Genomic DNA, 72,089 nt, shown 5'->3' with positions numbered 1-72,089 from the left:
GTTTGAAAAAAAGAAAGAAAAGAAGTTTGTGTGTAATCATGTGTAGCTGCAGTGATTTCTTAAAGAACGGTGCGTGGAGTCCGTCAGACTTGAAGCTGTCACTGCAGGCCGTATTATTAGCATACAGCAGGCATCTTGCTGCATGTTATTTTCCTGGTGGGTGGTCCGTGCTCTGCTCGATGTGGAAACTGAATTAGCGCCCAGCCAATTTTGTCTGCGATCTGGAAACATTCTTTACCTTCGAGAAATGAGCTTAATATAGAGCTGTAATAAAACACCTCCAGCCTCTGGCGTGTTGTTTTACCAAATAACATCTAACTGCCCATTACTCCCCATTAAGGCTAATGGTCACACTAATTAGGATAATTCCATAAAAGGCCCTGTGTTTAGACCAAACTGTGGATGAGTATTAACTTAATGACAACAGTGACCACTCTCAAACACTGCCAGTGTGCCCCTTTTGTTTTTTGTTTTTTCAAACCCTGCTTTTGGCCGAGTCAGTGTTGAGAAGCGCTCGCTCAGCTCTGTGAGGTTGTTGCTGCTCATGAGGTCATGTTACACTTCATTTCTCTTCATAATGTAACAGTCAATTAAACTGGTTTTAAATGCTAATGATGTTTGTGTAAACAGCAGGATTGTCATGACAGGCTCTTATTGAAGTGATAATAATGGGAACCGGTACTCGAGATGTTTTGGCTGCTTGTTTGCTTTTTTTGCACATTTATGATGCTTGTAGTGACAAAGTCACAGCTAGGTTTGTAAATCGCCTCATTTTGCCTGACTGTCTCACACCCTTCATCTGACATCTTGCAACGTGAATTTTTATTTCACTAGATGAAGATTTATTTATTTATGTTTGCTAGTTTTGGTACAGTTCTCGAAGTACACTACCTTGTAAGTTTCCGTCCCCTTCCATGATCAAACTAGGGCTTTTTCACATGTTACCCAGTAGGCCACTGTGGTAGGATGCAAATTTGGCGAGTGACCAAAATGATTCCAAATGAAAAGTAATATCGATGTGTAAGTACACAGTTTTTACTGATGTTCAGAAAAATGTTGCGATGAACTGTTGGGGTTGAAAATCTTGGTCGTGTAACGCGCTCTGTCTGATGAGCCAACAACTCTTTTTTCTGAGGTCCTTGCTATGACTCAATTTCTGTGACTCTTAAATAAAAATAGGGTAGCCACTCACTTCCTGTTTTGCATCCACTGATTAAAGACAACTACAACTGACCTCTTGGTCCATGAGGTTCACATACAAATACCTGTGCAGATGCAGTCGTGCCCATAAGTGTCAGTAAAATGACACAGTAGTGGTGAACACAGGCAAATGCAAAAGCTCGATATTTGTTGATTCAGGTTCTCTTTATCTATTCTTAAGATTGCACTTTAGGACCAGTGTTGGTCAAGTTACTGCAAAATAGTAATTAGTTACGAATTACTGATTACTTCTCCAAGAAAGTAATCCTGTTACTTTGCCGATTACTTATTTTCAAATGTAATTAGTTACTTTATTACTTTTTTTAATTTTTAAAAACATGATACACAACCTGAATACATAATAAAGCAACAGACCTTTCAACCCTGTTCTATTTTTTCTGCAGCAGTCATGTCAGTGGGGGGATCCGGGGGTTTCTCTGTGAATGTCACATTCCCGTGGCAGCGTGCTCGCTGCTCGCTCAGATTTGAAGTTTAATTTTTCGCTGTAGAAAGACGTTTTCTTCCCACACAGAGTGTACAGCGGACACTAATGTTTTTGTCACTTTTTACTGAATCAAACTCAAAGTAATGTCAGTACGTCCAAGCTTTAAACGCTGCATGGTCGTACTCTCGCTGCACTCCATATTATCCATTGTTGATCTGCACACGTCTGTTGCTGCCACGGTCGTCACACGCTTGTACGTCATTGTCATGAGACACTCTCCCAAACAAAATCACGGTTTAGTAACACAGTGTGCTTACAGGAAAGTAACAGTATTCTAATTACTTTTTTGCAATAGTAATCCCTTACTTTACTTACTGAAAAAAGTAATCGGATTACAGTAACACATTACTGCCCATCTCTGTTTAGGACTGATGATGTTTTTTGGTTATAAGTTGACTGAAAGAGTATCGTCACGGTAACACAGATGCTGAGGTCGGCCGTTGACAGTGATGCCAAAATGATGGAAATAATTTGCTGCTAACATTCTTAGACACTAAAAACAAAATGACTTTTCTGCTCCCCACACTGTCTATGTCACTCAGTTTGATCAGTCTGCCCGAAAACCTCCTGCAGCGACGGTGTGACGGAGCGACACTGAGCAAATTCCAGAGGATGTGTTTTTGTCGAACTGAAACACAAGAAAGTAATTGACTACAGCGGAGCAAAGAATGCTTTTAACACTGTTTGGATTTTTCCCCCCTCTTTCATCCAGTTTCCATGCAAACTCTTTGAAATCCTTTTAGCAATCAAGGCGATTTTCTCTGGATGTGCAGCACAGTTTCTCCCAAATGTTTAGAGCAGTTTAACGCTGTAATTTTTTGTTTTCATAAGCGAAGCAGCATGAGCGCACAGAGAGCCAGCATACCGTATTAATTGTATTTTTGCGGGTAGTGCTGATTGCCAGTCTGCATTGCCACTCATTAACACTGGCTCTGGAATGGCCGCTGTTGTCCCAGGTGCTCTGTGTTTGGAGAGAGAAGGCTTCCAGCATTAAATACTTCTCAGAGGAAGTCTCTCCCAGGGCCAAGGCTGTGCAGCCAGACCACATTGAAACACTTTCTGTGTGCTTTTACTTCCTCCGCTTTGTGTTGTTAAATGTTAGGATTTATGTAACGCTGATCACAGCAAGCACCGGGCTGAAGTCACAAAATAAATTTGAAGGCTGAGTCAAGAGCTGGAATCAGGAGGCAAGTCAGAACAATTAGCATTGTTTTTTTTACCAGAGCATCCAAGGGTAGATCGAGCGAAGCACGCTCCAGACATTTGTTTGGATCGCTGCTACGTAGCTTTCAACATACAAGATTAACCTGAATTGTTGTCAACTGATTGGATGGAAATTGTCGGATTAGTGCCTTGCTGTTTAGGCTACAATTGTCATATACAATAGACACAACAGCTGCTGCAGACTAACAGGCCCAGCAGAATAATGCGGTACTTCCCTCTCCTACAGCATTATCGCATTTTGCTTGTTTTTGCTCCACGTGGAGCCAGAAACGAGCAGATGATTTGCAAGAATCTCCAACAGTCTCACCATTTCCATGCCTGTGCTCATTTCGACTTGTGTGAGGCTGTTAAATGTTGCTGGCAGCACTCCAGCAGGCCTAATAAAATAAGTGTTATTATTTCTGACTGGACTTTTGAACGGCGGCCTGAGCCAATCGTGCTCAAGTGTATGTGTGTGCGTGTGCTCGCTAGGCTCAGCGTGGCTCAGGTCTTCGCCAGCTGAGGAGCCGCTAAATGGAGTTGATTAGTGCAATTGGAGTATTCAAGAACAGAGCAGCTGCTTTGATTCGGCCTGATTGCTGTTTGAAGGAAATGGCCAAGAGAGGCACTGTTCTGTCAGGAACTGTTTGGAAGACTCCAGGTGCCCCTCCCCTGCTCACACACTCACAAGGACACACACACACTGCTCGCAGACCTCCCACTCACATATTTTCACTTCATACTCCTCGGTCTGCTCAATTCAACTCGTGCCATCGGAATATTAGCCGTGTGTCAAACTAACCATGAAATAATGAGAGCAGTGCTCCCGACATTAGTCCGTCGACTCATGACTCATGTTGGCTCCGAGCGCTCCGCAACCAAATTGGCACAAAGAAACACACACACACACTGTAGACTCAAACTTGCTTTAAATGAGTGCCTTTAAGTTCATTTATACTACTTTTGAAAGTTTACCTACTGAGTTATCTGTACTTCTGCTGAACTTTTCTACCAATTTATTAAAACCAGTGTTCCCAAAAATTGGGATCACTGTCTGTTAAACTGTAAGTTTTGTAAGTTTTGCCTGGCAGCAGGCTTACTGTATGTGTGCAAAGTGACTTCAGGAACTTTTGCACAGACAAAAAACCAAAAGAGCGATGTTTGGCCATAATGCACCGGGTGTCAGTTGCCAAACATCGCTGTCCAGCTTGGTGGAAGATTTGGTTTTGCTTTGCAGCCACAGAACCTGGAACATTGCAGTTGAGTCAAATGTGAGGCCATAAGCTAAAACGTGGTCATGCAACTGGACAATAATCCCAAATATACCAGCAAATCTACAACAGAATGGCTGAAAAAGAAAAGACTCAAGGTATTGCAATGATCCAGTCAAAGCACAAACCTCAACCTGATTAGAATACTGTGGCAGGATTTTACAAAAGCTGTGCATAAACAAAAGCCCTGCGAACCGCAGTGTTGTAAAGAGCGGGCCAAAATCCCTCCTCAACAATGTGAGACACTGATAACGTCATGCAGAAAATGATTACTTCAAGTTATTGCTACTAAATGGGTTTAACTTTTCATGGCACTGCAGAGTTTTTGTTTTTAATGTGTGTACCTTAAAACAGTTCTTCTAATTCATTTAACGTATCCTTCTTAAGCACAGCGTGTAAAATCATATTGTTAGATGCAGATTGCAGATTTCAATCAGCTGCATTCGATTTTCTTACCCTTCCCAGTTCAAGTGCATAATCCCAGCTACGGTAGCCAGTGTAGGACAAACAAATCTGTAGTGAATTTAGGCTTACCTCAACTGCCAATATTCCAGGTATTCACATGTATTTACTTTGTATAAATCTTGTATAAATTTACTTTGTAAATCTTTGTGAAAGGAGTCTTATTGAAGCTTACTTGTGTCCAACGACAGCGATAATGAGTTATTGAGAATATCTTATTTAGGCTTACAGACCAATCAGTGTGTATTTAAATACCACATTCTTTTTTTTTTCTATTAATAAACCTCAAAAAAACCTTTAAGTAGTCTGCACTCAAAATGGAAAAGTTCACCAACTTAAGTTGATGTTACTTAAATTTTTTGAAGCAGCAAAATAGCAGCAGAATTTACTGTATACACTGTAAATCAATCCAAATAATAACCTTACTTGATCTAAAGTGCCTCTAATTTAATTTGTATGATTTTTTAAAGTTTAATCAAAGTTGTGTATTTTTTGCTTGCACAGAAGTGCTTAGTTGTACTTGTTTCATTTAATAATTTGTAGTTGATTTTTCTTAATACAGACACTTTTGGCTAGACTCACAGGACTGTTAGTTTAACTTTACATCCTCGGGTTAGTAGGGCTGTCATCCATACTTAGGGTATGTTGTGTTTAGAGTTGAAGTTTTGTAGATATGTGCCAAAGAACAGTCTGACAGTTAGCTAGCACTATGCCACCATGACTGAGACTCTGACTTCCAGTCACTTTTCTTTGTAAAGATTGCTGTTCAGATGTAAACCGTCACTCTGAGGTGGATACAGCAAAGGACTACCTCGTGGTTTTTAGCTTTCTGTCTCACTACATACAGTAAATATTACAAATAAGTACTCAGCTTTTTAAAAAATGCAGTCATAGTGATGTTTTCTGATATTACTGTTTATAAAATTCTTAAACTGAGGTCATATGAAGTGCATATCTTTTTCTTTGTTCGTGTAACTTTTTGTTTTAAAAATAAACTTTAGAAGTCGTTTGTCTTAACCTGAGGTTCCTTTTTTTTCTTAAATAAAGACAACTTTTTTTATACATTGCAACTCTGAGCAGTCTAAATTTGATTAAGCAGCATTAAGCTACAGAAATACATTAATGCATTTTAAATCATTAACACAACACTAATTAAAAAGAAATTAAGGTAAACTTTAAGACCCATGAGTCATTATGGTTTCTATTGAAGAAGTGTTATTACACAAATCAAGTAATGCGCAGTTATGCACCTCTTTGGGTCTAAAGAAAGCAATTTAAAAAACTAGAATTAATTAAGTTCAACAACTTAAATCGACTAAACTGTATAAGTGTATATTGTTTGCATGTACAGGGTGGCACAGTATTCTGCTTCCTAGAGCAGACACCTACATCAGCCACTATAGCAGTGACCCTCTCAGTCCTGTGATTTTCACCCAAGCAGATCTGTGCCAGCGTGGCTGGACGATATCAGTCAGGCATAGTGATAAGGATCACCTTCCAGGTCTGCTGGGTAGCTGCTCATTTTTCCCCTTCCTCACTGGCCCTAATTCTTAAGTGATGAATGCTGTGCTCCCGATAAGCCATTTCAAAAGACGAGAAAAATGAAGCGAATGTGAAAAGAATCAGGTTGTGCTGTACTCAGGTGTGGCTGCTTCACTTTTCTCTGCTAACTGTTTTCCTAATCTTCAAAAAGTATCCCATAAAAGACATGGGAATTCATACACTGCGATGATTTTGTCACACAAAACTCTTGCTCAGACGTTTCCACCGAAAGCCACGGGCTCACCAGAGGCAACCGTACAGCAGTGGAGCTCCAGTACTGTGTGTACTTTGTTCTGGCAGTCACTCACCGAGCTCAAACACATTATTTCTCCAGCCATGCCAAGTCTGCAGGAATGAATGTACATACATGCTGCTGTTTCCTCTGCCTCCCCTGCTGCTGTTGAAACATGAATGACTCAAAAGCAGTTCGGCGCATATTTCACTAAACTCGCTCCTTCTCTCAGAACCAATCAATCAAATGCCATTTATGTAGAAGGGTAACATACGGTGAGGTAAATGCAGCATTATTGTGTAATCCGGCTCACTTTTATCTGGAAATTACCCTCCAGTAAAGGGAATGTCAGGGGAGGAAATGGATTTTATATTGCAAAACTGACATTAATTTGCACTTAATAACAAAGTATCCGTTATATTTCTATTTATGTCTTCTAAAAGGTCAATAAGAAAAGATTTTATGTTCACATAAATTCTTTGTGAACTCACCAGGAGAAGTTTAAAGGACCATTAATGGAACTCTACTTGTTCACTTCCTCTAAATACACGGCTATTTGCAGGCCATTGCTGGTGACAGGCAGTACTGCTAGGTTAAATATGCCTTCCTTTATGCTCATTACATACATGTCAAGTGCACAGGACCTGCCTCTAATTTACATCATTAGGCCTAAAATTATTGCTTCCTTCAGTTATGGCAGGAAGCAGATCTAGCAGGGAAAATGCAATTATCATGCTCAGAGTGATTCCAAGTGGAGAAAAAACATGGATTTCTGACAGCAGTCTTTTAACCTCACAGAATTCGAAGCTTTTCTGGATATTTTTCCGTGCTTTGGCTAAAATATAAAATCTGACTCAAAAGGTGTGGACTGTGGAGCGGCAAAGGAAAGCCAGACCTACTTCAGGAGATCACAGAGTTAAATGGAGGCAAGACTGAAAAAAGTCTGGAGTAGGTTGTTAGGTGTGCAGGAAACAGGGGGTTGGGCACATCTGAGAGCAATCCCAGCATGTGACAAAACGCAGACATAACAGTCTGCTCAGACACTTGTTACCCCCACATAAACACTTGCCTGAGTGAGATAGCGGTGGAGGGTACAGCAGTGGAGGGCTTGTGTCAATCTGTCATTTATCAGCCGCTAATTAACTGTTAATTTGCCAACCTTTGGGTTCAAGCATGCGGTCGATTTATTACTCCCAACAAACAGTCACTCCTGAGGGGTCCCGCCGCCTGCTCACACAGACCATCTCACGGCCTTGGTGAGCCCTGCTCCCTTTGTTCACCTCTGCTATGTCTTTTCGATGATGGAGGTGATGGAGTTGTAAGGCTTGTTGTTATGTGTGTTTGTTTATTGCTACATTTAAAGCAATGGCATTTCATTTCCAAAGATTCAGCAAATACATAACACACAATGTATACATAAGGTTAGATTCTATTTTTTTAAAGGGAGTTGAAAAAGTTGAAAGGAGCTCTCATACAGCTGTTCCAGATGTTATCACGAAGATATAAGAGAGGTGGTTCTCTCAGAATAATAAAATACAGAATAATAATCAATTAGCAAAGATATAAGGGCAATAAAAAAGGCTGAAGTAGTTCCACATCTGCCCAGAAAAGAAAGATAAAAATGAGCTATACATGTTTTCAAACTCACCTGTGCTCACACCAGTTTTAGCTGTGTGGTGGTCCCATTATCCACGTAGAGATGGTAATATATGCATCTTTGTTTTTTTGTCTTACAGGATCCATAATGTACATCATCAGATTATTGTTTAAGTGCTCAGATAGAATAAGCCAAAGATGTTAGCTTAGTCCTTTTCAAAATGAAAGCTTTTAAACTGTAAAATAACTACCCAAAGGCATTACAATATTGGCTGTCACCGGATGATTTTGCTTTTCAGACTTGGCAAGCTAGCAAGGAAATATGTACTGTATGCTAACATGTTAGCACTTAGCATGTTAGCATGTAAACATGTATATGTTTATATGCTAACATGTTAACACTTAGCATGTTAGCATGTACATGTTTATATGCTTGTATTTTTAGGACTTTGTGCTCTGTTACAGTAGGTATTAAATACTTAACAACTAAAAGTATGCTAGCATCGGCCCTAATGGTAAATGCAGAAACATGCATGTATGTGTTACTTTTGCACAATTTTAAACATAGTTTATATTTATTTTTGGGTCCAAAGAAGGTTTACATTGCGTAACATAACAAATAATGAAATTAACTCTGAAGCTAGCATGATGCTTTTTTAATATTATTACTGCTATTTACTTATAAATTCGGTAATGTTACATATTAGAGTTAATGTGCCATGCATACATCATTTCCTTAGGGAGTATTCTGATTCATACTTTTGCTAAAGATTAACCCACGGGTTAAATAAGTCCCGTTTTGATCACTTGTCAAACACAAGCATGAGCACATTTTGGGTAATCTTTTTCGTTCTGATACCTAGACTGACCAAAATTGATAAAACTGACTAAACTGCTTATTCAGTCTGACCCAAAATTAGTGATTGAGACTACAAATTCAGCAGGAAAATGTTTACATAGGTCGAGTGAGATCATTGTTTGTGGTTGCAAGTCTTTTTGCAACCACAGGTATCACCTCCCCCGGTAGCCTTTAAAGAGAATCCACTTGAAGAAGGCACTTGTGTTTTACTTGTCAGAGCCATCTTTTGTACTGTAAATACCTGCCAGCTGACACTAACTCCAGGATTGTCATGTGGCTGATGGTATTATGTCTCTCCCATCAGGTTACTTCTTTAATATTTAACATGCAAATGTTCATCAACAATATGAAGACACTGACAAGCTTTTCTGACCAGCTGACACACTAACTGTAACATAAATATAAAATACTGTCATACTGATGGCTAAATACACTGTGCATGGCAGCAAAGAAAACACACTCTTGCCATTTAATAGTGATATGTGATGAAAAATGTCTTTGACTTTAGAGCCAAGTCTGTAAATTATTCTGGTGAAAAGCTGTCAGCGAGTGAAATATTCAGAATCCGGTCCATCCTGATCGTTTTCTTGGCAGACAGCAAGGGTGTGTGTTGGTGATATCTGAGAGTGGGTGTTCTCCCGAGTGTGTGTGTGTGTGCCAGTGCAAGAGAGTAAAACAAACATGGGTCTGCCTGTGTCCGTGTGTGTGTGTGCTGACAGCAAAGGCTATTAAGCCAGCAGATGGAAGCGCCTACCACACTGAGGTGACAGCACATGTCAGAACGACAGAGGAAATGCCCCCATAAAGCATCACTGTTGACAGCTACAGCTTGGGCTGCCTGACACCCGACATGAAGCTCTGCGCCTGGCCAGGTCACGTCTGCTAACACACACACACACACACACACACACACACACACCTCACAGATCAAACCATTCTAGCGGGAGGACAGTTCAACAGGTCTCCTCAGAACCACCACAAAAGCCTCCAGCATGCACAGGGTGGTTGGTGTTAGCTTCAGCACATACATCATACATGACAGCCGGCCAGCATTAGAATCCTCATTCTCTCTGCTGACAGCGAGAGGAGGGAGATCACGCTCTTGCTTGTTGTTCAAATGGAAAATAATTCCAATAATAAAACCACCACACTAATCTGTTCCTGTGCATGCTCCACTTAAACACAATTACACTGAAACAGAATGCGTGGGGCTAATCCCTTTAAAATGAATCAGAAACTCAATGATAAATCTGCAGCTCATGTAAACAGAGGAGTCCAATGAGGGCTATTTGAAATCCTAATTTCTCAGGCTAATCACCTCTCGGAGCAAAGACAGACTGGGATTTCAGCGGTTATTACGGAAAGGTATGCCCAGAGATAGCAAACTCAAGATTGGATTCGGGTGCCTCTCCACACACACACACACACACACTTTCACCCACTTCAGCAATTACGCTCACTCAAGCGTGCAAGTTTAAAGCCTGGTGCCAAATGAGACCATTTTGCAGGGATTTCACTTCCTTCTGCAAATCTCGGAGGCACTTTTGAGAAACGACAGACTATTTACTAACAGTCTGATTGCATGTGTTGTGGGGCAGAGGAGCAGCACACCTGTTGGACACAGGCACACACACGCATATACACGACGTGAATGACAACCTATGTGGAATCAAAATAAAGTAGCTGCAGTGAAAGCTCATAAATTTGATCCGGCCGTCCTCCCCGGCATGAAGGCTTTGAACCTTTCCGCACCGTATTTACCTCACCCTTACATTGCAATGTGATGATTAACATCTGCATAAGTAATTAATCCTCGTTCCATATAATACTTGTGAACCAGGTAAATGAAGCCTCTTTTTCCAATTTGCCTAACATATTTGTCTTGGGATTAAAGTGGCTGCATTTAGCGGCTGCTCAAACATACTGCCTCAGTGTGCTCACCATTAGACTGAGCATGCCTGATTGAAGGACAGGGCATGCTCAGTCTAATGCGCTCTCTCACAGTCCAACCAGAGGATTTCCTTACACCAACACCCTGGCCGCCGCTCGCTTGATCAGACCCAGGACTCAGTGCATTCATCCCCCTGAGCGTACGGAGGGGGGGCGTCAGCGTGTGAGAGCTCACCTCGGTGGTAATGACAGCCCACTGAAAGCAGACCTGCGGTGCGCTTGAGCTAGCCAGATCTTTTCAAGATGCCTGCAATCAGGTGCTCAGGACCATGTCATTGCACTCGCACACAGCACCACTGACGGGCGACACTTCCTCAAACTGTTCCTCGGTGAAAACGCGTGAGTGGGTGGCTTGGCTGATGGGGATTCAGAGTGAAAATGTTCTTATTCTACTCCTGGATTTTTTTGGCCTCTTTGCAGAACTCCCACTTTGCCAACCGTACTTTTCACATCTAGCTTAATTATAACTGAGAGCTGCTGGATATTGCTTTTTCTTTTTGAGTGTTCAAAGCTTTGAATACTAACTGTTGTAAACATCAGAACCATTAAATGTGCTTTACATAATCTTACTCAGGGCAACGGTGAGGCGTATCTCTCTGAAGTTTATTTCCTGTAACACATCATTTAGGGCCAAGCGTTCCCAACAGGTCATTAAAATCCCTATATAAGGACAAAACTGCAAATGTTTGTGCCACAGGCTGGAAAAACAGCGTTCAATCAAAGCACTTTAATTTTAATCATTCATGTTTCCCTTGCAGTTTGGTACCCACACTTTGAAATTGAAGAAACAAAAAATAAACACAGCGTTTCTGGTAAAGAAAACACGGACAAATTTACCCCGCTTTGTCTTTCTGTCTGTGATTGTTCCATGTGCTGCCCACTCCAACACACCCACTTGTGCCAGCAGAAACATACCACTCACCCACGCACGCACATACAGGTCAGATACGGAGGGAAATAGTGCTATCATTTACATATTTTCCCACATTTGTAAAAACAAAGTTAGATTTTGAAAAAACCTTGACACACAGTTTTTCTCTGCCCTTCGAGATGACCCACAGGAATAATCTCTCTTTGATAAATTTAGGGAAAGGTCACGGTCTCAGTTCAGGTTAAAGCACCTTTGTCATAATGTTATAGACCAGGGGTCTGCAACCTTTAACACCCAAAGAGCCACTTGGACCCGGTTTCCACGCAAAAGAAAACACGGAGCCGCAAATACTTTTTGAAATCTAAAATGAAGATAACACTGTATATATTGTTTTTAACCTTTGTGCTTTGTGTGAACAACTAAAGTAAGTAAGTAAAGTTTATTTATTAAGCGCTTTTCACAGACAGGCAGTCACAAAGCGCTGTACACAAATATTAAAATAAACAATACAATCAATAGACATTATACACAATGTAAAAGATCAAATGTAAATAATGTAAAGAATATAAAATACGTAGATCAACAAAAGGCTTGTTTGAACAGAAAAGTTTTTAACTGCTTTTTAAAAGAATCCACAGAGAAACTAAGGTGTGCTGCTTATGAAATCCATGAAGTGCTACAGAGAAAATTACATTTTATTTATGTAATTAACACATTTTGAACTCTTAACGAAATATAACAAAAGGAAAGACACCCAGCTGAACTAAAATGATCCATGTAGCAAACAAAAGCTGTTGTGAGCCGCCACCCTTTTAAAAAGTAATTGGAAAAAAAGCACTATGCCGCTAAAAAAAAAAATAGATATTTGCAAAATTCTGCCTAAATATCTATTTTACCACGTTAATGTGTGTGGCGGGGCGTGGTCTGCAGTGCCGCTGAATGGGAGTTGGACGCACCTGAGCGGCACCCGCAGTCACGCCTCGCCGCCTTAAAGTCTGTGCTCTCTCTGCTGTTGTGTTGTCGGGCTGTGAGCTGAAAAGCTACAGCCGGCTGTATGCGTACAGCAACCGTGTGTGAAAAGTGCTCAATAAAGAGATGCTGAAAAGCGTGTTCATGCAAACATCGTCGGGTCTGCCGTGATGTGTTTACAATGAGACTTCTGGTCCCGAACCTCTGCGCACAGCGTCTGCAAATCGAGGCTTTCCTCTTTACGCAGGACTGTAAGGAGGCGTGAGCGGTGTTTGTTTTTAACATAGTTCACGGTGGAGAACAGCTGCCGACATAATGTGGATCCGAAGATCCATAATTGGCCTATCTGGGGTCGAAAGTCTCGATAAATGCACGGCGTTTCTGCGGGTACACCGGCTTCCCCGAGTGTAACCTTTATTTTGAGCGATGAAAAAAATAATAAAATATTATTTTATTTTTATATTTCAAAATCACAACAATCTTCCAATATAGAACTACAAGTGTTTAAAAAAGAACTAAACACAAATAAAATGCACTTCAGCTAAATACTTCTAATTTATTTTCCCAAACCAGGCGGAGCCGCAGTATAAGGACTAAAGAGCCGCATGCGGCTCTTTAGTCCTTATACTGCGGAGCTGCGGGTTGCCGACCCCTGGTATAAGGTGTCCAGCATTTGATTGACCCATCCATCCACCCTGATCACCCTGAGGGGGTCGCAAGAGGGAGTCATTTGACATTTTGTTTAGTTTTCTTTTTCTTTTGCTGAAATGACTCAAGAAGCCACATTTCCTCACCTACAGTATGTTGTAACCAACATACTGTAGGTTATAACATGTTAGTGATGTGACGTTGTTTTCTGGGTTAAATCGAGACAGCCAGCCAAAGCAAACCTTTAAAAAGGCGTCCCATTTATGTCTCAAAGGAAAGGAAGGAAACTTGTCTTCTTAAACTACAAAGACTAGTATGAAAAACAACCAGAACTTTTGAAAGTTTGGTTGACCATATCAAACCAACAGTTCTTCCAAAACACGTTTTTGATGTATTTGACAGATTATAAATAATGTTGAGCTCACCTGTATACTGTTCCTGGGGAGTTTACAAAAGTATATTTTGGACAAGACTTAGACATAAAAGGTCTTTCCAACATAAGAAAACGTTTTATGCTTTAAGCCAATCTCAATTTTGTTTAGATGTTTGACAAAGTTGTGTTCAGTAAAGATGGCTGTGGCTCAGGAGGAAGAGCAGGTTTGCTATCAATTGGAAAATCAGTGGTTCAAGCCCTGACCTTCATGTTCCAGTCTACATGTCCAATTACCCTTAGGCAAGATGTGCAACCCCAAGTTGTCCAAATGCATGAGTGTGTCTATGAGTACAGAATATTAGTGAATGAGGCTAAAAAGTGCTTTGAGTGCCAGTTTGTGAAGACACATCTTTTTAGCAAATTAACCAACTAATATTTCAAATTGTACTAACCACTGATTATCCTTCTGAACTTCGACTTTTTTGTATTATAATTTTTTATTGAATAGAAGAAAAAGAAGATGAAATATTCTCACCTGACTAACAAAGAAGAGTCCATCATGACTCAAAGAGAAGATTGAACATGCTGACATCCATTTCTCCTCCTACTGAGCTAACGGTTCATGGTCTTCATCGACCTTACCCCATTAGGCAAAATCTCGTATGGAGATCCACACCGAGGGCGACTGATGGTCATTTTATTTTTCTACTATTTCCAACTTATCACACTAACAATTGTCACCTTCTCACCAAGCTTCTTGCTGATTGTCTGGTAGCTCATTCCAGCCTTGCACAGGTCTTGTTCATGAGGCAGACACTGATTTTGTGGACATATGCGCTTTATACCTTGATTGATTGTCTGTGTGCCACTTGGGCCCACATCCAGTCTGTGGGGGGCAGAATTCTGGTTCGGGGGAATACTTATTTCGCTCAATGACATGCAAATCAATTTGTAACTTATATATTGTATCTCTCTCCATTGAAATGAAATTACCATAAAAAATCACTGTTAATTTCATTCTAAGTGAGCAAACTTAGAAATTCGGCAGAGGATCAGATACATTTGCCTTCTTTAGTGGAATAATATGACCAACATAACTTTCAATTCATTTTAATTCAATTTTATTTGTACAGCACCAAATCACAACAACAGTCGCCTCAAGGTGCTTTATATTGTAAGGTAGACCCTACAATAATACATACAGAGAAAACCCAACAATCATATGACCCCCTATGAGCAAGCACTTTGGCGACAGTGGGAAGGAAAAACTCCCTTTTAACAGGAAGAAACCTCCGGCAGAACCAGGCTCAGGGAGGGGCAGTACCCACACTCTGTCTCTCTTCCACTTTGCTGTGGAAGAGAGACAGAGATTAATAACAGATATGATTCGATGCAGAGAGGTCTATTAACACATAGTGAGTGAGAAAGGTGACTGGAAAGGAAAAACTCAATGCATCATGGGAATCCCCGGCAGCCTACGTCTATTGCAGCATAACTAAGGGAGGATTCAGGGTCACCTGGTCCAGCCCTAACTATATGCTTTAGCAAAAAGGAAAGTTTTAAGCCTAATCTTGAAAGTAGAGATAGTGTCTGTCTCCTGAATCCAAACTGGAAGCTGGTTCCACAGAAGAGGGGCCTGAAAACTGAAGGCTCTGCCTCCCATTCTACTTTTAAATACTCTAGGAACAACAAGTAAGCCTGCAGTGTGAGAGCGAAGTGCTCTAATAGGGTGATATGGTACTACAAGGTCATTAAGATAAGATGGGGCCTGATTATTTAAGACCTTGTATGTGAGGAGCAGGATTTTGAATTCAATTCTGGATTTAACAGGAAGCCAATGAAGGGAAGCCAAAACAGGAGAAATCTGCTCTCTCTTTCTAGTCCCTGTCAGTACTCTTGCTGCAGCATTTTGGATTAACTGAAGACTTTTCAGGGAGTTTTTAGGACATCCTGATAATAATGAATTACAGTAGTCCAGCCTGGAAGTAATAAATGCATGAACTAGTTTTTCAGCATCACTCTGAGACAGGATATTTCTAATTTTAGAGATGTTGCACAAATGGAGGAAAGCAGTCTTACATATTTGTTTAATATGTGCATTGAAGGACATGTCCTGGTCAAAAATGACTCCAAGGTTCCTCACAGCATTACTGGAGGCCAAGGTAATGCCATCCAGAGTAAGAATCTGCTTAGATACCATATTTCTATATTGCCGAGATTTGCAACTGGCATTGAGATGGTTGGATTAGACATCTATTGTACGTGTACACCAATTTAACGTCTTTGTGATTGAAGAAGAGTTACACACATGACCAGTTTTGACTGAGAAGATGACCTCAGTCATTCAGTTATGTTTTTTTGGTGTCCAGAACTGTATGCATTTTATGGCGTTTAGGACAATATACGCACTATTTTTCCTCCATAGTCTTAGGTCTGCCATATGAGGTGTTGCCATGAGGCTCGGGCCATGTGCGGACACTGTGCAGGCTGCTCTGTGGTCCAGCCTGCTCTGCAGCCCTCTCTGTATTATTACAGCTGTAAGTGTGCCAGCCGGGGGAAATTTGTCTGCAATTCACCTGAATTAGAAGCGCTAACCCAGCTCTCCCGTGGCATGCTGTAATGGTTTGTTTATTTTTGAGGTTTTGCTTTTAGCAAATCATTCCTTATCTGTCATTTGCTTATTGTCCCATTGAGAAGCTCCAAAGGGGCTCGGCGTGGGGGCGGGAGGTCGTTAGCGCAAGGTCCACGGAAAGCCCCACCTTTACACTCTTTGGCTAAACAGAGCGACTCTGTAAGGGTAACACATCCATCTAAGTGCCTGCATGATGTTTTCTCTGCTCCACTCACCCTGGCTTTTTGTTTATCTGGCTTGTTTAAGATTTCCAACAAAGACAGACTTTGAATAAATGCCACTGTTATTCTAAATGAAAGATTCAACCTGCCTAAAAATAGATCTTGATTATAAAGAGTTTCTCTCTGCTCACGCTGACTGCAGCACACATTGTTTTAGCAGCGCAGCTTAGTCTGTAATCAGTGAGGCGGGCTCTGCAAATCCCCCTCAGTAAGCCACATGAATGAGGCCATCAAGATGTAAATTATCACATGATTGTCTATAAATCATGTCATATGGTGCACAAATATGGTAATGTGGTGAACATCTCAAATCACTGAAACGCTATATTTTCTTCAGACAGCTCAAATGAGCATGGGATAATGTTATGCTTATCAATTTTCCATTACGTGTTTCATTTTCTGGGGTCACCCAGAATTTGCTTGTTTCCATAAACAACGTTAAAGCGATTGGCCGAGAAAGAAAAAGGCTGAGGACGATGTGAAATCGCGCAAAGGGGAAGAGATAATTAAGATACAAACATACAACCGTTCTAAGGGGGTTTAACAGGAGTGACACAGCGGCCGAGTGCTCCTTGATGTGTGGCTAAGTGTGTGTGTAATGGTCCTGCAGATGTCTTTAGCTTTCCTGCCTATTGAGATGTGGTTGGTGTGGGATGTGAATTGTGTTGTTTTGGGTTTTTTTGTAGCCGGGGTTGAGCCGGGCAGCTTTGCTGTTCTAAATCAGCCCGTCACACACCACTGCCTCCCTGTCAGAGGCCTATCTGCTACCACTTACTCAGAAATGCAACAAATTTTCTTATAATTGCTTAAAATTTTGTCGTGCTTGTAAATACTTGTGCTTTGACAGTTCATTTATTTTGTTTGATTGCTGTCGACTATATATAGCGCATGGCCGCCTGCATGCAGATTCCATGTGTCATCCAAATTCTGCAATAAGACAAAAGCGGCTGTGATGATTATCCGCTGGTTTCAGGGTGTTTATTTACTCACTGAGGTCGAGGAGAATTCGGCTATAATTGACATGCGTTCAAGCTCGGGATGGCATCCCTTTTGGCTTTCTATGGGAGTGTCTGACAGAAGCATAGAAAGCTCATTATCTTAGAAATCTGTTTCTGCTTCTCGTCATTTTCGAACCCCATTTACTGTCAGATGCGATCAGGTTTGGGAGCTGGTGCACAAACGCAAACTAGTGGAACCTTTCAGACAGAGTAGGTGTTAAGTACTGGATCTTAATCGAATCTCTGAGTTTAATCAGGACAGTCAGTTTCCAATATTTATTGCAACACTTTAATTTAAAACCCACGTGTGCAGCTCATGTGACTCTCTGAGCTATGAAAACTCCTGAGCTGCATTAGTCGGTTTTTTTTTACACTGATTTTTGATTTTACACACTGATACTGAGTTTTAAACTTCTTTTGGGCATTTTTTATTTTCTGTGTGACAAGAATAAAATGTTCAGTTTTCTATTTTATTAAATTAAAGATGCCACAAACAATATTTTGTATATAATTTAGGTGCTAAAATGGGAAATGTGAAATATGTTAAAATTTGAAATCTAATTTAATTTGCTTCAACATAAAAATGTTTCATGGGCATCTTTAAAATCAGTAGTGGATTTAGAACATTTTCCGTGGGGGAGGGTAAAGGAGGGACGAAAGGTCTAGGCAGACAGCTCTTCAGTGACGCATGTAAAAATCTGTTATATGTAAATGGAATACTTTAAAAATATTTATTCTATCATTATCTCTTCTAAGAAAACAAAGCCTTTGGACAAAAAAGCAATTAATTTTTACAAGTATTTTAAGGACATAAAATTTTTGGGGGGCAGCTGGGGGAGGGCAAGCCCCTCCTTGCTCCCCTGTAGATCCACCCCTGTTTAAAATGACAATAAAACATTATCCTGTGGACATGAACACTGTATAAAGTGAAAATAAATTAAAATGAATCCACATTCAAATATTGCCCAATTCTGCAGTTCCCCTTTGCTCAGTCAAGTGTTTTAATGTCATGTACTTTCTTGATTTGCTTTTGTTGCTTTTATTGCCCATGTCATCAATCTTGTTTCCACCCACATAAAACTGTTTTTTGGTGGGAAACCTCATCATGACCTGTGCTTAGCAGACAGAGTGAGGTTGGTAACCAGCTATTGAACACGGTCGAGCTCAAGCATTAAACATGGTAGAGATGCAAAAGTGAGCCAAAAGAATAACTTCTATTTAAAGTTAATTTTGACTTGTTCGTTGAATCTGTGGCTACATAAGTAGCCGACGCCATTGCCAGTATTTACACCCCTGTGGCAGTGTAGTTACACTTCTATGGAGGTGCACGTTAGGGATGGACACACACACACACACACACACAAAGCAGCCAACAAAGAAAAAAACTTTGTGTTGTTCTTGTGTAAAATAAACACAATGTTTATTCTGACCCAATTCAATTATTTGTCCACCATTTCCTAAAAGATCATTTTAAAGAAAATGTGGGAACAAACATGTTTTTTAGGATTTATTTTATTTAAAAATGAGTGAAACAAGATTAGATTGTGACTAAATGACCTTTTAGAGGCTTTTTCTTCGAAGGCTCTTTACTCTCCGTCTATTCTCTGACACTTCTCTCCAAGAATTTGTCCACCAGTGACAACAGCTCCATCTAAGCCTCATCTCTGCTTCTCCACCACACGGACAATTAACCACAAAGGAGTGACAATGTGGCTGCTGTCCATCCCGAGAGAGCCTCCAGCGGCTGCCACGCTCCATTTCAGCTCCACAAACACGCAGTAATGTTGTTCTGATTAAAGGCCTGATAGTGTGGCTGTGGATGAACAGCAACTGCTCTGCAGTCAAACAGGGTCACTGATTCTGTGGGAGTCAAGATGGGAAGATGAAGCCAAGACTCTTTCAGATACAATCAAATATGTTTAAGGGATGCCTCACTGATTGCACTTTAGACGGATTACAAAGATGCCACTCGCTTTGACAGATTTCCACAACAACGAGCTCTAAGTTGTTACAAGTGATCCTAATGCAACACAGAGTTCACCGGTTGGATCGTTTCTCCTCAGGGCTCACACTCAACTATGGAAACGCCTAACTAAAGAAAAATAAAAACCAAAATCTCTAAATACGGGATCATTGGACTGATGTAGGAGATATAAAATGAAAAAAACGGTGGCAAAAGTGGAAAAATAGAAATGTTTTGACACCAAAACTCAAAGTTATGAAATTAAAAAACAGTCTTTAAAAATTGTCACATGATAAAGTAGAAAACTTTGATGATTCATATTATGTAAACTTTAAAGTAAAATTGTTTTTTTTAATTTAAGGGAAAAAAATTTAAATTATAAGAGAGAAAGTGTAAAAACAATTTTTTATTATGTAGTAAAATATGAAATCATGTTGACAAATAAATAAAATATTTTTTAAAACTTTGATTTTTTTTAAATCAAATAAAAAAGATAAAAACGTATTATTATTATTGACCACTGAAAAACATGTGGTCAAATTCTCAGCTTAAATGTCACATTAACGCTCAATTTAAATATCGTTGTTGTTATTATAAAAACAGGTCTCATTAAATACAATCGACTGGAAAAAGAAAAAAAAGACTCTTTCAGTCGTTTCCATGTCGAAGTCAGCAGGTTCATACAAACAGCCTTTAAAAATCATTTGAATATATTTTCTCTCGTTGGCCTAGCATCACGTGGCGAGGTTGCACGCTGAATGCCTTTTAAACCATGGTGGCCTTCTAACTCCTCTCTTCTCTTAGCCCAGTGCCTGCAAGATAACTGCACAGCATTCATCTTCATAATAGAGCCTGGCTGGATTTGTCCCCCATTTAGCCGGGCTAAAGGAAAGCATTACAGCCAGCAGGCATGTGACCACATAATTTCAGCCAGAGAGGCCTATGCTTCCTCTGTTTGCTGTCATTATGCCCTCTGTAAGCCACATAAAGGCCCAGCCATCCTGAGGAGATCGCTGCACTCCTCACTGCTCGGCCTGATTGGCTATTATCTAAATGAACCAATGTTCTATATCAGGACTTCTGACTACATAACTACCCTGTTAATATTCAGAGGAAGTGCTGGAGGTCAGGGAGCTCTCAGTCGCTTGACCTCGGGGTCGCAGGAACCTGAGCTGCAGAGTGGCACATGGCAATGAATGAGCCCTAATGGTTTAGATGGTATCTGTTACACAGCCGGGAGAAAGCCAATCTCTCCGGGCAATCTGACTGTGGAGAAAAAGCAGAGGCTCGAAAATAAACCCCACTTGTTTCAAAGTAGGATAAAACTGCTTCACCAGCGCCCCATTGAAATTCCCATCTAGAATGACGAATAATTACACACAGATGACCGAACGGCGGCTTCAGATGCGGCGCGGCTGTACGCGCCGTGTGCAGCCGCAGTTGCTTCGAGAAACTCGTCCAGGAAATGCAGTGACTGATTTGGATTGTTTGTTTGTTTGTTTGCTTAAGTGACTTCAGCACCTTGTTAAGGAGGCCACATGCTATCTGGGGGCCACTCTCAGGAGCCTGTCTGGAAGGATTAGGTGAGCATTTGCTTCATTTGGGCTAAAAACCGGGCCTTTGTGCAGACGTTTAAGATACTTGTTGATGCGTGGCGGAGCTTTGAGTTCCCTTAAAATACTTTGGTAAACATTGGGCTTATCCACAGCAGCAAAACCATAACCTTAAAGAGCACTTTCAAAAGCAATTTCCCTCCCATACTATTGCATGTAAACAGAGTAATTGTACTTAGGAGACTCCCACTGTCAGCTGAGTGTAATTTAAATCCACATCATCCACAATGAAATCAGAGCCACTTAAATAGAAATAGCAGTGTCACTCAAAAATATGCCACTGCCACTGCTTATGTTAGAATTTATAGTAATGGTATTATTTAAGGTTTTTCTTAGTTTTCTACTAAAATTGCAAAATAAGCTACAATTTTCTTATTACAGATCCATGTGATACTTGAATAGTAGAACTTTTGAAGAAGAAAAATAAACAAAAAGAGCACTGAGAAATGCTCAGATGCCTCAAGACAGTTCATATTTTAAGGTAAAGATCCTGCAATACCAAAACCCAAACCCTTGGCGACAGCAGGGAGGAAGAACTCCTTTTTAACACCAGGGCCAAATATCTCCAGCCAAGACATGTATAGAGACACCACAAATGACAAATATAATGTCAACAAAGCTTCGTTAAATATTTCTGTACTGTATTTTTTACGGTGGCCCTGAGAGGCCAAATGGACTGCAACTTAAGAAAACACCAGCAATAAGAAATACGCTGCAAAAGCACACAAAACACAACGGAAACAGGAAAAAACAGATTTCCAAAAGCACAAGGGAAGTGTTCCTGGGGAGACAATAACCCGACGGACCAGTTGCAGGAACCAAAATATGCTAAGAATTGCGCTGGGAGACACTTAAAAGAAGTGGGGGACATGAGTGTGTTTGTTGTTGTTGTTTTTGTTTTTGTTTTTTTATTTTTGGATGATTGTTAATATTATAAAACTTTCAATAAAAATAAAGTAAAAAAAAAAAAGAAAGAAGTGGGGGATCTATCGGTTTTGTGAGGAAAGAAAAGATGAGCGGTAAGTGTGTTAGCCTAACTAGTAGCCTTAAAACCCGTCATCAGTATTATGTGAATCATGATAAAACACGCCTACCATGTTTTGGGTTCCTGCAACTGGTCCGTCGGGTTATTGTCTCCCCAGAAACACTTCCCTTGTGCTTTTTCCTATTTCTGTTTTCTTTTTTCCTATTTCCGTTGTGTTTTGTGTGCTTTTGCAGCGTTTTTCTTATTGCTGGTGTTTTCTTATGTTGCAGTCCGTTTGGCCTCTCAGGGCCACCGTAATGTTTTCTGTATAATGACACATCTGTTATATTAAAGCTACTAAAACTACAACAAAATTACCATTGTGTCTTGGTAATAATAACAACTACACTAACTATCTGTTTGCACTACAAGTCATTACCTCTAAGGATAATAATGAAGTACTGCTCGACCAAGCTGTTCCCAGCAAAGAAAAAACCTCTAAAAACAACTGGTCAGCTTTGCTAACACATGTTTGCATTCATACATTTCAGAGCTAAACATGTCGCATGTGTTGTTTGGCTCTGCTGTTTACAGGCCGCAGTGACAGCGTAACCTCGCCCACCCCCGTACACATCCCACACACACACATAAAGTGTGTTAACCTCTGAAGCAATTTGCATTTATTTACCATGTGCTGCTACATGTGTCCCGAGGTTGGAGTTGGATACAAATAATGTGGAATGAAAAAGACGCAGGAGGTCTTTTCATTTGAGAAGGAAAGGAAATGAAAGCGGCGTGTAACCAAGGTCCTGTGGAAAGATGTAAATGTGCTGCAGCTACGGAAATATGGATTTACAAAACATGTGGCAATAACAAGAAAAATGGTCATTAGAAAATGTAGCAAGAAATTTCAACTCCCATTTGTAATTCAGAAGGAGATAACTGATTTTTATGCATTTTAAAAATATTTATTAAATTGAACTGGAGTTAATGGTTAAGCTTGTGCGGTCCCACCTGAGGACCCCAGTTCCATGTTTGCTTCACGGTACCCAGACAGAGTCATGATTGTGGTTATAGCAGAATTACATAACCAGCTTAGTAAGAGTAGACAATCTAATTTCATCTTTAGTTATGGTTAGCTGTAGCTGTTTCACAAAGCAGCTACTCAGATATGCAGTTGTAATGTATTTTTGTTTACCGTTAGCATCACCACGGTTCCCTCAGCGGCAAAAAACAAGATCAGGATTTTTCCTTTGGCATTCTGGATTACTGGAGATCATAAAGTGTAGGATACTTTAATAATACATAAATACAGACATGCTAAGATTTGGCATCATTTACTGTTTTGCACTGGAGCTGACCAGAATTTGCCTGTGACAAAGGCCGGAGCTTCTACCCAACTGAAATTATTTTAATATCTATGAAAATCACAGCCAGTATGTCAGCTGTGTTTGAACAAGCCCTACAAGCAGACGCACATTCTATTTATTTATTTATTTATTTAATCAGTGGCCATTACTATTGCACACACGAGGTGGTATTGCACCTGGAGCTTAAGTCAGTTGTTACAGCTGAGGGGAAACCATCTTTGAATAATTTATAAAGACAAGAAAATATTTTCCCTTTCTGTCAACATCACACAAATTCAGTATCAAAAAAATGGCACCTGCAGTTCACCTTGGTTGTTTTTCATAGAAATAATCCACTTCTGCATTATATAATGACATCTCACTCATATCTCAAGCACTGAGTGTGTGGTGATATTTTAATGAGTACGATTCTTTAATGTGGCACCGACTGAGACAAAAAAACCAAATGAACCAAACTGTCATGTCTTACTGAGACGGCTGCTGATAGACGCTGTGACCACTTAGTGCATAAAACAGTCTTTCTGCGGAGGCCTTGATCACGCTCACATTAATGATACTTTCATTTGGGTGGGCTCTTGCTTCACTTGTGACAGTCATTTCCTTGATGGGCAACAAAAATTAGTGATGACGTGTTGTTTTCCAGTTCCAAGATTTTAGGCCTGCCAAAGGTTAAGGAAACACGCCGCCATAAAAGTGAGCCTCTGTGTTTGTCTTGAAACTGGGCAGCATTTGCTTGCACTTCTCGAGCTGTCGGACATTCGTCTGCTGCCGAGGCAATGCTGTGTTTTGTTTGACAACGGTTTTTAAGTTTCAGCTTCCTCTCAGTGCTCGACTGCAGGAGAAGACTTTTACAATGTGAGCCTTGTATACACTTGTTAGAGCAGAAGGATGCCAGCGAGCCTCACCTGCTGAATCAAACATGTACCGTGATAATCACTGATGGTAAGTAATGAAGTATATCTGCTCAGGCTGCTCTGACATACTTGTACTTTGTTTGACAACTTTAGTTTTTTTCAGTTCTTCTGGGATCAATTGTATGAATCCATGACATGTTAGAGGCACCGTTTTATTTATTTTCCAGTTTCAGGATCCTTTTCAATTAAAGCTTGTAACAATATTTGACATAAGAAAAAGATAATCTGAAGGATTGATTAAATCTGTGGTTTCGAAACAATACAAAAAATCTTTAGGTCTTTTTGGGTTGGTTCATATAAAGAAGCGCTTACCCATCCATTCTCTTCCACTTATCTGATTTAAGGTCTAGATAGATAGATAGTATTATATGAAAAGTTTTGTAAAAAAAATACATCAATACATATAATAAAAATAATAACAGTAGTGCCCGTTTATTGTTTGTTGGTGACACATGCATGGACATGGGGAGGGTCTAACTGTGAAAAAGGATACAAAATGAGCACTAAAAATTAATTTCACTCATATGTACAATTGTACATATGAGTGAAATATATACAATTCATAAAAAACTGTCATAAAAAACAAGAAAACATAAATATTTTAAAAATCCTTTAAAACCTTTTTTAAACTAAATATTTATGTGGCGAATAACAAAATGCATTCATGTTTTTACACCCAGATCTAAGCTGGCACACTGGAAATGAATCCAGCGTTCAACCCCTATACATAACTGTAATTTGCAGTCTTAACATATGAAAAACTATTAATATGTGTTACTGTTTTTCAGCTACAAACTGTAAACTTGGAAATGCATGGATGCTATGCTACAATAGACACTGGCTGCTGGGGAACTTCCCATGATGCATTGAGCACCTCTACTCACGTCTTTGTTCATCACTGCTGCATCCCGTTAACTTTTGTGTGTGTTGTGTCCTCGCCTCCCTGTGCTACAGGCAGATTGCTGCCTGCTTCTGTTGGGGTCTCTTCCTGTTAAAAGGGAGTTCTTCTTCCACACCGTCACCATCAAGTGCTTGCTGATTTCGTTGGGGTTGTCTCCCTAACATGAGCCTTGAAGTGATTCTTGCTATGAAGTGATGCTTTATGAATACAAGTGAATTAAATTACAATAACATTAAAAATAAAAATCAATGTCTTAACATAGAACAGGCGCTTAATTTTGATACTTTGCTATTTGCTGATATTAGTCTTGGACTTATTTCGAGTTAATAGCCACGGGGGTTGTAGTTCTTTCACCGTCAAGGTTAACTTGACTGAAAGATTGTTTTTTAGGAAGCAACCTAGAAAACACAGGAAAACGGTGTATCTTTGTGTGTTTGGGTGTCAGCAGAAGCCAGACATCTCTCTACACCTCTAAGCTTCCCGCCAGCAGAGGAGTTCCTGCTGGCTGACAGAGCGGTTAATCCACGCAGAAGGGCGCAGCTCCAAACAACTGCTGAAAATTGCAAGCGTTGAGTATGCCACTTCTCATCACAAAAACAGACTCTGTAAGCTTTCCCAATGTGTTGGTAGAAGAATGACTGCACATTATTGCTAATGACAGGCCTGAACTGGGAAGAAAGGGATGAATAAAAGGCAAGAGGAAAAGTGTGGTCGCGGTGGTGTTTGAGGGGTGATCCTGCACCATTGCACGCCCAAACAAAAACAAAACTTAACCTGACATTCCTGCGTAATTTACACATCTCTTACATCTGGCACATTTGTCTTGACCAACTGGGACTTCCGTACAGGACCGAGGAGGTGTTCAAAGCAGTGGAGGGCAGCACATTCACATCTGTGATCGCTAAGGCGCCGTGGCACGGCCATGAGAGCAGTTACACTGTAACACTCTGCAGGCATTGTTTTTAATACCCTGACATTTAAATTGTGATCCCACTTGCCCTCTGGAGGGGACAGATTTTGGCAAAGAAACAAGGGAGGAGAGGTGTTCAGGGAGCCGAAATTAAACAAGGGAACAAAGATTTTTGAGCATGAACAAAGATGGTCTGGGTGCATTTGAAAAATCTGTTTTTCCTAATTCTACATTTCCTACAAGTGAATTGTTTCCTTTTGTATCAGCTACCCATAACAATTACTAAATAATAATTCAATACTGACTTGGTCCACTCAGTTTTGTGCAAATAATCACTGCAGGTCATTTGAAAAACCTAATGGTAAAGTCAACTTGTTGCCCTGTCGTGTGTGTAGCTGTGGCCTGTAATCAGTGGGCTGATGATACAGCAGCAGCTTCTTCTCCTCCCGTGTGCGGAAAAGATCCTGAGAGTACAAACTGTGCATGAGATGCTTTCATTTGTCAGAGCACTTTGGCATTTTTGTGTTAACAATTAGCTAACAATAACAACTCACTTTGATGCTAACCAGGGTGGAAACGGGGTCACGACCTTTAACAGCCGCCTTGCTTCGCTGTACCCACAGATCTCCTTCTGTCTCTCTCTCACACACACACACACTCACACACACACACACACTCACACACACACAAATCTAATGGACAAATTCAATAAAACACCAGTGTGGGGAAAAGCAGATTCCCATGAAGATCACTGCAGGTTTAATTTTGATTAAATCAATTGTGTCCAGATGTGCTATTAGTCCAAGCTTAAAACGGCAGGAAAGAAGCGACACAACGTACGAAGGCCCAACTTTCCTATTACTGCAATCAGTGTGTAATTACACGAATGAAGAGTCCATTGACTTATTTTTGTTGGAGATGCTTGTTTTAAATGTGCTGATTAATTTTCTTATGATGTCTTCATTCATGTTTAAGTCACTCCGTCTCTTTGAGATCAGCTTTCTTTCCTTCTCGGTGAGAAAAATTTGGTTAATATGAAGTTTGGTGCAGAATTTTTATGGTAAGAATCCAAAGATCAGATCTGGTGCTGTCAGCAAATATTTTCAACACATTGTTAAAAAATAAGAAAATGTAAAAACTGTGTACAGCATGCAAAAACTAAACTCCACTGTCAGCAAAATGTGAAATGAAAAATGACAAATGTTTACCTTGAATGGTGAAGCCTTCAGATGACACAGAGGCACATCCTGTATTTGTCGTCTGCCAATTGTCACTGCTGTGTTTTTATTTGAATCCTCCATTTTTCCTTGGTAATCTATTCAGTAATTTTACTCCACTACATGTACTTGACTGTTTTAGTCACTTTTCTGTTTAACATTGCAAATTTATTCTTAAAACAAAACCAGGCCAAAGTTCACAGCGATCACATCAACTAACAGCCAATATTTTTACAGTATTTTTACTGACCTTTACTCAGTTTAAGAATTCTACTTACTTTTAAGTTGTAGTTTAACAATAAACTTTTTAAGATTTTACATTAAAATAAAGTAACAGAATAACTGATAGCATTTCCAGTCATTTTATCATTTTACTGCCCTACACATGAATAATCATTGTTGTTTCAGGGCTTCACTACAACTTAACTAGTAGTGTTTTTTCACATCTGTGGGGGAAATATCATATGTAGGAGATGGTTGCCTTCAGGTTCTCTTCCAGAAGGCAAAGCCACAGTTTTATTTTCTTTAGTTACAACACAAACTATAACTAAGTATTTTTTTAATCAAGCAGAAAACTGAAAATAAAACAAACAAATAAACAAAAAAAATTAGATTTAAATCTCAAAACAATGAATCATAAAAGTCTATAGTTACTTTTACTTTCAGATGGGGCACAGACATCAGTAAGTTCACCTTTAAATCCCCACATCCTCAAGAAACAAACATCATAGTGCTGTACATGTGCTCTCCAGATGTATATATATATATATACATATATATATACATATACATATATATATATATATATATATATATATATATATATATATATATATATATATATATATATATATATATGAAGATTTTAAGATTTCTTTAATTCTATAATAGTATTATTGCATCAATAATCCTATCATTCTGAATTATCTAGACCTTTTGCTAACTGTGTATATATATTCTATAATTGGAAAATACAAAGATATATTTTTTAAAAATTACATAATTACACTCATTATCACATCTGCCTTACTGGCACAATATGAATAGTGGATGTTTGTTTGTTTTTTAATTACTCTGAAGAGTAATTAACGTAACCATTTTTACTAACATCCTCTCTGCTGGTAAAAATCTGCACCTATTTCTTGTATTTCTGCATGTGCTGGACTTGAACGCTTCCTCTCCATAGACACATTTTTTGACTCCATCTAGTGGCACAGACTCGCCGTTGCTCCACTCTTGACATCGGCCGTCTGACTGCAGATTTAAGAACAACGTCAAACCTCGCGAGGCAGTAAAAGTTGGAGCACGTTCTGCGTCTTCACTTCTTGCGCACAGTAAATTTCAGCCACACCTGCTGTGAAAAAAGTCGGACTGCTTGGGAGCGCTTTTTAAGTTAATACAGTTTTAATGGTGTTGACTTTGGCCTGGTTTTAATTAATGACTTGGCTAGAGCTGTGGGAGGAGTCCAGGAGCCGTTAAAAAAAGTCATCGGTGGTGTGCGTAGTGCTGGATTTGACTTTTAAGCAGAACAAAAGCAAAAAGAAACCATGTTTAGTGTTCACCGCACAAACTGTCACAACGCAGGTGGGACAGGAACACATTACAAAGTTGGTTTTCCACAGTAACTGTATTGCAAAAGTAAACAAGGCGGACAATCATATCATTCAACAACAATATGTTTGTTCCTCGGAGTTGAATTTGCCATTTCTCCATCTTAGAAAAGTGAGCTATGTTCTCCAACAGAATCGTCTAAATACAGAAAAATATATTTCAGGTCAAAAAGGATTGTAAATACTTGGTAGTACTGTGAAGAACAGTAAGGGAAGACAGCTACAACAGGTATCATTCACTGTCCTGGCACAGTGGATGCATTTAATAGGTCGGACATACAAAAATAAACCACAACAAAGCAACACACGTATTGTACAAAATAAAAACCTGAAAGACTGTTTGATCAGAGCGTTTCGGAGACGAAAGCAGAGCGCACTGACACCATGTCTAAAATGTCCTGACCAAAATAACGTGAAAAAAACCAAACACAACCCAAGGTGTGATGGAGGCGTGGACGCAGCTGCTTCGAACTATAATATTAACAATAGTAATGATAATCATGTCACATTGGAAATGGCTGGAGACAGGATGTAGATAAAAAAGTTTGCCAACGTAGGTTCTAGTGTGTCAAATGTTCGTGGTGCCCCCCCAAATACACAAACGCCTAAAAAGAAAGCAACAAAAAGTAAAGGGTAAATTCACAACTTGATGAAATATTCAAAAAACAAAAGAAAACAAAAACTCTTTAGAATTGTACAAGTATAAAAAAGCTACAAACATTAATAAATTACATCACTGACACATAAACACTTCACAAGGTGCTAGTAAAATAACTCCAAAACCCTTCAGGATACTAGAACTCGAACAAGAGGCTGGTCATAGAAACTTTAAGTGTTGCTTTTTTTTATCCTTTTATGTAATTTTCCCTCAAAGCTTCGTCTCTCGTTCAGACAGAGTCACAATACAATTAGCTTTGTGTATGTAAGGCCATATGACAATAAAATGTATCGTGTCTTCGATTGTTTTCCAGGCAACACCTTTACGTCTAATGACAACATAATACTACTAATAATAAAAGTGAATCTCTGTTATTAAAAAAAATACAAATAAAAATTAGGACTATAGTGTATATCCATATATATACTTTTATTCATTTATTCTTATTAGCAAAACCGGTAAAAATGCTGAATGAAGCCTTAAGGGGAAAGGATACAAAAAGTAGTAATTTAAAAGGCTATGTACAAGCTACATTCTATATACTGTGATGTGTGAAGCTATAAAAATGCAGAGATGCGCCTATGTTGTCGGTGCTGCCTGGGAAAGCAAAAGAAGAGAGAAAGTATCCCCATGTAACTGCAGACGTGACGTGGATGAGGCTTATCATCAGCGGCAGGTCCCGTGTAGTGTCAGTAATCCTATGGCCGATCCTCCTCCGTCTGACTGTGTTCGCTTTGACAAACATCTGGACGGCCCGTGACTGGCTTTTTGTGCTTTATAGTCGCTCCACATTTGCGATCCACAGCTCGGCACAAACGAACAAAGGTCCCCGCCGACAGAGACGCACGCGCGCTAATCGATTCTGATCAAAAACGAGGACGCTGGGAAAGGAGGAGGTGAATTTTCCCAGTTCGATCAAGCGTGGCAATGATAAGCCACATCCATTTAGTAGGAAATAACCCCCACCCTCAAAAACAAACAAACCAACAAACAAACCAAAAAAACCACCCTGCCCAAGCGCACATGCAACTGAATACATGCAAGGGATACTTTCACAAATCTTGGAATGACTGCAATGTAATTCTACTTCATGTTTTAGCAACCCCTGATAAACTCACAGCTGTAGTAAAATGAGACATGTTCTCTTAAAAAATATTTATAGTAGGTTCTGTACACTTTTAATATCTGAAAGTTATAAAGTATAAGTAGAGGCAAAAACCTATTTGACTGATGTTCTTCTTAGAAATTCAAAAATGCATGATTTTCTTCTTCTCCCATCTTGTTTCAGTCTTTTATCTCTTTTCCACGTCGTTGGCTTTAATCGGTGAACGGGGGGGTGAGGTTGGGATGGGACCCAGCTCGTGAATTCCCAGTCCTACGACAGTCCGCTGCATGCTACAGAAGGAGCTTTCCATTTCGATGGATTTTTAAAATCTTTCCAAGTCTCTGTTTGGCTGTTGCCATGCCTTTCTTTAGCCGCTTAGCTGCAGGAAAGACAAGAAAAGACAAGAGGTAAGATGGCGAGCCAGCTTACAACTTTTTGGTTTTTTTCCAAAAATGTAACAAAAGCAACACATCCTGACATGTTCGCACCAATATTTGCTAGCTTAGTGGCCTTTATGCTGGAACATTAACATGTTCATTGGCCTAATAGCAAAAACATGTTTAACATACCCAACGCTGGTCAAGAGCCCCACAGGGCAACTTTTTTTTTTCCAATTCAATTCTGTTTTATTCATACAGCGCCAAATCACAACAACAGTCACCTCAAGGCGCTTTATATTGTAAGGTAGACCCTACAATAATACATACAGAGAAAACCCAACAATCATATGACCCCCTATGAGCAAGCACTTTGGCGACAGTGGGAAGGAAAAACTCCCTTTCAGCGGGAAGATTGTGATTTTTCATCAACAGTGTCTGAACATGTTGTAGCAGACTTTTGCTTGTGTCTAACAGACAGTGGAAAGACTCACCGCATACTTTGTTAGGAATGTCTGGTCCAGCTATGAAAGACAAATATCTAAATTACACAGTCACATGTCACCACATGACCTTTTGAAGTTCAGTCCAAATAGAAAGGGGAAAGAAAGGTGATTTAAGTGCCTCTGAATGGACTGGTCTGAGAAACTGCTGACCTACTGGGATTTTCCCTCACAAGCATCTAACCATCACTAGGGTTCACACAGAATGGCTCAAAACAGAGAAACTATCCAGTTAGTGGCAGTTCTCCGGGTGAAAATGCAATTCAGTTCAATCTTATTTAAATAGCGCCAGATCACAACCACAATCGCTTCCAGGCACTTTATATTTGACGGTAAAGACCCTACAATTATACTGATAATAATGCCTTGTTAAGGGCAGAGGTCAAAATGGCCAGACTGCTCTGAGCTGACAGGACAGCAGCAGCAACTCAAATAACCACTCACTACAGGCAAGGTAAGCAGAAGAGCATCTCTGAACACACGCCATGTCAAACCTTGAAACAGATGCTTACAGCAGCAAAAGACCACATGTAGGTTAGTAATGGAGTCAATCACTAATGTCAAGTTTGTATTATATGAAACATTATAACCATTAAACATACAGGAGTGGCTGTAGCTCAGGGGGTAAAGCAGGTCGTCATTGACTTTACCTCTGACTGCTGCAGTCTACATACCAACTATCCTTGACAAGATACTGACCCCAAGCTGTTCTCTGATGCTTGTTAGACACAAAGCGTAGCACAAAGTGCCTGCATGAATGAGACGAGTTTTACTGAGTGCTCAGGTAGAGGAGAAAAGTGCTATATAAGCATTTGCATTTGTAATATTACTACTTTGCTAGTAACATTAGGCAGCATGCAAACTAAGATCATGCAGCTAGCTGCTGTGTTAAGTGTCTGTCTAATGAAGCCAAACTTGGCTGAATGGGATTTTGGCCACGAGGGGATAACTACAATAAACAACAAGCGGGATTTGCAGCAGAGGGACTGTTTGTGTTTTGGCATCTTTCTTCTGGCTAATTTTAGTTCATGCCAGTGCGCCTGCTATTTCTGACAAAATGGGCACTTTTAAAAGTTAATGCCAAATATAGCATGTTGTGTTGTGGCCAGCAGAGGGGAACAAGACAGATCATTTAAAATTCTGTTAAATAACATATCTAAATGTCATTTCTATTCTGGCGGGAAGAACCACATGCAAATGTAAATTAAAAAGCAATGCATTAACTAGAAGCAACCTAAAACGATCCCTAGAAAACATTTAAGTGAGACGCATTTCCTGGAGGAGGGAGTCACTCCCATTAAGTATCCATCATTTGCAGTTCACAACAGTTCACACAACTGTCTCTCATTACAATAGCGTTGCACTTTGCATGCTCAAAGAGCAGCGGCCGCCAAACCAAACTGTTATTTGCTAATTATTATTGATTACTAGTCCGGATGAAGCTTTAGAAATTCTAAAAGAAAAAATCCTGGAAAGAACTTTCATTTGGCAAGATGGAAAACATTCATTTCCTTGAAAAACTGCTCAATTTAAAAGCCATTAGATATTCATTCATTACTGCTCCATTACTGAAAAGCTGCTACAAGAATCTCTGTGTAAAGAAGGCGAGTGATTCAAATTTATTCACGGGAAGTGAAATCTTAATCCCACAGATTACTAAAGCTTTAAAGACTTTACACGCAGCATTTGAAATTTTCTAATGAACAAATAGCCGTGCCTGTGCTTAAAGGGGACCTATTATGCTTTTCCTTTTTTCCTCTCTCGGAAACACACTGTTGCATTGGCGTTAAATCGCTCATAATATACACTGCAATGGTTTAAAGGGAAATATATTTACAAGTCATCTCTGTGAGGCACAAAGTTCTGTCTTGTTTCTGCATGACCAGCAACCAGTGACAGTTGCTCTGAGGATGATGGGACCATCCGTTGTGTATTTTCTTCTGCACACTCCACACTCTGTACACATGCTCACCTTTGGCGTCTGCTGAGCCCACACGGTCACCCTTCGCCATGCCGCTGCTGTTGGTGCTTGTGGAGTTGGTGCTGTTGGGAGAGGACATGGACGGCCGTCTCTGGCTGAGGAAGACCCCCGGTGCCATGGGCTGCGGCCCTCCCGGTGACTTGACCGTTCCAGTGTTGAACTCGTGGTCTGTCAGGCTGCCGTCCTGGGAGTCCAGATTGTGCTCCGGCGAGCTACTGTCCTGAGAGATTTTCGGGGGCTCCTCTATTACTAGCGCCTTCTTTTTGGTGCTTTTCTTCTTCTTCTTGGTTTTTTGTTGTTCCTCCTTTTGACACATCATTTTTTGTTTGAGCAAAATGATCAGAAATATCTACTGTTGTGTAAGAATACAGTTTAAGTAAATTACCTGATGGGAAAGCTTTGCTGCAGCCGCAGCCAGGCCCGTTTCTATGGACGCCACTCGGGCTCCATCTCTGGCTGGCCGCTCGTGTCGGGGAACTGATGGTCCTACGCGGGCTGCCAGGACATCCATATTGGGGTTTAGAACATATTTCTTTCATAAAACTCTGAAGCCAAGATGCTTCTTAAACAATGCCAGTGTTCACCTGTGGGGCTGTACGGAGTGTCGTCGCTGCTTTTCCGTTTCTTTGATCTCGATTTGAACACAGGATTATCCTCTTCGGACTCCAGCGAGGGGTAAACTAAAATCGAAACGGGGAACAGATTACTCACATGTCATGCATATTAGCTCATTGCTGAGAAGATGCAAAGAAAAGCTGCAATTACTTCAGTTTTCTGTAAAACGGAGGAGGTGGCAGCATGCGGTGCAGCTGCAAAGCAGCTGTTGACTGTCGGTTCACAGTGCAGCCATTCCAATCTAGACCTTTTAATATCTGATAATTGGATGATCAAGATAAAAAATGACCTGTTTATAAAAGCAGAGCAGAGTGCCAGTCTGTGGGAGAAGCTTCGCGATTTCAGAGCGAGAATGTTCGTGCTAAGAACAACTAATTGGACCAATTAGAAGTTCAAAAAGCTTGTAAAATAACAGTTTGGAACGCGTGTTAATCGCTTATTAACAAGCTAGGAGGCTCCAAACAGCTGTGTTTGGATGGGCTTCACAGGGAAAGCATTTTGCAGGAAAAAAAGATAAACTGGAGCAAAAAAACCAAAGAGACACACGAAAAGTAAACATAAGCCAGTGTCACGTACACGTAATGAAAAGTTCCCGGCCAAAGTGAGGAATTAAGCCCCACAAGCAGATACATAAGGGGCCAATTTGTTTTTAAAGCACCTGTTAGCAGTAGTGAGGATCAGACATGGCAGATACATTATTTTCTCATTCATGTGCTTGAAAAATGACACCAGACTGAACTCACAGAGCTCAGATCATCTGCACTGTTTTTAGTTTTGGAATAAATCAGCCCTCCTGCACATTCAACTTTACTGATGTAAAAAATCAAAACAAAACAAAACAAAAAAGCGCAATAAAATAATAGTGAACCACTAAAAGTACTGACATTTTTAAAAAAAAATATAAAACTAATAAGCAAACAAAAATCAAGTGAGTGTTTTTAAGGTCCTTTAAGACCCAAATAAATATAAATTATAAAATATAAAAAGACATTGCAACAATGTCTTTTTATATTTTATAATTTATATTTATTTGGGTCTTAAAGGGCCTCCTGCACATTCAACTCCTGCACAAGTTGAATGTGCAGGAGGCCCTGAATGGCCTCCTGTGTGCTGGGAGATCCAGGTGGCATTTAGGAACAGCAAAACGTGAGGTATACAGCTGGTCAACAGTGCGACTGCAGTATTTGAGGCTTTATTTTTTTACCATACATGACAATAAAATGTTGCTCCATCAATAAGAAATCTCAGTGAGGCAGCATGTCTTTTCATTTTTAGTTTTTCCAACAAATCCTACAAACAATGTTCCAAAATGATTATGGTTTAAGGCTGGATTGCACTCTTAAAACTGTTCAACTGGTTTTGATGCCACGGACACGTCCTAAACTTGGCAGATTGGGTCTAACAAAGAGCACCTCGTAGAGGCAGAGCTCCTTAACAGTAAAAAAGGGCAGAGGTTCACCAATCTGCAAAACACCTGCCTCTTCAAAAAGCTGAACAATTTCAGAATAATGTTTCTGAATGTAAAGCCTTTGACGATGTCATCGTGTGTCATCAAAAGAGTCTGAGAATGTGAAGAAATCAGTGCTGATATCTGTGATCTTCAGGCTCTCGGGGAGCTCTGCAGTAAAAATGGATGCGATTCTCTCACTGAAATAATTGCACAGGTTACTGTCTGTGAACACAGTCACAGTGCCTTTACTTTAGTTGCTTTTAGTATCTTCTGATTCTAAATCCTTTGTATGAAAACTAAAGTAGGATTATGTTTTTCATTTTGGCAAAAGGTCTGAATATCTGTTTTTCCAGTGAGCCAAACAGTTATTCAGTTCAAAGCAATTCTAAGTCTCTAGTGTGGAGCTACTTTTCATGTAATGCTTAAAGACAATTATTGGTGCATTAATATGAAGGTGAATAATAGAACAGTTCCAGTACAAACTTCATGAAGCTCGTTTTTAAAGCGTATATTTGTTTACATTTTGTAAGATTAAGTACACAAACCATCTCTTTGAAGCTAACAGACGCAATTACAACATCCTGATACACATTTCCATTCCTGATCCTGATTACAAGAATGTTTTACCATAATTAAAGTTATCCCACTTCTAATTAGAGAAATCTCTTTACGTCTGCTCTCCAAAGTCATTCATCCTACGCCCTTCAAACCTGGTGGGTGTAGTCGGGTGTAGCGCTGAGTGAGAGCAGAGTCTGAGGTTATTTGGATGAGCTGTTTTAATATTTTGGTTAAAAGGTGTTTTCTGTTAGAGTGACTGCTTCCTGCTCCACTCTGTGTGTAGGGGGAGGAGCACACATCAACATACATGTTTTTTTGGAGACATTTATTAAGATTAATGCAATTTCACAGTGCACAGTTTCATCACTCTGATGGTCTAAGCTTAGAAAGACAGCCATCCAAAAACACACTCTATCTTTTCGGTTTGTGTTTTTGTCTCATTTTCAGCATTTTCTTTTGGTTTCCTGTGGTTCTGTCCAGGCACACAGACAATAGGTAGGTGTGACTTATAAATTCATAAAGTAAACTATAGCTGAAAAAAATAACCTGGGTACAATAAGGCAAAACAGGGAATGCTTTGGAACTTGACCAGCACCAGTATCATGGAAAAATGACACTCGTTAGTTTAGAACAGTAGTGCCGTTACCCCGCCCTGCCCACGATGACAGGAAAATAAGAAAACAACAACAAGTTGGCTTTTGTTGCTTACCGTAATCCGAGTCCTTGAAACACGCATCCATGTGATCTTGGTCGTCGTCATAATCTAGACTCTCAATACTGCTGCTCTTCCTGGGTTTCTTTGGGAGACGTTTAGTCGACCGCTTGCTGTTGTTTCCGCCTCCGCCTCCGCCGGCCTTCTTGCCGGCCTGCGAGCTGTGCGAGTTGTTCTTCGACTGGCCGTTGTTTTTGGCCTGGCTGTTGCTCCACGGCTGCTGCAAGCTCTCTGAAGACGACAGGTTGGCCATGGACAGCATGCCCTGAATGGCCTCCTGTGTGCTGGGAGATGCAGGTGGCTGACTGTAAGTATGTCAATAAGAAATACACAACAACACAGCCATTACATGGTGGTCAACACGCTGGCAGAGGTCAAAGAAAGAAAGAAAGAACTGAAGAAGGCTCTGAACCAGATCTCAGTGTAAGCTAGATTACAAACTGTGCCACAGTGGAACAAAGAAAAAGAGGAAAACTGTCAAAAACAAATATCCTCTTTAAGACATCGCTCCCAAAATGAATCCACACGCCTATTAAGCTATCACCTGCTGAGCTGCCACAAGAAACAAAGCGACTATCACACACTGCTATAATGAAGCTTCAATCCCTCTTCAAAGCACCAACGATGTGAGAAATTAACATATTTCATCAATGTTTTCTTTCTTTCTTTCATTGCTCATTTGTAGCTTTCAGTGTGGTGGAAATAGACCATCAAGAGCTCGCAAACAGCAAAAGGCAAAGGGAAGAGCCTGGAGCCACGCAGCGTTTGATAGATTAACACGGGATGAAACAAACACTGACTTAACACAAACTGCTGACAGAATCGGTGTAAACTGTTGCTCCAGCCGCTAGCTGATTTTTCAGCTCTGAGCGAAGCTGTAAAATTCAGCTTTTTCATCCAATTATGTCGCCGCTGAGTAGGCCATTTGTTTGTCAGTGCCTCGCTCCATTAAGAAGAGCTAAAATTCATTTACTGAAGGAAAAGGGGGTCCAGCGGGAGCCATTTAGAGATTAATGCTGCGCATGTACTCTAACTCAAATGAGTTCAGAAGTCCAAGTTCTGTTGGTGTTGATGGGAATGCAGCAAAAAACTGACATCGGGGTTAGGTTAGTCTACCTGTTGGTGCCGTAGTCGATCCCACCCACTTGCTTGCTGGCCTGCAGCAGGTCCAGAATTCCTGCGGCGCTGCCGCTCTTTTTCTTCACCTTAGAATTGCGACTTTTGACCTCAGGCTTGGCCTCTGTGTCTATGTGCAGTGTCTCTTCATCGGAGGAGTCCGTGCTCTGGTGTTGAAGGAAGTGAACGTACAGGGAAGAGATATATGAGAGAGACTTCAAGTTTCTTTTCTTTTCTGGCAGAAAAAGGAAAATCCATGTTCGCTTTTCTAGTAATGGCTTCTTTACTGCAGTCTCACTGTTTATCATAGGACTGCCGCCAGAAAGTCTCAGTAGGAGGCCCCAGAGCAGAAATGAGCAGTCTGCCCCCGTCAACCCCCTTTTTAGTTATTCACTTTAACATAAATGTTTTTAGAACGATGCAAAAACAGGCAATATTGATATTTGATGCTTCTGCTGTCGACTACATTCTCATTTACTAACCTTACCCCACACAAAGACACTCTTAGCAAATGTAGGGCACTTGCAGCCCCTCAGGACTGGACCCCTGGGATATTTGCCCACTTTTTCCATCTGCTAATCCAGTATGGAACTATAACCTCATTTCGAAGAATAGATTTGTGAATAAAAAAACATATTTTAATGTTAAGAGTGACAGTTTATCAAATGCTAAAAAAGCTCTTTTAGGCGTATTTTAATGCCGACGTGCTTTTTTAGTTGTGATTTCAACTTTCTTTGTACAACACTACAGACATTTAGGACGACACCAGTTGCTTTAGTGTTAAATTACAACATCTTTTGACATCATTTCATGAAATGCCAATTGTTAGTGGGGGACACATGTGGACTGTCACCCAGCCACTTTAGCATCAGGGTCTTCTTCTGTGGTTCTGTACTATTGGAATGCGTATAGTAAGTAGTTTGATACTGTCTTGCTAAAACATGTAAGGTCTTGGCTGAATATTTTGTCGCCTAAATGGCAGCATGTGTTTTTTTTAAACCTGAATATACCATTTCGTATTAATGGTGCCTTCACAGGTGCATTCATGCTTCTCATGCCATCAGAAGGCAGCATGAGCAACACTTTCCACTTCAGTCTATTGGAGCTCAGACGAAGAAAAGAAGGGAGTGTTTCTGATTTCTTCTTTGTGTGGCGTTCTTTTAACTTCTTCTTTCTTAAAGTCTTGCTGCCTGAGGGCTTTCAGATAGTGATAATCTAACACTGGTTTTCAGTCTTGTCCCTTTGCTACAGAGATTATTTTATATTCTCTTGATCAGTAATTATTACATGAACCACAAAAAGAAGTCTTAAATCAAATGTCCTCCTCATTGTGATTAACCTCTTCATATCTTCTATTTTACCTTCTATTTTAAGCTACTTTCTTTGCACGGTTCTGTCACAGCAGGTATAGTACACACACGTTTCATTTAACAGGTTTTTATACCAAATGCTCCCAGTGGATGGTTTCGTGTCTCCTCCCAGGATCAATCCGGAGACCTGTTCACATGTTGTATGAACCACTACAATATGGAGTCATTATATCTGCCTATATCCAGTGTGATTAAATAATAATGTTCCTATTTAATCACATTAGAGCTAAAATGTTTTTCTTTCCTTTTTTCAGTCTTCTGTTTTCTCGTCCCAGCTTCTTTGAAACATGTTGTTAAATTCAAAAATATTATTTTTTCATTAAAAAGACAAAATTCAACTTTAACATCTATTTATAACCTTTCACTTTAATATGTATTTAAATGAGCTGCATGGCATCCAAACAGCAAAGTATTTGTGCAGAAGTGTGAGCTGAGCTGAAACAGCCGGGGAGACTGCAGATCAAGGCTGTGATATGGTTTCTAGTGACCTCTCATTAGTAAACTTAGGAGCACCTGGTCTAGGCCTCTTCTTCCTCCATTCATGCCACAGCTATTTCTCTCATCAGTGTGTGGTATTCCACAGCACAGGAAGTCTCCGCCTCTGATTTAAAGGAGCACTGCAGCATTTTTTCACAGTCTGTTCATGTATTACATTAACGTCATAACTGCTTAAGTTTTATGGATAAAACGTCCCAACATTAAATTCTCTGTTAAGTGCAAAACTTTACATTTTTCGAGTGCGCGCATTTGTCCAAAGTGATTCCACCACACAGGTTGTGTGTATTATTTTTTGGAATTATTATTATGCTTCATCACCACATAGCAGGCCTTGAAGTTACTGTAGGTGGGCAGTGAAAGTTATTTTACAAATAATAAATAAGTAAAAAATATAATTTTTTACATTTTGTCATTCTGTTTGAATTTATCATAAATACTGATGTTCATATTTTTAAGCTCAGTTTAAAATGTCATCATATATAATAAAACAAAGCCACAGAACTGGAGCTACATCTTACTGCAGTTTGCATAAGGACAACTGTTTATTGAGAATCAACCAAAACAAAAATTTAAGCACTAAATCCTAATTTTGTATTGATTATTTTTGTCATTAAAGGTGGGAGGCTGACGATTTTCAAGCTGGGCCTGAGTGTTCCCAAGTTTGGGAATAGCAGATACAGGTGATGTCATACATACCTTAGTCACCGAGGGTTGAAACTTTGTTTTTTTGGCTGGCTGAATAGGTTCTCTGATGTCCGATAAAACTAGGGAAAAACAAATATAACAATCAACACCATAACATCGGAATTAGTAACATTTTAAGGCTAGTCTTCCAATAAGACTAACAACAAAGCTGTGGTAACTCGTGCTACCACAAGTTAGAGATTTTTAGAGTTAGAGTAAAAGTGGATACTTTTGTCATTCATACTTTGTCTTTAGTTGAATTTCCTTCAGCTACAGTCACAAACTAGCTGTATATACTATACACAGTGTTTTTTTCTTGCTAGGTACCTAACTCGTGACAAAACAGGGGTTGCTCTTCTTTAACAATACATTATGTTAACGCAAGTAATTTGACTTGAATTGCCGAGATTTTTTTTTCTTTTTTGTAATTTTACTGAAAATTTAGTCGATCATCTGATTAAAAAGTAGTCATTTTACGGTTAGGTCAGCAATCAAAACAGCAGTGAGTCTTTGTGCCGTGTAGGCTGATGTTATCACAGTTCTTAATCTCTCAAACGAAGCTTTTTTTTCCCAGATGTTAAGCAAAAACTGAAATATCAGAATGGTTGAACAAAAGCCCAGCTTTATCCATTATTTATGTACGAAAATAAGCCAAACTGTTTATTGCATCTGTATTAAAAAAAATCATTTTACATAGTTAAAAACATGCCCCTAAATATGTTCTTAATTTAGAACAGGAAATACCAGATCAAGAATATATCAACTTAAAGTCTAACTCTGAGTAAATTTTTGGCACTTTTTGATACATACACATTGAAGCTGATACTCTGAAAATTGCCCAGTCTAACTTGATAATTTACACAAACTGAAACACGAGCCAAATAAGCCCAAAATACTCACAGGAAAGATCTCTCTTAACAGTGTTCTTTTTCCGTCTGATGGGGAATTCGTCAATCTTCAGCTCGCCTTCATCTGAGACGTACTCATACTCGTCTATCACTGGCTTGGTTTTGTCCTCTTTTAGGTTTTGTAATGATCCAAAAACACTTGAGTTGGTCTGAGGTTTCAGGGTCTTGGAGCTGAAAATGAAACCGCAGGACAATAAGGGAGTGATACAAGGCTCAGCCAGGCGCTCGCAGTGAGAAGTCCTTGAATTAGCTCTAATGGATATGCTGCTGATAGCCACATAGCTCTACAATCACCAAAATACACCACATGAGAAAGCTGGCGTGTTCGTCTCTTCAAAGACCTAAAGTCGAACATTGACGTGGCGATCGCAGCCATTCCATACATACCTCAGCAGTTTCCTGTGAGACATAGTAAAGCTGAATCTGTCTTTATTGCTTGACAGTAGTGTTCTGTCAAATTTGCATTCCTCCTCCATTTTCAGCAGGGAATCGGGTTTACTATTCTGCAACATTCCAAGGAAAATAATGTCAGAGAAGCTAAAAGTAATCAGCGTTATGTTAAAGAACAGAGAGGATCACAGATATCTTGGTGCCACTATTTCTGGTTCACTGCATTAATGAGCACACTCTATGCCAATTTAAACCCTACTCTGTACTTTTATTTCAAAGGAAAGATTAATTGCATATAGCTATGTTCCCTCAGTTCTACAGAGCATCTGAGCCTCTCTTAGCTCATTGTTTTGATTTTTAGCCCTTAAAGTCTAGCTGAAGTTTAAAGGACATAGAAGTGTGACCTCTGTCTCATGCCTTCATTTTTACACTTCAATGTAAATGTAGCTAACTGGTGCTTAAAAACGTAATCGTATAAAAGAAGAAATTATCTAAAACTTGGCACATAAAGATTCTCGGTCCTTGTGTGCTTTAAGAAACCTGTTAAACAATCAGAGTAAAAGAAAAAGAAAAGACACTGTCATTAACTTTTTCATCAACTCTTAAAATAAACCTTGCTGTTAAAAGAGTGAGTACCTCATGATGTTAATCCCAACAGGTCAAATTTTCTGACCCAATTTTCACTAAACCAAATCCACAAAGAGGAATGCAGAACGACTGCCATGAAAGTCCCCACTGATCACACTGTAATTAACTGAAATCCAAGAACATCCATTTTCACATTTTCAAATATTCACTCCTCAGCTGTTTTTGTTTCCTACGCGCTATAATCTGAAACAGAAATTTCACACTGCCGTGTGCGTTCTAATTGACACCGATGAGCTTCATAGACCGAACAGAGAAGCTGCGAGCCTTTTCACAAATGAACAGTGATCACAAGTGAAGATGTGGTCATCAGTGACCTTGGTAAAGATCTAACGGGGTCTCTTCCCCATCTGTAAATGTTTGGCCTGATGTGAACAAGCAGTGGGATGGAGGTCCTTGGAGGGGTTTAATACATTCCACAGCAGTTTGGCATTGTATTTTCCAAGAAACTAAAGCCCTCTAATGTCTTCCGTTCACCAAAATTACACTTTTTTTTTCTCCCCGCTAAAAACTTCCTCCTGTTGTTCTACAATAACGATACAACAAACTTTTTTTAAAAGGAGATGGGGGCATATGTAAATACTTAGATGGAATGCACTGGATATGGACATGGCGTAATTCCATTAGGTAAACTCTGGGAGGGCGGACGTTTCTGGAGAAGCCCTGATGAGGTGCAGGCCTCAAATGTGCGACTTGGGCCGCATCATTACTTTGGCTGATTGCTTTGAAGTGAAGTGTTCAAATCATTGTTGGATGGTTCTGCATTTTTTCTATTCAGCTGCTCAACTTATAACCTTCATAGCTTATTGCCTAAAGAATTTCAAATGCATTGGCTGTTGCAGGCCAAGGCAAAAGTCTTCACCACCATTAGTTTAAAATGACAGCTCCGGTAAACTTACCTTGTACTTCCATTTCGCTTCAGTCTTGTTTTTATTCTGCTCTCTGATATCAAACTTTTCCACATTGTTCTGCTTTGACATTTCCTTCTCAGACATGCTCAGGACATTCTTAACAGCCTGGAAAATGGAAGCATTTACAGAGAAACATAATTCTTAACAGAACGATCAATCGGTGAAACTGTTCTGCCCTGCAAAGGCAGAAAGTGGAACTACAGAAAGAATTTAGCTGAACTGTGTATCACATGTCTAATCTATAAAATCTTAATTCAATGCTTATACATACAATCATTTTCACAGACGTTACGTTACACCTCTGCGGTTAAAAAAAGATGACCTGGTCTACGACCGAGCAACGGCCACCCTTACATAGACATAGACGTACTTCTTTGATAGAAAAAAGGCGTGTGCTCCACCAAGCCTGTTTAGCATGTGCACCAGTTAATGCATACTAGCAGGAAAAGCTGTGCAGCCAGTTATATATGCTAACACTTTACAGCTGCCTGCAGGCAGCAGCTGAACATTTCATAGCATAATCAGATACAGAATGGTTGACCCACAATGAAACTAGAAACCATCATTTCTATAAAAAAGGTGCTAACATAACTAAATGCTCACCTTAGGCTTTTTTGGCTGGTCCATTTTACTCAAAATGTCCTTTGCATGGGACTCCAGCGCAGCAAAACTGGAGGGTTTAGGAGGTGGTGATGACTCCTTTGCTGACTTTGCTTTCTTCTTTCCTCCTTCCTTGACCTTTGGCACCTTTGGAGGCTTGGGCGTCTTTGAAGGTTTGGGAGGCTTGGGGGGTTTAGGGGGTTTTGAGCTTTTCTTTCTGGACTTCTCTCTGCTGGGTGAGGGGACATGTGCTGGAGAAACGGCTTCTTCAGGCTCGGACTGGGTGGACAGCGGTTCCTCAACTGGTACCTTAATTGGAGCTTCGCTTTTAATGGCTTTTGTTGTGTTCTGTAAAAGAAATCAGGGTCAACTTTTGACTTTGTAACCTGCCGTTAAACCTTCTGTGAGTTCATTAAACCTAAATTAAGAATTTTTTTTTATTATTTAACTTTATCACTGGCATGATCATTTACAACACTTCAGAATGTAGTCACCTGGTACTGAACTTCATTTTCTACATAAAATTATCACAGGGCTAAAACATCGACACAGACACACCTATGGGCAATTTAGAGTTAGCAGTTAACCCAACCCCACTAACTGCATGTCTTTGGACTGTGGGAGGAGAGAGAGAACCCACGCAAACACAGGGATAAAATGCAAACTCCACACAGAAAGACCCCAGCCTGATGGTGGAATTGAACTCAGAACCTTCTTGCTGTGAGGTAACAGTCCTAACCACTGTGCTGCCCAACGCCGGTATTCCCAGGCGGTCCAGGTGCTCAGGAAGTGTCATTTGATCAAATTTAAAGTCTATATGTAATGTTCTAATTCATTTCAAAGTTTTATTATTCAGATGTTGGATCTATAGATGATGTGTTGCTGACATAGGGATGTTTCATATTCCAACATGTTTTTTTAAATGACAATAATTCCATGTACCTCAAAGTTTATACTAGATATTAAGAGCAGGTCGTTTGCGGTGTTGTGCTCTGGTTTTCAGTGATGAACTATGTTGGATTGATGCAGGGCAGACTGTGATATCCTTGGTCACTGGTGGGTTTTGTCCTGGTAAAATCTGAGACATTGTAAGAGAAAGATATGACCCTCAAGTCTAAACTGAAACTTATGAGAGAACTCTAGATAGAAAGAAAGTTTTATGACTACCAGAGGAGAAGCTTTTAAAATCCCATCTGTGTAAAAGTCAGCAAACTCTCTGAATATTCGATGCATAAAGTTTTTGTGTCCTGCTGACCTTTAAAATGAAAGCTGATTTAGATAATGCTTCAAGGTAAATGCAAATATTAGTGTTCAGATGCTTTTTAATATGGCTGCTAAGTAGGAGGACTCGCTTGTAGAAGATGTCATTAAGTGTTTCATGTCCTTTAGTAAAAACTGCAGAATTCCAGCTTTATACTGTCAAGAAGTTACAAAGCACCCGTAATGGCAAACGTAACATGAGCTTATATATATATGTATAGGAGGATGTAGTTGTCTCTGCTACACCTGAACCTAGGGACCCCCACCTGGCAAATCCTACTTTAACCACCGGGCTAACTGTATGCTCAACTAAGACATAAAAACAAAACATAAAAACACATTCTATTCACCATTTGGTTGCAAACACAATGCCACTGTGTGTTGCAAGCTAATCTCTTAGTAACAAGTTATCTGAACAACAGCTATTCATAGCACTAATATGGTATTTAATGCTAGATAAGACAGCTAACATTTAGCTATCAGCTAAATAACGAAATGCTAAGATTTGGTTTGCTTTTAATTGCTACCAGATGTAACAAAAGAATAACTTTTTGCTAAAAGAAAGTTCCAATTTTAAAGGTAAAGAAAAATTTAGGAAAGTATTTTTTACCACTGAGATTAGCAGAAAGACGAGGGCTTCATAGTCTGCAGAAACATCAGCCTTCTTTGATGGCAATAAAATGTTTATTTTTTCTGCAAATCTGACATTTGAGCGTTTATGGAGAGGCCTAAGTGGAAAGGATTAATTTGCAAAAACCAAATATGAAAAATAAGCTTTTTGATTAGCAAAACTAAGGCATCGTCCTCTAGATTTGTGACAAACCTGGTCATTAAATATTAATACTACATGGCATAATATGAAACATTAATTTCTCCTGGTGCCAAAAAACTATGAAATTACCACCTAGAAATAAAAATACCTCTGACAATCTGATCTCTTTGGCAAGATCCTTAATGAGTTGTGATGGCTTCATGTTCTCTGGAAGCTCATCTTCATGTTCCAGGAGAGCCTGTTACAAAAACAAAACAAATAAAGAAAAAGTTTCTAAGAAAATAGACAGATACATGACACTAGATACACTGCTTTGTATTTAGTTGCCTCCATACCTGCTTTTTAGTCCAGGCTCTAAAGGCTCCATTGATGATTTTGGCACCATGTATCAGGTATGGAGCTGGCTGCTTATTCGCTTTATGTAAACCTACAGAGGAAAGAATGCCAATTTTATCACTGAGTGAATCGTGGCCTTTGAACTGTGCGCAGCTGGGACTATTGGAGTTAAAAAGAGCACAACGGACAGCGTAAATTCCCAGTGGTGGAGAGATTTACAGGATCTAACTGAAATAAGCCTTTCATAAACAGGAGAACAGCTGAGAGAAGATGAAGCTACTGCACTCCTCAGTGTACAGAAGAGGGACTCCCATCAACAGGGCGACTTTGTGTTTAGACAACGCTCTCCTGTTACTTTAATTCAGACGTGCAGATCAACCCCAAAACAGCCAAGTGGCATGTTAAAGCTCTTAAGGTGCAAGCCACCATCATCCTGCTGCTTTACTCTGGATATTATCCTCTATTAGACCAGCTTTTCATGACTCACAATCCCTATTTATCTCACGCTGAGCCTAGTGCAGCTCTGTGTGAAACAAGCCTCTCCCTTTAAGGACACCATTTCTGTGACTGGCTGCCCCTCACAAACAAAGGACTAGTGGGCGGGGCTTCTGAGATTACCATATTGGGGTGTATCTCCTGTCTTTGAGGAGAGCAGAAAATCACTGCCTGAGAGAGCCGTCTGAAAGACTACATATAAATACACTGACCTCATTATTTGAAGCCACGTTCAATATGTGACCACGACTGAACCGTATACTACATATGACAGAAAATAAGGAAAAGCATAATAGGTGCCTTTTCAAAAGAATAATGGCATATTAATGACAGAGCTTTATAGTTTGGAGGTGGCGTGCACCACACAAAATCACAATCTGGTTTTAACACATGAACATACACAGAAAATGCTGGAAACATAAACAGTTGGGCCACGCCAGCTGAAGGGAGTTTAAACACAGGCTTGTAATGGAGCAAGTGATTCTAGCTGGGCCAAACCTTTTGAAGCTAATCATCTGTGAACTCTGCGATTCACCGATTTAATGACTGAAATAATATTAGAGCATCCAGCTCCTCATCTGCGCCGCAGACATGCAGCCACATGCTGAATGTGCAGCCCCGAAAAAAAGATGCATTTCTGACAGTGTTTGTGTTTTCTCCGCATTCACGCATTCCTCTGGAGAAATATCGAGTGAAACGAGGATGAGGGTTTACATTAGAGTACCACACACCGGGGCAAAACCGGAGTCTATAAATACATCGAAGCGATTTGAGACTTCACCTTTGAATCGTTCGAGGAGGTGTCGCCCCACATACCAGCACGCCGTCTCAAAGTTGGGGAAAGGAGTGAGAGTTTTGACCTTTAGCCGTTTTTCAATTTCATATGCCCTGAGGAAGATAAAAAAACCCATTTCAGCTAAACATCATCACGGATTACTAACAAAGGATGGAATTCACAAAGTACTTCCAAAGAGGGAGAATTCATAAACAGATTTGGTGGAATTTGGAACAGGAAAGAATTGGAAACTACTGAATAATATCAACCGAGGCCTTTAAGGTCACACTAAATCACCTTCCCAAGAACAGGAATGTCTGCAGGAGGCACGGTGGATCACATTATAACCCAGTGCACTAAAAACAAGCATACAGAATGAATGTGTGTGAAAAGGAAGGTGCCCAAACCTCATCTGCATCTCCACACTGAGGTTGTGGACAAAGTGTCCAGAGAACGCCAGACAGTCGACAGGTGTCAGTACTGCATTGATCCAACCTGAAGGAACCAAATGAGATAAGATAATCATCCAGTGTTTACAAGAATAACATCAATGCAGCATTCTGAATGCAAACAACAAAAAACACATTTCTTGTGTTTTTATTGTTAAGTATTACCTATATACTAGTAACAGTAACAGCGTTAACTTGCTAAAAGAGATTTGCCGCGCTAATCTGGTTATGGCGTTAACGTCATTTTAACGAGATTAATGCTGACAGCACTAGTATATGCATGTTTTATGACTAGCCACATGGCGATCTGTCCTCATGGGTTTTAAGACCAGATAAGCGTAAAATCAGAGAGTCCAATTTTAGGCTACATGACAAAAATATTAGTCACTGCAGTTCAGGCTCAGATCAGACCAAGTAACAACAAGTCCTAAACAATGTGAAAAGGAGAAGGTGCTGAAAGTGGACTGCAAAGCTGCTTGCAGTTTACTTTGGGAAGTGTACCTTCTGAGAAATGTAACTACACGTCGGGGCTGACACAGTCTGCAACTACTGTGATCGGCCTGTTCTGGAACACTGATTTCTCTTGTGCATTCCCAAATGCACAAGAGAAATATTTTTTTGAATTCATCAGTGAGAGAATAACAATAATCGCTTCAGTATAAAGAACAATAATCACAGCATTGATATAAGACTCAAAACTGTCAGCAGATTCCTATAGGGAGATGCTGAAACTATCAGAATAGATGTGAGGGAGTGTACGAGGAACTGAAAAACCTGAGGGACAATTATATTTGCTTCTGGGGAAAAAACAAAAAAAAATATCACAATTATGTAGATTACAGGCTCTACAAAGATTCCCCGCACAAGTCTAAATCAGGCCAACGTCCTACATGATGTACCAGCTAAACATGTTGAAGATAACAGCTGAATAATAAGATAGTCTGACTAATAAGATAGTCAGTATGAGCCCCTTTTTAGGGGCTCATACTGACTACTTACTTACTATTCTATTCTATTCTATTCTATTCTAGCTGCTGCTCAGGAAGAAGAACAGGTCGTCAACAGATCAGAAGGTCGGTTGTTTGACACTCAGCTACACCTCAAACTATCCTTGGGAAAGAAAAAAAAACTGGCAGGCATGTCCGCATTGGCCTTCATGCTAACCGTCTGATGATGAAGTGGACTCGCGGACACGGGAAGTATGATTCCTGCTTGTGATTGAGTCAACGAGGCTTCTGTCTGTCCTATTCATTCATTCATGAGAATGGGAAAAGAGCGAAACATGTTCAGCTAGATTCATGAGAGGAGACCAGCTCTGACCTGATGGGATGAACAGGGACTGGCCTTGCTTCAATGTGCATTTGTAACACTTGTCCACCTGGTCAGCAAAGAACATTTCGCTGTGATTGGACGACGACCTCCAGCGCTCGTACAGAGACAGGTTGGCCGAGGTGGGCTTAATAAGGAAGAAGATCTTTTCTCCCTGCGAACATAATCACATTTTCCGGCGTCATCGTCATCATATGAGCAAAGGAGTGAAATAAATTCCGTGTTTCCTGTCAAAGACTCAGTGCCGAATATATTTTGACATCCCATCATCCCGACACACTTCTCTAACCTTGAGAACGTGGTACCAGACAGAGGCGCCACCGCACTCGATGTGGAAGTCTGTGTAGCTGTCTTTAACACAGATTAGACAGTATTTGGTGACTTTTGGCTTCCCGAGCAGAGCGTCATCGGGCCAGTAGTTTTCTACCCAAGATAACCGCCGCACAATCTGTGGACTCTCCACTATGCTGTTCATCCTGTCCCAGACAAACAGAAAAAGAAATTAGCACTGTGAGTTTTCCATGCAGCCGGCATCTTTAGAAGCCAGATCTCATTTTTCAAACATCGCCATCGGGCAGAGAGCTAGTACCTCGTGTCAGAGAACTCCAGGTTGATGATGTTTAACACTTTCTTTCTGTTTGTGCTGTAGTAATAGTCGACAAACTCTTTGAGCTTCATCTTGCTGTCTGTCTGCTTCGTGACGTCCACCACATCCACGCTGACATCGGGACCTGAGACAAAGGCCAGGGGAGAGGAAGACACAATAAAACGAGCTGAAGGAAGAGTAACTGCCTACAAGCTAAACATTTTCTTTAGGCGGAAAACTGTTTAACAGAAAATGTCTGCAGCACAGAGAAGACAAGAAGAACACACGCGCCCCCTACTGAAGTGCAGAGAGCATTGTAGTTTTTTGTTTAACCATGTCATTTGTTTTAGTTTCAGGTCATCGACTAAAACAAATGACACTAGCCATTCGTTGTGCCTTAGTGCCAACACTTCCCTCTCATATTCACACACTGCATGACATTTTCACACTGAAGCCACAGCCCACATTAGCTTCAATCATGTTTGTAAATGAAGATGCTCTTATGACTGTTAAAACAGGGCATCTGCACACTTTGTAAAATGTTAAAAGTATTAGAAGATCTAATGTCAGCAAACGAAACTTTTCTCAGCAGTGAAAAACGCAGAATTACAGCAAAAAACTATTATAATATTAACATGGATCTCTTCCAATAATAATATGCATCTCCATCCAACAACAAGAAGCCAAATCACATTTAATTTTCTCAAAAGATAATAATCACAATGTTTCATGCAGTGAACTGTTTTGAACGTTTGGAAACAGCAGGTTTGAATGGCTAACAAATGCTATGAGCTACGCTTCAAGACATTTGTGCTTCAGTTAAAATGAGTGAAATTCCAGTATTTTTTAGCTGTTACTTAGCACTTAGCTAACTTAGCTAAGCACTTAGCATTTATCTGTTCATTACACCAAAGACAGCTGGCTAACATTAGCTGACAACTTAGCAGTCCACCTTCTTGTTCAAATGTCAATTCTGACATTTGTAACCTGATGTCAGCTGAAAGGTTAACGCTCAGCCTATATGTTCAATATCATTATTACTGTTGAATTACCTTTAATGTTACCACATTACAGTTTTTTGTTAGCATACTTTTGTTTTGTTTCCGTTCCTCTTTCCCATTTGGTTTTAATCAAGTATTTTCCAAGTACTCACAGTAAGCTTTGTGTTTCCCTTCTCCTTCATGGACTTGCAAGTACTTGTCCTGGGCTGTTGGATATCTTTACTCATAGTTCTTTTATATGAGTTACAGGACATTCTACAGTATGTCAGCAAGAGCAGATAAAATAGTAACAAACAGATGCTGTTGTAATGCACCAGCAGCAGTGGCAGAAGTTAGAAGAGTAATAGAAAGAGCAATAGCGGCTGCCTCAGTAGAAGTAACTGTTAATGTCACCTGTTGAATGCAGTGGTTGTTATAGAAGGAATAGTACTAGCTTCAGTCATAGTACTGTATGGTTTGGTGACAGATGTTCTTACCAACATAGTTCTCCACATCACTGATGTAGAAGGTGGGGGCGGGCATGGACATGCCCAAACCATCTTTCTTCTGAACCAGGATGGGTTCATTGAAGCCGTTCTCCTCCAGGTAATCCATGGTCAGCTGACTGCCACTGAGCTTCACCACTATGTCATCAGCACTAATAAGCACACACAGCCAGATAAGGAGAGAACGTCTTTAATGTGCGCTAAGCTGAAGAAACAGAATCACATCTGAGCTCTATGTGAGCGGCAGGTGACACTATCTGAACGCAGGTCTTTGAAATGTTACCAGGCAGTGCCCCCTAGTGGAGTTATTCAAACGTGGAACAATACACCCAATATTCCTTCATCAGTTTGAGTCATAAATATGATCACTTCAATTATAAAGAAAGCTTTACTTTCACCATTTTATCTCATATTATTTAAGAGTCAAGCCACACATTCTCAACAGCACCTGAGCACGACCCATCTGATGGCCTCAAACACATTAAAGCAAGAAAGTCAATTTGTTCTTGATTATAAACTGTACCAGGTGATGGTCTTATGAAGCTGTGGTTACTTTGATGAATAAAATAAACATGACACACACTGATTTGTTTACAATTTTCACATTACAAAATCCCATGTGTGATGTTTTATAGTATGAATGCCTGGGTTAGTAGGGGTGTGGCCAGATACAGTCAGAGACTCAATTCATTGCTGTTTTATTTATACAGCGCTAGGGCTGGGCGATATGGCCTAAAATCAATATCACGATAAATTGAGCAGTTAACCTCGATAACGATAAATGGACGATAACCACCCCAAGTGCCAAAAAAACAAACGTTGAAACAAACGAATCACATGGTTGTGCTGCAGGTGGTGGAAGAGGTTGGTTGTGTTACCTTGACTTGACGCAACAGTCTTTTTGCAGAGTTTACATTTAACAATTTTTTGATCAATATCATCCTTGTTGAATCCAAAATGTTGCCAAACGATTGATGATGCATTTTTTTTGTTAACAAGCGTCTCCTCTTCCTCCTCCACCAGCTCTACCTCCGTCGCTGCTGCTTCAACATTTAAATCGTCCTCCATTTGTTCACCCGTGTCTCGTCTTGTTACAGGTAGCAGTGTTGCCAACTCCTCAGTAAGGAAAATCGCTATTGGTTGTCCTAAAAGTCGCCAGAAGTCACTAAATGACATCATCGCCTAATTTGCATAATTGGTCATGCTAATATAATTGTAACCTACCTTGTTGGAGAGAGAAATAACATCGTGGAAGAGACATAAAGTGAGTAAAAAACGTCCTAAATGCATTTAGAATTTATTTAGAACTACAAATTAAATTTATTTTAGCAATTATTGTTTTTTTTAAAGTCAGAATTCCAACCCTGCACCTTTATCCGGGCTTGGACCGGCAAAAAAGACCCGAAATAGGCACTCTGGTGGAGTTACTTTGTGTGTGTGTGTGTGTGTGTGTGTTTATAAGTAGTTTTAAACCTCGTGATCCACAAAACAGCATAACAGTAAAAGAAGAACTGACTGCGTTACAGTCAGTGCGGGAGCAGCGGCTTCGCTCATGCGCGATTCATTTGCAGTTCGGACGCATAGGTGTGAACATAGTCTGCCCTGATAGCAGCTGGGGGAGGACTATCCTCCACCCGTGAGCGCTTTGGTACGGGCGAGGTGCCCACGGCAGCACCCGCTGCTTGTTGAGAGTAAAAGCGATACCCACTTTCACGTCAAAAAGTCGTCATAAATAAATCTCCAATAATACCAGAAAAAGTCGCCAGATTTGTCGCTAGTCGCTTTTTAGAAAAAAAGTCGCTAAGGGGGTCTGAAAACTCGCTAAATATAGCGACAAAGTCGCTAAGTTGGCAACACTGACAGGTAGTAGAGTCATGTGACTCCACCCCGTCAAGTCTGTAACGTAGCACAGCGTCTTAAAGGGACATGAACATCGCCAACCTGCACGTGCCTTTTCTTTTTTTTTTTAAATACCGAATTTACCGACATGGGCAAAATGACGTCGATGAGAGTCATAAATTTCGGTAACGATAAATTTTTGATATATCGCCCAGCCCTATACAGCGCCAAATCACAACAACAGTCACCTCAAGGTGCTTTATATTGTAAGGTAGACCCTACAATAATACATACAGAGAAAAACCCAACAATCATATGACCCCCTATCAGCAAGCACTTTGGCGACAGTGGGAAGGGAAAACTCCCTTTTAACAGGAAGAAACCTCCGGCAGAACCAGGCTCATCTGCTACGACCGGTTGGGGAGAATCCTCGATATGAATCGACTGTACACAGCAAAGGACTATATGGGTGATTGGTGAACATGGAATACCTGGAATAGCTACCTGTTATTGTTGTAAACATGTATTTAAGTGGACAAGTTGTTTTTCTTGGTGTACTGTAACTGTAATGTGAACCAGCATGACATTAGTTCAGTGCTCCACTTTGATGACGTCCCCACCAGGACTGAGCCGTTAATGAAGCTTTTCATTTTTAATTTAAGTTTAAAGTTTTCTTGTTTTTTTTTTCATCTCTTAACGTCCACCAGTTAGTTTCACAGTTTCACTTCTAACCCTCCTTATGGAACTGTCTAGACTGACTTTTCATTTTGTCTGTTTAACAAAGTGTAACCCAAAATAAATGTAAAAGATACAAAAAACGAACTCACAGAGGCCTAAAGATTTCTTATAGAAATACTGTAGAGGAAGAACATGAAAAAAGGAACTATAATGCGATTGTTCTCATGTAAGGAGTTGTTCTGTGTTTTTACCTCGGAAACGTTCTGCTGCGGAGCTCCTTGATGAAGACCTGACTGCCGTTCTGAACGGCTTTGATATCTGTGCTTTGGCCCGTGTCATGTTTGCTCCAGTTCTTTTTCTTTTTCACTAGAGAGCAAACAAAAAGAATCAGACAGTACTTGACAGCAATCAAATCTAAATTGTTCCAGCAAATGAGAAGAGGTGGAATGATCACACCACATAAGATTTCAATTATTTGAATCAGTGCAACTCCTCACATGTGGATTTGCCGTGGGTCTTCTCGCAGTTTGGACAGTGATAAATGTCGATGTCTGGAGCATCGTCTTCATCAACATCGACGCAGCTGAAATGAGAGAGGAAATACTTTTTAATGGTGAGGAACAGCCTTCTGCACATGAACTAAAGTAAAAGTGTGATTGGCTGCGGCACCGTGAGGAAAAAGCTTGGGTAGATTATTCATCTTGGAAATGTAAATTTATTTTCTAAACAGAAGACAGCATGGAGGGCAAATAATAGTGGCAAGCACAGATCTTAATTCAATTCAGTTTAATTTTGAATAACCACAGTGAAGCCACAGACAACCACCTATGAGCAAGCACTTTGGTGACAGTGGGAAGGAAAAAATCCCTTTTAACAGGAAGAAATCTCCAACAGAACCAGGCTCAGGGAGGGGCGGGGCCATCTGCTGCGACTGGTTGGGGAGGATTTCGCTCTTAAAGTGAAGAAATGCTTTGAATATTAATCTTCAGCTGGAATACACACAACGTTTTTATTTTATATAGTTTGTAAACAAAGGTTGAGAGAAATTTCTTTCAAATTTTCCCTTTGGCTCTTTTAAAATAAATAAATAAATAAATACATTTATTTCATAATTCATTTTTCTCATTTCATTCATTTGGGTTGATAAAATTCACCTGCGATTCATGGTCCGCACTGAAAGAGCAGAAGGATCATTAAGAAGGCCTCGTTTTATTTTCTGGATTAAACAGTTAGTCACTTTGGTCAGAAAATAATAAGAAAATAATGAGAAAGCCTCGTTACACTGTCCCAGTGCCCTGAAAAATGTGTTTAAATATAACATTTTGGTTGAACGACCTTTCAAAGCAAGGCTATGAAACTGGTTCAGTAAAACTTTTACCTAATAAACCATTGGAAATTAGGATTAAATCATCCTAATTCTTAAAATGAAGTACAATTTCAACAACTGGTCTGTTCTTCCACATTATAAAGAACTGCTTGTGCAGCAAATTTAGCTTTCATCTTTTTCAACTGTAAAAAAAAAAAAAAGACGGGATAAAATAAATAGTAAATTAAAAAGGAACGTTTTCGCTATTTCATGAGATGTTAACATTAAAAAGTGCCAGAATTCTTGATTATTTATCTATTACATACTTAGGTCTATGGGAGGTCATGACATCTCATGGTGGCGTCTTTTTCAGTAAAAAGACTAAAAATGAAAAAAAAAATCAGTTAAAAGTCAAAAATTTGAAGCCACCTTTTGAAAAACCTTAAATTACTGAAAAATATTCAGAACTTTTCTTCTGGCTCTTTCTAACAGTATATGCATATAAATCGATTTTGTATACGTCTACAAATGAATTTGTACTGACATGACAAGAACAGATGTCAGTGTCTGGACAGAGGAGGAAAGAAAAATCTACACTCCAGCGTGGTCACAAACCAAAAAACATCAGCATGGTCCTTTGAAGTGATGCATGGTCTACGCTGACAGACAGCAGAGGGCCATCAAGACCTCAGCACTGGAACATGTATCAGTCAGTAGCCTATAAATATCCATCTACACAGATGCAGAAGCAGTCTATACTCTAGCTCTGTGGTTTGTAGCACGACTATAGTAAAAGGAAATGTTGCTTGAATTAGCACAAGGGCAACCTGCTAGTCGTGAGAAAATGACTGTTGCTGTTGCAAAAGTTGTACTTTTGAAGTGAAGAAAAAAACAAGATTTTTGCAGCTCAAATGCAGCAAAGGAAAAATCACCAAAACTGAAAGGTATTTCAAGAAAGCATTAGTGTGGTTTGTTATGATGACAGAGATGCACAGCTCTTCCCTTCTCTCTCTAACTGCTGCTGCCCCCGACTCCTGCAAGTGCAAATTCCTCCCGTTTGGAGCCGCTGTTCTCAAACTCGGTGAACTGGGAGTTTCTACACAATGTATTCTTTTGACTCTTTGTGGTAGCTCCACAGCTTTACTACCAGGCCCTCTCACGTCCACTGAAGTCACACAGAAGAGTGGGTGGGTGTGTTTGGACAGAGGGACACATGGCTCTTCATGACATTTTAACATCAGTGGCTTTAAATCCATACTAAATGTGAAAAGTGCACAACTTTTAGTAACAAAGGAAATTATAGACACGTCTCACAGTGACAGACTGAATTCACACTCATGTTACCTGTTGCTGCCTCAGTTTACAAAGTGATTTTAACAGAACAGGATGTATTTTTAAACCTGGGTCAGGTCTGGGCTACACCAGAGTTCTTTCATCTCTTCGTGAGTGCGGTATTTGAGCAGTTCTGAAACTGACTTTGACCTCTTACCCTCCTGTGTGAGGCACAGCATTGATGCTTACTGCTCTACAGAGACTGATACAATATCATTCTTCATTTTACCACAGGTTCACACAATTCAGTGCACAGTATGTATCTCACTGTGGTCAAGTGTATACTTAATATAGAATATAAGACAACAAGGATTCCTGTGTAGTAGGGCTGGGCGATATGGCCTAAAATCCATATTGCAGTATCATTTGAAGCATGTGCAGTAATGATATATATCGCGATATATTCTTTTCTTCTGTATACCGTATTTTCCGCACTATAATGCGCACTCAAAATTCTTTAATTTTCTCAAAAATCAACAGTGCGCCTTATGTATGAATTCTGGTTGTGCTTACTGACTTCGAACTGATTTTATGTGGTACATGGCGCTCAAAAATCACTCAAAAACTGTTTTAGTCCGACTCTGGTAAGCTACGAAGCCGCACCGCTTGATGGATTGTCAGAGCATTACGGCTACCGTAGTCAGGAGCCTCGCGGAGTAATCTGGGTCCAAAACTCCGTCAGCTTCAGGTCCCAAAGTCAAACGAACACTGCGGCATCACTGAGAGTTAAAAACTGTCTAAATTCTTTCATCTTTAATAAAATGATCAGCATTGCTGCTTTACCAGGTGTAACAATTAAGTTTAACATCCAGGCATCCATGAAAACAGAATTTAGTAAATTTAACAGAGTTAGAAGTTAGCAGGAAGTTAGCTCGCTAGTTTCCACCTAAACATGATATAGCATGTTCTGACTGAGAGATTTCTGAAACATTCAAACGTACAGCTCTGCTATCACTTCCAACATAAATGAAGACAGAAAACTAAACAGCCGTGACGTTTGTAGGGTTACTGAAGTTGGGCTAGCTGGTATATAATGATGTGCTACGTGATCGCTAGCAACACAGCTATGTTAGCATAACATAAACACAGTGAAGCTGGAGGATGAACGCTAACTTTTTTCCACTCGATAAAAGTTAACGTGAGGGTTCCCGATGGTTAGGGACAAATGCAATCGCATGGCAGGATGCTGTAAACGGACCAAACTTCAGTCAGGAGAACAACTGAGATAATCCATCCACAATATGAGGTTAGTCATTAATATACTGCAACAACATGGGAATAGAGCAGCTGCCAGAGAATTCAACATTAATGAATCAATGGTACAGAAGAGGAGGAAGCGTAGTTTTTGGCTTTTCTCATATTCCAAAACGTGTTTCGTCTCTTTGCTATTACTGTTGCCCAGCATAATTTGGAGATGATATTGCTTGCAGCCGCTGCGATGCTTACGACCAAAACAGGCTTGATAACACCATCAACATGCGCTATCGCGGCACAGCGGTATAGTCAAAATCTCTACCGTTGGCCAAATTCATATCGTTTCTACCATATACCGTTTCTACCGCCCACCCCTACTGTGTAGTGTGATTAATGCAAAGCTATTTTTGCAACCAACAATCGTCAGTCCAATAACCGACGATAGGCGATATATTCGCGCATGCGCAGACTTTTTGATGAGCAGAGCAATGTAATCATGCATGGCGCGTTTAGAACACAGAAAGAAGTCCAAACATGGACGAACTAATTCCCAAATTGCACACTGGAGGAGAAATGGACTTTTATCTCAGTGAGGAGGTCGTAGACGGAGAAGATGATCCACTGGTTTGGTGGAAAATGAAAAACGTTTCCCATTGATGTCACACATGGCCCAGAAATATCTGTGTGTACCAGCCACAAGCACACTTTCATAACGTGTCTTCAACACTGCTGGTAATGTTGGTAACCACTTGTGCACACTGCTAAAACCTGAGAAAGTAAACATGCTTGCTTTCCTGTCAAAGAATTTATAAGTTTTGTTTTTGTCTCTTCTCGTTTGTTTCAGTATTAATGTAGCTACTTTTTGGATTATTTATTTATTTATTTAGTTATTTGAGATGTGCCGAATCGCACAAAAGACTTAAGTTTACGTTGGAGATTTTTTTTTAATGTTCGCTGGAAGAGACATTTTGATTTTTAACTAATGTGTTGTTTGGTTGAGTGTGTAAGACAGATAAAAACTGGAACGGCCTGTAAACACGGTTATAGTGGTTAAAGAAGCCAGTTTCTCTTTGTTTCCCTCCCCACCATTGAGTTTTTTTATTTAAATAAAATGCTTTTTTTCTGAACATAGGCTACTGCCGATCTTTCTTTCTGTTATGAGTTTGAGTAAACGAATCACTGCTGCATTTGGGCGCAATCTGAGGAGGGTGCGGTTAAAACAGTGCTATTATTTATTTCTGTTGACTGCTTCTGTTGGCTTCAACCAACATTATCAGCAAAATTACTCATGGACAAATAAATAAATAAATAGCCCTTGTAAAAACTATCGACAACAGGGCAACCTATCATAGTCGATATATTCGTCCAATTGCCCAACCTTAAAACCTACAATAAGCAAACTGGAAATGAGCATAGGTTTCAGTAAAATAGTATATGAACTGCTTCTTATAAAGTGCTTTTCTACTCTACCTGAGCACTCAATACAATATGCCTCAGTCACCCTTTCACAATAGAACTTTTTTCTATGCTTTCAAACTGATATTCATACACATTCACTTGGGGTTAGTATCTTGCCCAAGGATATTTGGCATGCAGTCAGGGATCAAACCACCCATGTTCCAACTAGGAAGCAACCAGCTCTACCTATTGAGCTACAGCCACTTGTTATCAAAGTCCCAGACAAGTGAACTGTGCAAGCATTTAAATAGTTAGTAAGAAGAAAAAGACGGTTAGATAAAGAAATACAAAATAATACATTCGTTTATGATTATTTTGTCATGACTTTTTTTTTAGTATAACAAACAAAAGGGAGCTACTTTACAATGAACTACATTCTTGAAGAGGGTTTTAAAAAATAAGTCCTGGCAAAGATTCCAATTGGAAAACGTGAGCATAAATGGCATAAATTTTGGATGTTTAACTGTATTTTCACAGGTTTTACAGCTTTTCCTACTGATAAGGACCTGATACATGGCCATTCACAAAAGATGAAAGTAATTAAGTTTTAAACAATTAAATAACAGAAAAATTACTGGGTTTTATCAGCCCACTTGAGATCAAAGCAGGGTGTATGTGTTTCAAGACGAGCTTGACATCCTCATTCTACAACATGCTTTGCTCTTCTGAGTCGCAGAATAACCTTAAGAAATCGATCTGAACATACTTAAAAAGCCAGTGATATTTGTTTTTTGAATACAAAATGCTTCCTCTCTGTTTTCTTAGGCTTATATGTCTTCTAATACCAAGAAACTTTTGGATATCTTACTTTATGTGTAATACAGAATGTAGCTCTAGACCCAGCTGTCTTAGCTAATTATAGGCCAATCTCCAACCTTCCTTTCATATCAAACATCCTTGAAAGAGTAGTTGTCAAACAGCTAACAGATCATCTGCAGAGGAATGGCTTATTTGAAGAGTTTCAGTCAGGTTTCAGAGCTCATCACAGCACAGAAACAGCTTTAGTGAAGGTTACAAATGATCTTCTTATGGCCTCTGACAGTGGACTCATCTCTGTGCTTGTCCTGCTAGACCTCAGTGCAGCGTTCGATACTGTTGACCATAATATCCTATTAGAGCGATTAGAACATGCTGTAGGTATTACAGGTACTGCGCTGCAGTGGTTTGAATCATATCTATCTAACAGTCTCCAATTTGTTAGTTATGGAGTTCCACAGGGTTCCGTGCTAGGACCAATTCTGTTTACATTATACACAGTTCCCTTAGACACTATTATTAGAAGGCATAGCATACATTTTTACTGCTATGCAGATGACTCCCAACTTTAACTACTGTAATTCATTATTATCAAAAGTCCTAAAAACTCCCTGAAAAGCCTTCAGTTAATCCAAAATGCTGCAGCAAGAGTCCTGACAGGGACTAGAAAGAGAGAGCAGATTTCTCCTGTTTTGGCTTCCCTCCATTGGCTCCCTGTTAAATCCAGAATTGAATTCAAAATCCTGCTCCTCACATATAAGGTCTTGAATAGGAAGGCTCCGTCTTATCTTAATGTCCATATCACCCCATTAGAGCTGCAGTCTGCTCTCAGACTGCAGCTTTACTTGTGATTCCTACTATATTTAAAGGTAGAATTGGAGGCATAGCTTTCAGCTGTCAGAGCCCTCTTCCAGGTTCCAATTTGGATTCAGGAGACAGACACTGTCTCTTTACTTTTAAGATCAGGCTTAAAACTTTCCTTTTTGCTAGAGCATATAGTTAGGGCTGGATCAGGTGACCGTGAATCCTCCCTTATTATGCTGGAATTGGTCTAGGCTGCTGGGGGATTCCATTGAGTGTTTCTTCTCCAGTCACCTTTCTCACTCACTATGTGTTTATAAACCTCTCTGCATTTAATCATTAATTAATTATTTAATCATTCATCTTTGGCTCTCTTCCACAGCATGTCTTTTGTTCAGTCTTCCTCCCCTCAGCCCCCATCTTGTCGTGGCAGATGGCCCCGCCCCTCTCTGAGCCTCATTCTGCTGGAGGTTTCTTCCTGTTAAAAGGGAGTTTTTCCTTCCCGCTGTTGCCAAAGTGCTTGCTCATAGGGGATCATATGTTTTCTGTTTTCTTTATATATATATATTTATATTATTGGAGGGTCTACCTTACAATATAAAGCACCTTGAGGCAACTGTTGTTGTTATCCGGTGCTGTATAAATAAAAGTGAATTGAATTGAACAGTAATATACTGGAATGATGTGAGTCTTGAATGACAGATGAGACAATGAGATCTAACTCATATTATTCCTGCTCTTGCCTCACTCCTTCCACAACTGTCATTTACGTCTGTGGTGTCAGAGCTGCAATTAAATCTTAAATGTTCTGTCACCTGCATGCTCAGCAAATTTCCTCAGGCTTTTACTATGAAGCAGTTGCAGGATGTATTGATTTGGCTTGTGTTATGCGCAAGACTTGCTGACAACTGTTTCTGTACTATGCAAGTCCCCATACATCCAGCTATGTAAAGCCGGTGAGCTGTAGTCCTGTTTTAACTCTCTGTTTAGCTTTAATAGAGCATTTATTTTACCACAGTCAATCCAGCAGTAAGAAGTTCATATAAAGCTATTGTACAGCAACTCCCCAGTACCCAGTGTGGCCAGAAGGGGCCTTCCCCTGTGGCTAGTGTGGGAATGACACATAATGCAACTGTGGTTCTAAGCAATGACCACAGCTAACCATGGTTTTAGTTAAAGCTTTAACACAGTCAACCCCAGGACGCACTGATGAAGCCATTCTGTGAAAGAAGACATATAGTGTAGTGTTGCTACACTTTTATATCATAAAGCAAATCTTTACAGGTGGCATGTTCTTGAAATCAAGTCTCCATCACCAGCTCGCAGAATCTCTTTTCTTACAGTGCATCTAAATATATAAACATATATTTTTATTAGGTAAAGTGTCTGCCGCCGTGAGGATAACATCTATCTAATAAGCAGAATAATATTTTGTGTCTTGTTCCATATAATAAGTCACACTGAACATCGTCCAACAAATTGCAGATTTGCTGCAGGGCATGTTATATATTTCAATAAGTTAAATAAAGCTCAAAGTCATCAAAACCTGCTTTTAGTCTTGAGACTTGTTTGCTCTGAGGAAAACTGCAACCATTTGGGCACCAGTTTAGCTTAGTGGGTCAGCAGGCTGCTACATACCACATGACCAGAAAGCAGCGGCACAGGTTTGAGTCTGACCCGGCGCCTTTTGCTGCATCTTCCCAACTCTCTCCCTCTCCGCTTTCCTGTCTATCTCCACTGTTCCTATCCAATAAAGGCAAAATGCCAAAAACAATTATATATAAAATTTCAATCATTTAAAAAAAGGGAAAGAGATGGATTTCAAGGGCATTGGAGGGCTGTGTAAAGTCGGTGTGTGCCAAGGCAGGGAGGAATGATTAAATATGATAAGTACATGTATATACAATCATGTTGGCTAATAAGTAATTGCTATTAATTCATCAGATTTCAAGAAGCTGCAGATAGTTGCTAAATTATCAAGTTGCCATACATTCTTTATTTAATTTATAATGCTACTTTATGCTTCACACTGCTGAAGCTCCTAACTCATTTTCAATGCTCTGTGTTCAATGACAAAGATCTAATCAGAAAATGTTTTTTAAAAAGTTGGCAAATAATTATTTGATGTCCTGCTGAATTTGTAAGTTTGCTCACTTACAAAGAAATGAACAGTCTATTTTTTATTGTGGCTTTATTTGAATGGAGAGAGACAAAATATCCACTTAAAAATCCATAAAAAACACATTACATAAAAGTTATAACATGATTTGCATGTCATTAAGTGAAAAAAGCATTAGAGTAATTGGTGAAAACAGTAAGAACATGTCTTGTCATCAGGCTTCTACATATCTCTGGAAGGATTTCGCCGCTCTTCTCCTGTGTTAGACTCTGTAAATCCTTTAGGTTGCTTGGCTGCTGCTTGGCAACTCAAAGCTTCAACTCCCTCCACAGATTGTCTATAGGATTGAGGTCTGCAGACTAGCTCTGCCACTCCGTGACCTTAATGTGCTTCTTCTTTAGCCACTCCTTTATTGCCTTGGTAGTACCCATCTGTGACCCATCTTCAGTGCAGAGGGAAGGAGGTGCACGTCCAGGACTTTACATTACATTGACTCGTCCACTGACTTCTTAATGCGGTGAAGTCATCCTGAGCCCTAAGCAGAAAAACAGCCCCAAAGCACTTGACAGTTGGTATAGTATTCTTTGTGTCATACTCTGCATTTCTCTTCTTCCAACGCTGATGGGCTGAGTTCGTTTCATCTAACCATAGTACTTAGATTGATAGCACTGAATCATTGAAATGTTCACTGGCACAGGTTCACTGGCACAGGTTCACTGGCACAGGTTCACTGGCACAGGTTCACAGGCGTGTACATGGGCCTTCTTGAGTGAGGGGAACCTTGCAGGCACCGAGAGACTTCAGTCCATCCTCATGAGGCAAGATCTTGTATGGCGCTCCAGACTGAGGGCAATAGATGGTCATTTCATATTTCTTCCACTGTCAAATAATCGCACCAACAGTTGTCACCTTCTCACCAAGCGTCTTGCTTCCAGGCTCGTGCAGGTCTACATCTTGTCCCTGATGTCCTGATAGCTCTTTGGTCTTGAGCTGGTGGTGGAGAGGTTGGAATGGAAGAAATTGATTCTGTGGACAGGTGTGCTTTATACACATAAGCTGAGGTCAGGAGTATCTGTAATTGATTGATTGATTGTAATCTGTGTGCCCATGTGGCATACAACCAATCCTTCTGGATCAAATACTTATTTCACTCAATGGCATGAAAATCAGTTTATAACTTTTATGTGACATGCTTTTTTCTGGATTTTTGGTTGCTAGTCTGTCTCTTTCCATCAAAATGACAATACCATAAAATTTGAGACTGTTTGTGTTTATAAGTGGCCAAACTTACAAAGCTATTTCCCCCACTGTAAACACAAACACATGATATCCCTTTTCCTTTCCCTAACCCTTTCCTGATTTCTTTCCATTTGTTTAAGATTGTCATACTAATTTAAACATTAGACAATGATAACACAAGTAAATACAAAATGCAGTTTAAAGGAAAAATGATATCCAAATCTACCTGGTCCTGTGTGATAAAGTAAATGCCTCCTATATCTCATCACCAATTGTGCAACCATTGGTAGCGAGAACTCCAATCAAGCATTTGCAATGACTGACAATGAGTCTTTCACAACGCTTTGCCTCACTTTTCTTTGTAGAGTTGGTTTAATTCAGCCACATTGGAGGTTTTTCAAGCATGAAGGACCTATTTAAGGTCATGGCAAAGCATGTCGACAGGACTTAAGTTGGACTTTTACTAAGCCACTGTGTATTTTTGATCTTTGTCCTGCTGCACAACCCAGCTTCATGGAAAGAACTGATGACACTCTCCTTCTAGATTTTCTGGTAAAGAGCAGAACTACACTACCATCACACTACCACCACTATGACTGATATGATGTTCGCATGATGTTCTTTTTATGAAATGCTGTGTTAGTTTTATGCCAAACATCCAAAACCCAAACTTTTGTCTTTTCACTCCACTGACACTATCTGAGGTAAGTGACCTTCTGGATGACCTGTCGATACACTCATGGAGTAATTCTTGTAGGCCAAAGACACACATGTGTTACGGATGTCCCTGCTGATTGCTTTGCTACTTGTTTAAACACACTTTAAATAGACAAAGTTCAACATTGTCCAAACAAATACACTGTGTGTATTTTAGTGGCTATATGAAACCATTAATTATCTTCCCTGTTAAACAATTCATGTTTTAAATGTCGCTCAGTTATGTAACACTTTGCGCTGTGTATAACTTTGCAAACACACACAGTGTCAGATTAGTTTTTAAAGTCTAGCTAACCCCAGCAATGCTAGCAGCCCTAGCCTTGGTTTCTTCAGTGCTGGTGTCCACACATCTTGGTGCAGAATGTGGTTACACCTGGTTTCAGTTGCTTAGCCTTATTCCAGTTTGACTGCGTAAAGTAGAATAGAATAGCGCTAGTTAAGACGGCTGTCCTCTGTTTACTTTCCCTCTGCTCATTTACAACTTCACTACACCATGTAAATGCAGCTGTATGGTTAATGCCAGTGTTTCACTCATTCACACGCATTAACTCACCATGGCTGCTGGTCAACGTACAAATTCAAAGTAAAGAACGTTTTTTTACTAATTACCACAAGCATAAAGTGAATTCATGCAGCGCCAAAATAACTGCAAACGTCTTTTCAAGTGAGAAGAACAACTGCTCAAAATTGTAATAAGGTAATATATAATATGTATTACAGTATTAGTTTAAACATCATTTACCAATACCTGATAACAAGTCAAAACAAAACAAATATTTTGTTAAGACAGCTTTTGTTACAATTTGACGGACTTTAAATACATAAATGTTGGTGTTAAGCAACATATCAGTTGTCTTGGAAAGGAATGGCCTTGTATATTTATATAGCATTTATTAGTCTTACTTACTCAGAATGTCACAATACCAAACATTTTGTAGTCAGCACCAGTACAAAGAGAATTAGATGATTTCAGCCATAATTATTTATTAAAAAGTGATTTAAGCCACTGACATGGTGTTGATAGACCATTTGTTTAAAATGTTAACATTATATTCAGTTGACAGAACATAGACTGAGATGTTAGGATGATTGACAGGCAGCCTACTGACATTCCTATAAGACAACATTAGTTACGTCATGTTAGCTTCAGCATTTATATAATGTTAGCCACTGCAAACATTTTAGCCTTTGGATCACAACTGATTTTACAACAGCAATGACAAGTGTCTCAGACAAAGTGGTAAAATGTATTTCGTGATAACAACACAAACTACTTCCTGAAATAACTCTTACGGCCCTTCTTATCATTAAGTCAGGGCAGAGTTATTGTGGCAGCTGCACTAGTTGCAATCTTTTGCTTATAGTTTTTGCTGTTCAGTGTGTTGTTTTTTCTGTGCTGGTGGGCATGTTGCATTTTCAGAATGTTGGTATTCTTTTATTCTACATACTTGAACACTCGTCTAGTTCACATCCATGGGTAAGAAAACCCATGCAAGCACAGTGCAAAGATACAAACTGTAAACAGAAAGGACCTAACTGAGGTTTGAACCAGTTATTTTTCACTGTAACAACATGTGTTCTAAATCTTTATTTTTACTTTTTTTTCTCTTTTATCTAACAACTGGTCACCATCTCCTGAGAAAAATATTCCAACTACTGCTTTTTGGATAAGGCATCACCAGCTAGCTTTGTCACTAACTGTGGGTTTATTGTAGCTTATTTGTTGAAAACAGCTGCTTGCTTTTTGTATAAAGGGTTGATAAGTGCAGTGAGACTGAAGCCAGGTGGTAAACTGAGCTCCCACGAGTATTAATAATGAACTAACACAGACTAAACCAGTGGCTAAAAAGGTACCTTCCTCAATAAAGGCACTTTTATTATAAGGTTGATTTTTTTAAAAAAGTTGCCATTTTAAAAATTCAACAAGTCCAAGGCTAACTAACTTGGTTTTGTTCATTTAACATGAAGATAAAACAGAAATGTACAGTGAAAACCAGACAGTGTGGTTTTAGGAGCAGTTAGCGTTTGAACTGTTTCCTGATCAACAACAGCTGGGTGCCATGACTGCAAGCAGCATCTCCAAAACGCTGTCCTGAACACTGCAGTGACTCAACTGTGGCCCAAACCAAAATGACTACAGGATATAAAAACGAATGCATAAAGGTTGTAGGAAAGTAGAGTGTTGTCAGACATGGCAAAGCTAGGCTGCTGCAGCTCTTTGTAGAACTATTGTTTCTGACTCTAACAGCCAATGTATATGTGATACCTATACATGTATGGATCACCATGTGTACAAGTCCCTGAGGATTCAGTGATCACTTAGAGGATAATGATTAGATTTTGTTTCTGTTACATCACATCATGACGTGTGGACTCATGCTAAGACTGTGAATCATAATTATATTGATGATACATGTGAACTTAACACATCCGCTCCTAACAACTGAACATGCACATGAATATTATTTTAAAATGCAAGTATTTATCAGCGGTCTATCGCTAATATTAATTTGCGAAGAAATGCATTACGCGGTCCAACATTTGTTAAATTTTTAAAGGGAACCTGATGTGTATAACCTGATTTATTCCTCATGATGGTCCACCTCAGGGGCCTGAATAATTGGAGTGCCAATGTACGGTGTGTGCACATCCACTTTAAATATACTTATGGTTTGAAAAATGCAGTTGCTCTATTTTTATCAGGATCAAAAACTTACAGAATGTGACAGGTAAGTGAAAATGTGAGATGCAGGTAATAACAGAAGCAGAAATACGATGTTTCTGGTTAAAAAGGGGGTGTGGGGAGAAAACATGAATTTTGCTGGTGGTTTGGCTTGTAGGTCTTGGACTATTCCCATCCCTTAATTCTCGAATGATTTAGACAGTGTGACACAGACGGTGGGCAGCCGGCGGAGGAACATTAAAGGGTTAACGTTCAGGCGCGTAAATACTGTTCAATGCTCTGAAGGGCTTGTTCACCGAAAGAAACGCGATTAACAAATGACGGGTTAACAAAAAGACAGGCAGAGAGCAGCCGAACAGCTCTAAACACCCCAAAGCAAAGGCCAGTCCAGACACAGACTCGTGTAAGAACAGATATAACGACAGCAGGCAAAAACGAAAAGATGATAACTGGGATTTGGTTGAGACCATTACAGTGTGTGTACGGCAGGGAAAGTGATGAGCAGCGGCGGGCGATACGTTTCGCACTATACTCGGGGAGACGTATGAGCTAACAATCGTAGTCTACAGTAGTGACAAACCAGTCAAACGAATACTAATAATTATTTCCCTTCCGCTGCTGAAGCTTAAGGACATCCAGCACGGGCTATTGTCAGCCATAGCTGCCGCCTGGCAGGAAGGCTGCGGGGCTGAGTTCGGGAAGCTCGGACTCGAGTCGTGATTTTCCACCGCGCTCGGTTAACACGGCCGGTGAAAACTGGAGCGACTCGAATGTGAGAATATTTCACAGCAATACGGGCGAAATGTTGCCCTTAACGTGTCTGGAAGGACGAGCATTTGTCACAAAAATGAGCGGCGAGTTTGCGGAGGCTTCCACCGCTGTCGTCCGCTCCTTACAACGGGAAGGCAGGCTGGGGCTATGCGGGGATGTTAAAGAGCCGTTAAGTGCAATTAATAGCCGAAGCTCACACCAAAATCCTCCCATAAACCACCGTATTTATTCCAATAAGGGAAATCTGTTTTGTGTTATTCGCGAAAAAATGTCACAACCCCGGTCGGCTATATATAACTCCGCCTTCTTCTTCTTCTCCAAGCGGCCTCTCTTCAGATGTAGACGGGCGACTGAGAGCCACAAAGCTGTCAAACGCAACCGAGACCTCGCCATTTTTGTTTGTTTCCCACAAATGCAAACCGCCCCAAAATACAGTACGGGGAACAATCGGGACTTACCTGCCGTGGAACCAGTCCTTGCAAGCATCGCACTCGATCATAAACTGGGTCACGTCGTAAGGTAATCTGCAGATGCAATATACTGGTACAGTCGCCATGTTCAATTCACAACTACGTCGGGATAGACTGGGGGGGCTGCAGGAGGAACAACGTCCTGCAAACAATATGATCCAATATGATCTTCCCCAGAAAAAAAGCCAGGGGCAGTCCCGCCGGACACATGAACCTAAGCGCACAGCTCCATCACGCCGCGGCCGGGTTGGCGTTTGTGCGGGGAGCTAGAAACGATGGAGGCTCGTCGTAGCAGGCTTTCCTCAAATGCATTATTATTGTTATTATTACTATGTGCATGCCCCCTGGTGACTGCGCGGCACCGAAGCGCTCATATTAGGAGCCACAAGAAAATGTAGTCTCGATGTCGCTGCGAGGTAAATAAATAAACAAATGTAAGTTACGTCAGGGAGCAGCTTTAGATCCGATGAATGAGCGTAAAGATCGATCTAAAATGGACCTGCGGATGTTTTTTCCCTGTAGTGGAACGCTCAAATGCCGAGAAATAAACGCTTTCTGTTCCCAGACAGTTTATTGTTAATCGATGAATACAATTTAAATACCGTGTTCATAGCCTCCATTAGGAAAGATATAATTGTTTAATTATTACATAATCTGTTATTACGAGATTACACACTATTTCTCTACATCATGATATCCTCTCTATAATACAGTTGTTGTTGTTGTTATTAGTATTATTATTATTTTTACTACATTTCATGTATTTGGAATTTAATAATAATAATAATAATAATAATAATACAATTGCTATTAATAATAATAATACAATCATAAAAATATTTCAACATCATCTCAGCAAAACAGAATCGAAATCAAATGACATTTTGTAATAAGGTAGTTGAACTATAAACTTACGAGAACAGCTGATTCCATGTTAGACACATGTTGCATTCTTCACAAGTCCACTGCGCTTGCTGGCTGATTGATAGAAAACCAGCATGAGGTTTTGTCCATGACACCAAATCTCGGTCTGCACGGTTTTATGTATTAAACAAGCCATTTTGCAGTGGTGTGAAAAAAAGTTTTCTCTATGCAGCCTCACCTCTATGAAAGCAGAAGAAATTCACCCCCAATCAAACCATGTAATCTTCAGGGAAATTGCAAAAAAACCCCGCTACAGTTAGCATGTTAAACATGTTACATTTAGAAAAAGACCAAACAACTATGGCTTGTCTGAAAGCCTCTTGTCTCTAAAGAGAACATGGCAACATGGCTTTGGTTTGCAAAGTTGCATCTGAAGAAACCAAAAGATTACTGAAATAATGTCCTTTGGATAGACAAGACCAAAGCGAAGAAGTTTGCCCAAAAATCCAACACAGCATATCAGCATAAATACTGCATACCATCTGAAAAGCACAGTGGTGGGGATGGGGTGATGATTTGAGCTCGTCGTGCAGTCACAGGAACTGGGCACCTTGAAGACATTGAGTTGACCATAAACTCCTTTGTATACCAAAGTGCTTAAGCATCAAATATGAGGCCGTCTGTCCAAAACCTAAAGCTTGGTTGAAGCTGAGTCATGCAACAATACAGTGATGTCAAGCACAAATCTGCAACAGAATGGCTGGAAAACAAAAGAATCAAGGTGTTGCAGTAACCCAAAGTCAAAAACTCAGCCAAACTGAAATGCTGTGATGGCACCCTAAGAGAGCGGTATATAAATCAATGCCATCAAACGCCAATGAAATGAAGCAAGGTTGTAAAGAAGAGTGGGGCAAAATTTCTCAAGAACGATGTGAGAGACTGATAATGGCATACAGAAAATAATTACTTGTTTTTGCTAAAGTGCTTCTACGAGCTACTAAATCATGGGATGTGTACTAAGGTTTTTCCATAGAGTCCAAAGAAAACTTCCTTTTTCTTACAGCTGTAACTTCTCTCTCTCTCTCCCTCTCTCTCTCTCTCGAAGGCCACCCTACCTTTATCCGGTCTTTAAGTCTGACATCATTAGCCGTTTCCAGGTCCAAACTCTGCTTCAGGTCCCAAAGTCAAACGGACACTGCGGCATCAGAGAGTTAAAAACTGTCTAAATTCTTTCATCTTTAATAAAATGATAACTGTGGCTGATCTACCAGGTGTAACAATAAAGTTTAACATCCAGGCATCCATGAAAACAGAAAGCATGAAGTTTAACGGAGTTAGAAGTTAGCACGAAACTAGCTCGCTAGTTTCAATCTAAAGCTGATACAGCATGTTCTGACTGAGAGATTTCAGAAACAATTCAAACAGACAGCTCTGCTATTATATACTGATGGTATATAATGATGTGCTATGTGGTGGCTAGCTACACAGCTATGGTTAACATAACATAAACACAGTGAAGCTGGAGGATGAACGCCAACTTTTTTCCATTCGATAAAAGTTAACGTGAGGGTTCCCGATGGTTAGGGACAAATGCAATCGCATGGCAGGATGCTGTAAACGGACCAAACTTCAGTCAGGAGAACAACTGAGATAATCCATCCACAATACCAGGTTAGTCATTAATATACTGCTGCATGGGCTGGGCTGTAGTTACATCGGAAGGTTTTAAAAACTGAGGTTTAAAACATGCTGCAGATGAATAGTGATAATAAAAACCGAGAGAGACCGACAGTGATCACTGACTTTTTTTAGGGGCTTGGTTCAGATTAAATAGAACAAGATACAAAGCTTTAACACATGTTAAAAACACATCAGCCTTAATAAATGCAGAGTAGTTTGGACCCGGAAGCAGGATTCATCAGGTCATCACTTAAAGACTGAATGACAACTTTGTTTGACACACAGAGCTGTGTGGGAGATGACCACAGTTTGCGGTCTCTTCTCTTTCACCCAACAAGTAGTTGCAGCATACGGCTGCACCTCCCCAGGTCTATTTCTGACAGAGGTTTCTTCCTGTTAAAAGGGAGTTCTTCCTCCCCACAGTTGCCAAGTGCTCACTCTCTGTTCACTTTCTAATATTGTGGGCATTTTTGGATCACATGGTAAATACACTGACCTTATTATTTGAAACTTTGGCCATGTTTAATATGATCATCCACTGCAGGACAGTATATGTATGATAGATAATAAGGTAAAGTACAATAGGCAGCTTCATCCTGGGCATCATCCATTCTCTCTG

The 72,089-nt window shown here is 39.9% G+C and overlaps 1 protein-coding gene across 3 annotated transcripts; it reads right to left on the bottom strand.

Moving 5' to 3' along the window:
- Positions 1-28,992: 28,992 nt before the first annotated feature.
- phf2 (PHD finger protein 2) lies at positions 28,993-69,392 on the bottom strand. 3 transcript variants are annotated; one of them, XM_005452229.4, is made up of 23 exons: positions 68,915-69,047; positions 55,713-55,767; positions 54,578-54,663; positions 54,332-54,446; positions 51,555-51,715; positions 50,081-50,222; positions 49,781-49,967; positions 49,483-49,645; positions 48,121-48,208; positions 47,720-47,826; positions 46,443-46,534; positions 46,256-46,345; positions 44,079-44,423; positions 43,464-43,580; positions 41,917-42,032; positions 41,522-41,700; positions 40,634-40,701; positions 38,070-38,236; positions 36,951-37,258; positions 34,203-34,298; positions 34,004-34,113; positions 33,610-33,922; positions 28,993-31,136 (listed from the first exon to the last, which is right to left on the bottom strand). In XM_005452229.4, exons 2-23 carry the CDS (start codon positions 55,730-55,732, stop codon positions 31,048-31,050), a joined length of 3,159 nt encoding a protein of 1,052 aa, XP_005452286.1. In that variant the 5' UTR covers positions 55,733-55,767; positions 68,915-69,047; the 3' UTR covers positions 28,993-31,047. The 3 variants fall into 3 exon arrangements, with proteins under 3 accessions (XP_005452286.1, XP_005452285.1, XP_003446536.1); XM_005452228.4 differs by lacking the exon at positions 55,713-55,767 and having other exon boundaries at positions 36,951-37,237; positions 68,915-69,392; XM_003446488.5 differs by lacking the exon at positions 55,713-55,767 and having other exon boundaries at positions 68,915-69,391.
- Between the last annotated feature and the right edge of the window lie 2,697 nt (positions 69,393-72,089).

Source organism: Oreochromis niloticus, linkage group LG5 (genome assembly GCF_001858045.2).
Source record: "Oreochromis niloticus isolate F11D_XX linkage group LG5, O_niloticus_UMD_NMBU, whole genome shotgun sequence".
Classification (NCBI taxonomy): Eukaryota; Metazoa; Chordata; class Actinopteri; order Cichliformes; family Cichlidae; genus Oreochromis; species Oreochromis niloticus.
This window is presented reverse-complemented; position numbering and strand designations above follow the sequence as displayed.

Bases quoted from the DNA above. Each gene is read 5' to 3' on its own strand.
- phf2 (XM_003446488.5), bottom strand. From the start codon at position 69,012: ATGGCGACTGTACCAGTATATTGCATCTGCAGATTACCTTACGACGTG. The intron at 49,646-49,780 runs GTTAGAGAAGTG...TTATGTTCGCAG, and splicing joins TCTGGTACCACGTTCTCAAG to GGAGAAAAGATCTTCTTCCT. The intron at 48,209-49,482 runs GTCAGAGCTGGT...TGGTTCCTTCAG, and splicing joins GTCCCTGTTCATCCCATCAG to GTTGGATCAATGCAGTACTG.